This window comes from Anomaloglossus baeobatrachus, chromosome 4 (assembly GCF_048569485.1).
Source record: "Anomaloglossus baeobatrachus isolate aAnoBae1 chromosome 4, aAnoBae1.hap1, whole genome shotgun sequence".
NCBI lineage: Eukaryota > Metazoa > Chordata > Amphibia > Anura > Aromobatidae > Anomaloglossus > Anomaloglossus baeobatrachus.
This window is the reverse complement of record NC_134356.1, coordinates 557366546-557438634: the sequence shown is the minus strand read 5'-3', so window position 1 is coordinate 557438634 and position 72089 is coordinate 557366546.

The following is a 72089-nucleotide window of genomic DNA, read 5'->3' as shown; positions in this document are numbered from 1 at the left end:
CAGAACTAGGTGGGTCGTGTATGAAGCCAAATTTGATAAGGTGGCAAGATCGAGACATTGGGTTTTGTAGCACAGTAGAAATGATAGCCAAATCACATGTCCGCTGAAGCCTCAACATAGAGAAAAGGAAGAACTATTTTGTTTCCCTTTTTGTTTTACAGAACTTCTGTGTCTACAATTAGTGGTCAAAAAGTGCTGAAAGTAATTTTAATTGTTAATGTAAGTAAATTTAAAAAAAAAAAAAATCACTTTTTCATTTTTTAAACGCATTCCCTGGAAAACCAATATATTATTCCATATAAGGGTTATGGACTTGTGCCTTTCTAATCTTTGCTTTTCGTACATCTTTTCCACTCTGTCTTCCCGTAACTGTTATAGTTACAATAAGGGGCAGTAAAATGGTGCAAGAAACATTTTTTCCAAAATGTGCCAGTCTATGGCAGTATTTCCTAATTAGGGTTCTCTTTGGTTTCATGGGTCAATTATCCTCCAGAATATAGCAATTTTGTGGCATCGCTGTCAAAGGGACTTAGCTTGATGCTTAGTTTGGAGTTTAATGGAGTCTTCCACATTATTTAAGGAGTCGCCCTTAGCCATCAATGCTAATAAAAATAATTGAAAAATAAGTTGTATCAATCTATATAATAACTGCCTGCCCACTCCACATCCCAGGTAATCCCTGACATCCCATATAATGTATTATGAATGACTTTTGTAGCCAGTCACTGGCTTCTGAGATATATGCCCTGTGACCACTAAAGGGGGCTTTACACGCTACGACATCGCTAATGCGAACTCGTTGGGGTCACGGAATTGGTGACGGACATCCGGCCGCATTAGCGATGCCGTTGCGTGTGACACCGATGAGCGATTTTGCATCGTTGCAAAACGTGCAAAATCACTCATCGGTGACATGGGGGTCAATTCTCGATTATCATTACTGCAGCAGTAACGATGTAGTTCGTCGCTCCTGCGGCAGCACACATCACTATGTGTGATGCCGCAGGAATGAGGAAGTTCTCCTTACCTGCCTCCCAGCCGCTATGTGGAAGGAAGGAGGTGGGCGGGATGTTATGTCCCGCTCAGCTCCACCCCTCCGCTGCTATTGGGCGGCCGCTCAGTGACGTCGCTGTGACGCCGCACGGACCGCCCCCTTAGAAAGGAGGCGGTTCGCCGGTCACAGCCATGTCGCCGGGCAGGTAAGTATGTGTGACGGGTCTGGGCGATGTTGTGCAGCACGGGCAGCGATTTGCCCGTGTCGCGCAACAGATGGGGGCGGGTACCCACACTAGCGATATCGGGACCGATATCGCATTGTGTAAAGTAGACTTTAGACTTGTATTTTGCCGCAGTAGATTGTGGTATATGGGCCATCATTGCCGCTGCAAGGGAAGAGTGGGAAAGAATATTTTCATCAGATATGTAACTATTTTTCAAGGGTTTCCTTATGGTAATAAGTTTGGGAATTACTTATTTACGAGAACAAAAACACAACAAATCTTTACTTTCTTTAAATCTGGGACTATGGAAATATGGAACTGATAGAATTTCATCCATCAATCTCAAGGGCCTGGTGCCCTTCACTGTAGGTCTAGAAGGGAGTGTACATGAATATATCATGCTACATCCAATATGCATGCACCTAGTTCGATTTCTAATCCCTAATGTTCCAGGTTATTCTCAGTTTTTCCCTTTATATTCACAAAGGCCTAGTCCTCGGCCTTCCTTGACCATCGTCTTAAATCCCCCCCTGAATATGTGTTAAAAATTACAGATTCATATCAGCTTGAGGATATTTCTCCCATATTACTGCAGCAATTATGATGCCATGAATCTCATTAAATCAATTATTGCCACCAGCTTATCGCCCTTCGTCTACCTTTTACACTAATGCTAACTATATACATTGCAGATCTTTAGTATTAATGTATGTTGCCTGTGGGCAGAAACTAACAAAGACTGTAAGCGCATCACAGTAGTGTTACTCCCAGGTGTGACTTTATTAATTTGAATGGTTTCTACCCCTCTGTGCATTTACAACATATATAATTCACAGTATGTATAATTTATAACGTGGCAACGTGGCCTGAGTACAGATGAATGATAAAAATGTTACTTTTCATTGTTAGTTGCCATCATACGTGATTTGGGAAGGAGACTCCTTCTGACTTTGAGCTTTATCTTTCAGAAAGTATATATCTAATGGATCGGGTTTTTTCTACGGACAACAGACCTGATGTTTTGATCACTCTTATACGGTGATTTTACAAAGCTCCAGAAAATCTAGCACCTGAGGCAAACTGGTGCCTTATTAGGGCTTTTTATGGAAATTAAAAATAACAATAAAATATATAATGTATAGAATAAAAGGATTTTTGTATTATTGCTATGGCATGTAAAGGTATTTTTATATTATACTTTATATTAGTAAGATTTTATTATAGGCAATGCTGAAGTTGCAAATAACTTTTTCTGCTTTATTGTGTAGCGCAAAATAGGATATTTTTTTGTTTTCAATTATTTTTTACTAGTGTAAGAAATTGGGTATATAATCTAGTATGAGCAGAACAGAAGATCTGTAGTGTAAAGGTTTGTTTACTGTATAGTCGCCGATCCACAACCATAAATGATCAACGATCATTTAATATTCTGCTGACACAGGCTGACCGCACTTCTAATGCTAATAGAACAGTCCAAAATAGATCGCTCAATGTGCATTAGCTGCCATTGCTCTCAGTAGGCAGCTAACTGGCAGCCGGTTTACAGAGGCTAATATTGTAAAATGAGCTTCCCCTGAAACACGTATTCATGATAATTGACTAGTGTCAGTGCACTATAAAGGCCGCTTTACACGCTGCGATCTCGCTAGCGAGATCGCTAGCGTGCGTACCTGCCCCCGTTGGTTATGCGTCACGGGCAAATCGCTGCCCGTGGAGCACAACATCGCTAGTTCCCATCACACGCACTTACCTGCCTAGCGACATCGCTGTGACCGGCGAACCACCTCCTTTCTAAGGGGGCGGTTAGTTTGGCATCACAGCGACGTCACTAAGCGGCCGCCCAATCGAAGTGGAGGGGCGGAGATGAGCGGGACAAACATTCCGCCCACCTACTTCCTTCCTCATTGCGGGCGGCTGCAGGTAACGTGAGGTTCCTTGGTCCTGGGGTGTCACACATAGCGATGTGTGCTGCCACAGGAACAACGAACAACCTGCGTCCTGCAATAGCAACGATATTTGGGAACTCGACAGTGTGTCAACGAGCAACGATACGGTGAGTATTTTTTCTCGTTAGCAGTAGCTCGTACGTTTCACAAGCAACGACGTTGCTAACGAGGCCAGATGTGCGTCACAAATTCCGTAACCCCAACGACATCGCGTTAGCGATGTCACTGCGTGTAAAGCGGCCTTTAGGCTATGTGCTCATGCTGCGTTTTTTGCCACATTTTTTGAACGTTTTGTGGGTGCAGTTTTGTTCCCAAAACTGCATGTATTTCCTTCCTCAGCAAAGTCTATGAGATTTCATTTTTGCTGTACGCACGTTATTTTTTTGGCTGCGTCTTTGTGGTGACCACAAAGATGCAGCATGTAAATTCTTTCTGCGTTTTTTGCCAGCGTTTTTGAGCCCTTACAGTCAATAGATTTGACTTAAAAAATGCACTGGGCATAAACGAGGTAAAAAACACAGCAAAACGCTGTAAAAATATTCATGCCAAGGTTGCGTTTTTCTGGGACCAAAAACGTGCATCTTTGTGGTCACCACAAAGATGCAGGGTGCGCACATGCCTAAGGGGTCATTCAGATGTCTGTGCAAACTGGTCTGACAATGGTCCACGATGAATGGACTAACAAAAAAAGACAGTTGTTTTAGCTGAAATGCTAAAGCGTGCAAACAATGAATGTATGAATATAGACATACATTACTGCTTAAAGAAATGCACGAAAAATTGAAATATCTAGCATAAAAAAATGGCCATTTCTACATTTGCCTTGTAGCCACGTCAAGTCATATCTTGTATACTGGGTACTTACTCTAATGTCTCTTTCCGGGTTATCCCCTTCACCCCCAGGCAATTTTCCATTTTTCATTTTTGTTTTTTCCTCCCCTTCTTCCGAGAGCCATAACTTTTTTATTTACCATCAACATTGCCATATGAGGGCTTATTGTTTTCGGACCGAGTTGTACTTTTGAATGAAACCATTACTTTTACCAAATAGTGTACTGGAAAAGGGGAAAAAATTCCAAATGTGGAGAAATAGTGACAAAAGTGGAAAAAATTCAGAATTGTGTCCAAAAAAAGAATAACGCTTTTGTTGCCATTTTCCAAGACCCATAGCGTTCTCATTTTTTGTGATCTGGGCTGCAAAAAAAGTACTTTTATTTTTGCAACTTGAAATGGTCTTTTCAATTATACAATTTTTGTGCTGATGCACTGTTTTGATCGCCTGTTATTGAATTTTAAATAAATGTTGTGGCGACCAAAAAATGTAATTTTGGAGTTTGGAATTTTTTTTATCGCCAAGCTATGTACTGATCAGATTCATTTATTTTATATTTCGATAGATCAGGTATTTCTGAAAGCGGTGATACCAAATATGAGTATTTTATATTGTTAACTGTTTTATTTGCAATGTGGTGAAAGGGGTGATTTGAATTTTTAGTTTTTTTATTTTCTCATATTTTTTAAAAAAGTCTTCATTTTTTAAATGTATTTTACTAGTCCCCCTCAGGGACTTTATCACTGCACAATACTATTAATTGTGCATTTATGTTCATCAGAGAAGCATCGCACTGATCAGCAGATATGCTCATCTCCTGTGAGTGCCGACGCTCTATTGGCTCTCACAGGAAGTGAGTCATGGCAGCATCAGGGGTCATCAGCTGACTCCGCTTACCATGAAAACACATTGTTGCCCTGTCATCGCATCATGGGGCCGCTGATGGCGGTGGGAAATGGCGCGATCCCCACTGCAGCCCTTTAAATTGCGATGTCAGTGTTTGACAGCACGATCTAAAAAGTTAACAGGCACGGGTAGATCCCTGATCCACCTGTGCCTGTTAGCCACACATGTCTCCTGATCAGATCAGCAGATGTGTGAGGAATACCTTGTGTGAGGAATACCTTGGGCTCACCTCTGGAGCCTGCGGTAATCAGAGGGAGGTGACCAAGGACATACCAGTACATCCTTGATTGTTAATGGGTTAAAAACCTTCACATGTATGGGTGAGTAGGAACCTGCTACTACAGAATAAAATCACCTGTGGATAATGGGGAAGGGGTGCCCAGTCAGAGGCATGTCTCCATAATTTAGATGAATAAAATTGATGGCACTACCAACATACAGTCTGAACAGGTGCAAAACTGAACATGACATATATATATAATAAATATATTTGTATATATATTTGTCATGTTCAGTTTGCACCTGTTCAGACTGCATGTTGGGAGTGCCATCAGTTTTTTTTGTCACAATGCACGGACTGAGTGCAGGTCTCTCGACCGAGCGTCACAGCGGCATATACCTCTAAAGGTCTATTGGTCAAGGCATTGTGGTACATGCCTGGATCAATTTGCATGGACATCTGAATTAGCCCTATGGTTATGAACTCCAATACCGAGGATATAAAGCTGAGCAGGCATTCTTATCCTAATACCCACAGTCAATATACAAAGGTCTTCATATACCACCCCTTCCCTATCTTGTTTTAATGTCCCTTCTGTTTTTCCCCTATTTCGCTTTTCTTCTTTTCTCACTATATTCCTATAACTAGATAAATACTGATTCTGAAATTATTATACTATTGATTGGGATCATCAACATTAATATTTTCTGTATATTGCTTCTGTTACAAGTTTTTTACAATAAAGCATTGTTGAAACTAAAAAGTATGTTAGATGTACAGTCAAATTTTATTTTTATAAATTTTATTAAAGTTTTGCTTTACAATACACATTTAGGAAACAGTAAGATAAACAATATATACAATCATAAATGTAATACATCTCAGAATTCTAACTCACCACCACTTGAGTAAGATAAAAGTAAGATACATAAGTAAATAAATAAATAGAAGCTTCCTGTAAGCTATTGCAATTTCATATTAACATCACAACGTTTGCAACAAATAACATTTTTATTATGAGTAGGGATGAGCGGACCCGTGGAAGTTCGGGTTCCCCAGGTTCGACCAGACTTTAGTCAAAAGTTCAGTTCTGGACCCAGATTTGACCCAAGACTCCAAACCTCATATAAGTCAATGGTGTGCTACAATTCTTAGCTATTTGCCGTCCTTCTGTTGGTTATCAAAAATAGAAGGGATCCCACAACGTTTATATAAATTATTTATTTAAATATTTTAAAAAACGGCGAGAAGTCCCCCTATTTTTAACACCCAGCCAAGATAAAGCAAACAGCTGAGGGCTGGTATTATCAGGCTGGGAGAGCCCCTGGTTATTGGGCTCCGCCCGCCTAAAAATAGCAGCCGGCAGCTACCCCAGAAGTGGTGCTTCCATTAGGTGAGCCAATGCTTGTGCTTTACCCAGCTCATCCCAATTGCCATGGTGTATAGGCAATCGGGGTAATACTTAGGGGCACTTTGCACACAATGACATCGCAAGCCGATGCTTGCGATGCCAAGCGCGATAGTCCCCGCCCCGTCGCAGGTGCGATATCATGTGATTGCCGCCGTAGCGAACATTTTTGCTACGGCAGCTTCACATGCACTCACCAGCCCTGCGACGTAGCACTGGCCGGCGAACCGCCTAGTTCCTAAGGGGGCGGGTCGTACAGCGTCACTGCGACGTCACACGGCAGACGACCAATAGGAGTGGAGGGGCGGAGATGAGCGGGACATAAACATCCCGCCCACCTCCTTCCTTCTCATTGCAGCCGGGACGCAGGTAAGGTGATGTTCCTCGCTCATGCGGCTTCATACACAGTGATGTGTGCTGCCGCAGGAACGAGGAACAACATCGTACCTGTTGCTGCAATGTAATTATGGATTTCCCAGACCCTACACCGATGATACGATTATGACGATTTTGCGCTCGTTAATCGTATCATCTAGGATTTACACACTACGATGTCGAGTGCGATGCTGGCTTTGCGTCACTTTCGATTTGACCCCTCCGACATCGCACGTGCGATGTCGTAGTGTGCAAAGTGCCCCTTAGTGTTGATGGAAGCTGTGAATTGACAGCTGAAATCAAGTCCAGGGATTGTTAATGGATAGGCGTCTATCAGACACCTCTGTTACTAGCCCACCAAGTATAGAGTTAAAAAACACACAAACACTATGAAAGAAAAGTTTATTTGAATAAAGACTCCCACATCTGCCCCATTCACCAATTTATTACTTCAAAATAAATCCTAGAAGTTCTGACGTAATCCAAAGTGTAATGTCCCACTCTATTCTAAGAGTGACGATCCAGAGGTTATTGCTGGTCAGCAATAGGCCTGGAATCTCTCATGTTCATGAGAAATTCTGTACCTACTGCTAACAGACAGTGAACTACCCCGATTACCACTTCTGGGGCGGCTGTGGGCTTTTATTTTTAGGCTGATTTTTCCAGTATGATAATACAAATCCCCAGCTGTCTACTATCAAAAATAGGAGGACCTCATGCCATTTTTCTTTAATTATTTAAATAAATATTTAAAAAAAAAAACGGTGTGGGTTCCCCTCTAAAGCAGACAACTGAGGGTTGCAGCCCACAAAAACTTGCATCTTTGTGGTCACTACAAAGATGCAATATGCGCACATTGCCTTAGAGAATTATCCATGAAAAGAACTCTTAATTTAATGTTGCACCAGCAGGTACTGTGATGCTATAACACAGTGTCCCTTCACCACCAGACGCTCTCCCTACACTATGTTTGGGTACACTGAGCAGAGCATGGCATTACCAAGTCTTATATAGACCAGATGACATGATGTGGCCAGCCAATTACAATAATGCCAGTAGACAACATGGCTACGGCATTACCGTGATTGGCAGGCAATCCCCAAATGTTTAGTGGCTGAAAAAAAGCCATAAAACATGCAGGGCAGGGGCTCTAGCATGGTGGCCAAGTACCAGAACACTCTTTCGAGTATTGACTGCCTCAATCACCCCAATGCTCAAGTTAAGTACTGAGCAGTGCCGATCACGCTTGCCCATAACTATTCGCTATCTGTTTCAGGGTTGTGTAACAACAATCAACTTAATAATTCCTGTGTGCAGCCTAAATTCAATGAATACAGAACAGCAGTAACTATCCTTTTGCAAATGCTATATAACTGTTGAGGGCTTAGTCATTGCTATTGCACACTGTCCCCAATTTATGCTTTAGTCACTGACAATGCTTTATAAAAGTTTGAAAGCTATATTTTTTTCTAAAGAAACTCAAAAACTCATGGGATTTTTGTACTTTGTAAATGTGTTTATTCTTCCACTTCAGTGAATAACTCTTACCTCCTATTGTGTTCCCTCAGGTCAATTATTTCAAATGCTTCCACAGCTTCCTGATCAAACCCCGATCGTTCTGACGAGTCATGGCCAATATGAAACTTGAGAAAATTCTTGTTTGTCATGTTTGCTCCTGATGTAAAAATATACAGATAAAAACAAACAAGTGAATATTTTCCATGTAAACGATGAAGCGCTGAAATATTTATCTTTAATTTAAATCCCAGTGAATTCCTAAAATGTGAAGAATAGTGGCAAGAGATGGTAAAAACTAAGTTGTACTGACACATGCAACATTACAGGGCATTAGCATGAAAGACATGAACCAGACAGATTAATAGGCAAGCTTTAGTTTGTATGTAGTAGATGTTTTAACACTTTATGGAATTAATTGTATGAGGTGTATGATATCATTGGACACTTTTGTGGTTTTCACCACACATACAAATGTATCACAGCATTGTTTTTCCAGATTACCAGGTCTAAAATTTCTTTTTGTGAGCATTTGAGGGTTTTTTTAGATCATTACCTCCACAGGATATGTACCACTTTTCTGACCTTAGGTTTTAACTCAAGTTTGCTTCAGTAAAGGTGCACGATTATCAAGTTCAAATATTAATAGAAACACTCATATTGTCTCTTCGGGGAGGAAGGAGACAAACTCTAGTGCCACCTATTGGAAGTAACAATCCTATAAGTCAAAAGTGACTCTTTAACAAGCCTTTTCATATGACCTAGGATTTATCCGATCAGAACCTCAATTTGCAGATACGGTGTTTCGGGATCATTGTCGCTTGTCAGTGCAAAGTATGAGGTCTGCTCTGGCTTTATGAGAAGCTAAAGTGGGGTCTAAGGGGAGAACTTTTCTCCTTACAGAGACTGTCAAACCCATTTGGCTGTCAGTGGTGAGGAGTCTTATAGCTGCAATGCTCCTCTGGGATATATCCAGCCAGATCAATCGATCATGAAAACAGTGAGATTTCTCTTAATGTGTCCCCCCTCACTGTTTTCATGATCGATGGATCTTTTTTTAATAGAACTTCAATAAATATTTTTTAACCTTTGAAGTTCTGGAGATTATACCCTATTTTGCAAGTTTGTGTCTCTGGCCACATGCAGCCAGCCACAAGCTGAACAGTTCCGGAGGAGGGTGGTTTTTCAATTTTTTTTTTGTGTGTGTGCACACTTCTTCTGATCACACTAATTTAACCCCCAGTGTGAGCCGTTCAAACACTGCACGTGGCTCATACTGGGCTGAGCATCACTCATACCCAAGCACAGCGCTGCTCGCTTAAGTGGTTTGCACTCGTAACTCACTCGAACTTTGTTTTTTTGGAAGTCGGTTTCCAAACCCGAACTCCGGACATGGAACCTCAGGTTCGCTCATCTTTACTATGGAGCCGCTTTAACATTTGTTTTAGGTGTATTAGTGTACTATTGCATAATAATTTAATAAGGTTCATGACTGCACAGAAAATAAACGTATCTATGTGATCAATCCATTCCAGTCACTATGCTAGAAATGTCAAAGCTCGGTCCGTAACAGAACATTGCAAGACATCAGTATCTATTACAACATATAGTTCATGTGAAATCATATCAAATTGGAATAATGAGCTACATGAAATTATAATATGCCTTTGAAAAGTCTGCTTTGTACCCAATGGGATCTTATTCAGCATTTTTAAGGCTTTTTTACTTTTTTCTTTTGAAAACTAATCCAAAATATTTTATGCTTATTCACGATTTTGGGTTTTCTTAGGTATTATGTTTGTTTCTTTTTGTGGTCTGTCTCAGAAAATAACTAAGTAATATAAGTCCTAAGAAAACTATTCTGGTAAACAGGAACCATCAGGGTACAATATCATTTACAAATTCACAAATTCAGCTTCGTGGGTAGAAGAGGAGGGCAATCTTACCTCCAAAACATTTATCCTATTTAGATAGTACAAGACCCATTATCCCACTGGTGAGACCAAATCAAACTGCTGGTCACTGACTCACCTGAAGAATTTTTCGATATTATTTTGTAGTCGTCTTCGCTCACTGTCGTCTACTTTTCAACCACCAGTGCTATTCTTCAGGTTTAAACTTTTAGCTCTCTACAATTTGGCCTTACCATACCTCGACATCTATTCTGTCGACTTGAACATCACAAAGTCTTGTTTGAAAGGTAATCATTATAATCATGTACAAATCTGATTCCCACGTGGCACCTGGAGGATGAAAAAGGTGAAGGGCAGTTTGACAAAATCTGACTATTCTTTGTCTGAGAAACTTAAAATTCTATTTTAAAATATTCATGAATGCAAAAAAACTTATCCTTGTGCATCTAATTGATTTCTTCTATTACCTTCCCAGAGAACTTACACGTACATCATCCTTTAGCAATTTAGAGAATAAGCACTAATATCTCTTATATTGAGAACAGGGCATTCAAGTGCTTTTCTAAATATGTAATGTACCTACCCTGCTGAGCCAAAGAAATGAAAGTCTTCTTAAGATTGGGAAAAATATCACATTGTTAAAATAAATGCCTACCACTCCATTTTATATGAAATTGGTCAAAATGGGCTTGTTCGAAAATGGAGATGCTCTTTGGAAATATCTGACATTTATTACTCTTACTAAAAGATTTTTTTTTCTTTTTGTCTGTAAAATCGGGCAAAATGCAATTTGTTCTTTCTCATGTGTATAAATATTTATAAATGTAGTGACTTGCAAGGCGTACAGGTGTAGAAGCATGGGCCCATGCAATAAATATTCTAATTACGATGATATGAAATATACATGTATGAACATATGTTAAAAGCTATGGCATTGTAATAGATTAGTTCTCTGACCATACTGTGTTAAACTCAAGCATTTACCTAAACAATGGACTATTACAAGAGCGGACACAGACAGAAGAGGGTTACTGTGCGAGAACAACACAGGGGCCCTTTGCAGTCAACTAGCTCATCGTAATGCACAGTTCCGGCTACTTTGGAGGTAGAAGTGGCCCCTTTACCTCTTGGACCCATGTGCAGCTGCACAGATTGCACCACTGGTATATCCACTCTAAGAAGGCGACGATTCTTAATGGCCGATATGTACCACATAAGTGGTGTGATCCTGAAAGTTTGTTTTGGTACTTGTAGTGCCACAAAGGTTTGCTGTAGTATTCACAGGGCCAGGATCACAGATGGCTGGAGAGATGGGGGGTACTGGCTATCCACATACCCCGCCTATGGGTGTGTCTGACATGTGTCTTAATTAGGTTGTTTGGCACATGGCAGGAGAGAGTGTGAGACTGTGTGTGAGAAGCACTGCATGAAAAGCAACCTCTGAGAGACGAAAGAGGCTGCTAAACTCATAGAGGTTGGAACCTCTGGAATGAACCCAGCTGAGGGAAGTGTGGGTTGGCTTCAACCGGCTGGAGGTGAGTGACTGGAGGCTGTGGGAGCTCCACTCTCATACTGGAGGTATGCAAACCTGAGCGGAGTACTGCGACGAATATGGACTAGAAATCTGAGTATCTGAGGAGCAGCCTCTGAGAGAGGAAAGAGGCTGCTGGACTCAGAATAGAGGCACAGAAACCTCTATAAAGATAACAGACTGGGATATGTGTGTGTGTACACTTCCTTTAAGCCAGAAGAGGCTCTGTTATGTTAGTGAACTGCAGTTTATGTGGTTTTAATAAACCATTTGGATTTTTAATGAATTGTGTTCCTGTGCTACCTTGCATCGCAGCAGAGTGAGTACCCCCATCATACAGTGTGAACTGTGTGTAACATCACACCACCCAAGGACTATAATATTCAGAAACATGATGGGATTATTGCTGGATGGTGATGATACATCATATAACAAATGATTTTGTGGCCCCACTTGCTTAATCTTCTTTGTGCAACATTTCAATTAATTGGGCAAATCAGTTACACAAATTTGTGCTAATCTGACAATCACATAGAGATTTAAAGGGAATATGTCAGCATATTTTTGATATGTAATCTGAGAGCAGCAAAATTTGGTAACTGGGACAGTGATTCTAGCTGTGTGTCACGTAGTAGGCTGTGTGTTGTGGTTTCAATAAAATCAGTATTTTGTCTGCAGGAGATTATCACTATGGGACAATGTGTCTCGTGCCTCCTAGTCAACTGGTCTTATTCAACTCCGACCCCACCACTGATTATCGGTTTTCTGTCAATGTACAGTAAACCTGCCAGTCAGTCTTGTGGGCTGGGTTATACAGGGCTTAGCATTCTCAGCACTGCTAGATCTGCAGCATAGAAACAGTGATTGGATCAAAATGACAGCATGCAGACTAGTTAGTGATACATTACTGAACTCACTGTCACAGATCCTACATATTGCTACTCTCAGATTAAATAGCAAAATCCTAGTGACAGATTCCCTTTAATACAGCAGCAGTGTGCATGTTCAGCCACTGCTCAATTTAAGTTGTGGATTCTTTGTGTGAGCGGTTATGGTTTCAGTACTTGAACCCATTACCCTGTAATCAGCAAATTACCTTCTATCCTAAGTTAAAGCCCCTGGAGGAGATAAGACATTTATTATATGATAGATGAGGATAGCAGCATAATACTGCAGGTGCATGGTACTTAAGGAACCCAACAGCAGATACTCTAGATCAGTGGGACCAATCAGGTTAAAAAAAACCTTGGTTCTGGCCCAGCATTGATCCCAGAAATCTGCTCAGACAATTGTCTCCATATAAGCTTATTGGGTCCCGAATCCAGCACTTTAAAGTGGTAGAAGAAGGGATAAAGGGTTTAGAGCAAACGCGTTATACTTACCTTGTCTCCTGTGTGGCCGTAACACTACTTCCAGGGCTGCTCATTATCCCTAATGCATATGCACTGCTTCCCCCACCCACTGGCACTCCTGGCATCTGTGATTGTTTGCAGTCATACTGCGCCCCCACCCTATGAGACAGCATGTCTGACTGCAACCAATCACAGATGCTCTGCGTGTCCTGATCGTGGTGTAAAAATAAATTAATAAAATAATTGGCGTAGGGTCCCCCCATATTGTGACAACCTGCACAGATAAAGCATACAGCTAAAGGATGCAGCCCCCAGCTGTGTGCTTATCTTGGTTATGTATCATAATGAGAGGGACCCCAAGCGACTTTTTGCAAAAGAATATTTAAATAATAATTTAAAAAACAGCTATCACTAAGCTCTAGATTAGTAATTGGAGGTGTTTGGGAGACTCCTCCCAATTATAATTGGTAAGTGAAAAGAAATACTACATAAACACCAAATTTAAAATAAAATAAAAATTCCTCAATTTGTTAACCCCAAAACACCCAGTTCTGATGTAATCCATACAAGGTCACAAAAAAACACCCTCTTTTTCCCCTTTATTAACCCCCAAAACACACAGCTTTGACCGCAGGTAAACTGACCTCAGGTGACCTCATTAAACCAGGTGAGTTCACAGACCTGCATCTCCTGGAAAATAAATGCATCAAAACCGCATGCATTATTATGCAGTTTTGATGGAATTTTTTTACCAGGAGATGCAGATTTGGTGCAGGTATAAGGACTACAAATTTCAGCACCAAATCTGCATCTCTTGACAAAAAGATTCACACAAACAGTTTTGACATCGTTTCGATGCAGTTTTCTGTCAAGAGGGGCAAATTTCGTGCTGAAATCTAGTGCAGACATTTCGGGACCAACTTTGCACCTCCTGACAGAAAATCACACCAACACAGCATTAAAACAATTTTTGTGGATTTATTTTCCAAGAGATGCAGATTTGGTGCTGAAATTTTACACCATATTCCTGCACCAAATCTGCATCTCCTGGTAAAAGAATCACATCACTATCGCATTAAAACTGCCCAGGAACTAGTGTTACAGCCACGCAAGAGACCCATAATTTTAATGCACCTTCTTTACCCATTTTCCTTATTTTTCCATCAGTGTGTAGTCTGTGTGCTCTCTGTGACTAACATTGCAATGAATGGAAGGAGCTTTGTCATTTATCTATTTTATCATATATGAAGGTCACTGATGAAATGTTAATGATGAAAACGGACAGTGACCAAGCACTGATAAACACTGTTTAACACTATAGCCAATGCAGCAGTTTTTTTCTGCAACCATTTCTTTGAGCAGAGCAGCGTTTGGCAAAAACCTTTAGCACCAATGAGGTAAACCATCTATGTAAAGTAGCATAATAATAGTGACGGCACTTGGATGTCGGGTCCATTATTCCAGGTGTTTGATCCGGATCCAGCACTCGAGAAAGTAAATTAAAAAAACATAAAGGAAAAAATAAAGAAAATAAGAATGAAGAGAAAGCGTCATACTTACCGAGGCTCCGTCGTGGCTGTACACTAGTCCCGCTGCCTCTCCTTGACTTCCTGGGCCGCTCATTGGGCTCATCCACATGCACTGCTTTCACTGCCCACCGGTCGGCCTGGCATCTGTGATTGACTGCAGTCAGATGCGCCCCCAGCCTGTGTGACTGCATCTGCCTGCAGCTAATCACAGGCACTGTGTGCGGGTCAGTGTCATGGTCTAACAATAAATAAATTAAATATTTGGCTTATGATCCCCCCGTATTATGATACCCAGCACAGATAAAGCCCACGCCTACATGCTGCAGCCCCAAGCCATGTGCTTATCTTGGTTGTGTATCAAAATAAGAGAAATTGCATTCCGCTTTTTTTTTAACTACTTAATAACCGACGTGCGGTTCCCAAATTTTGTTACCCAGCCAAGATAAAGCCCGATAGCTGAAGGGTGGTATTCTCAGGCTGGAGAGGTCCATGCTTATTGGACAACCCCAGCCTAAAAATAGCAGGCTGCAGCTGCCTGGGATTGTTGCATCCATTAGATGCGACAAGCCCAGTGCATTACCCTGCTCTCCCCGATTGCCCTGGTACGGTGGCAATTGGGCTACTAGCAGGGGTTGATAATTGCCCACAGATGCTACTAAGCACTAGATTAGTAATGAGAATGGTCTATGAGACGCCCCCATTACTAATCTGTAAGTGAAAAGAAATAAACACAAACACCAAAAAATTTCTTTTATTTGGAATAAAATACTAAACACACTCTTTAACCACTTTATTAACCCCCAAAACACTCCTGCAGGTCCAAAATAATCCACACAAGCTCCCACAGCGATTCAGTTCTTGCTACATCTGAGTCACAGCGCGCGATCATGGAACATGTTTGTACGCTGTAACTGCAGGCAGATAATAAGCTGCGATCAGCGGTGACGTCAATCAGGTGATTTGCAGTCATAGCAGAAAGTGGACAGTGGGAACTTTTCTTCTGTGACCGCTACTAACCTGAGTGATGTCACCGCTGATCGTAGCTTATTCTCTGCCTGCAGTTAGAGCGTGCGGACATATTCCATGATTGCGCGCTATGACTCAGATGTAGCAGAGCCGAATCATCATGGGATCTCGTGTGGGTTATGTTGGACCTGCAGGGGTGTTTTGGGATTAAAAAAATGGTCAAAGAGGGTGTTTGTTATATTTTATTCCATTTAAAAGATTTTTTCGGTGTTTGTGTTTATTTACTTTCAGTTACAGATTAGTAACTGAAAGGGTCTCATAGCCCCTCACCATTTCAAATCTAGAGCTTAGTGGCAGCTGTGGGCTGTTATTAACCCTTGCTATTACCCAGGGCAATTGGGAAGAGTCGGGTAAAGCGCCATGCTTGTCGCATCTAATGGATGTGACAATCCCGGGCAGCTGCAGGCTGCTATTTTTAGGCTGTGGGGCGGCCTAATGACCATTTACCTCTCCAGTCTGAGAATACTGGCCCCTCCAGCTGTCGGGTTTTATCTTAGCTGCATATCAAAATTCGGGGGGACTGCATGTCTTTGTTTTAAAAAATTATTTATTTATATAATAAAAAAAAAAGCCCCATGCAGTTCCCCTTATTTTAATACACAGACCAGATGAGCACATGGTTGGGGGTTGCAGCTTGTAGCGGTATGCTTTATCTGTGCTGGGTATCATAATACAGGGGGACTCTGCCCCAAATATTTTATTTATTTTTACTGTACAACATAGATGAACACAGTGCCTGTGATTGGAAGCAGTAAGCTGACACACTGACACTCAGGGTTTGGGCGTGTCTGACTGCATCCAATCAAATGTGTCGGTGGGAGAAAAAAGAAGTGAATATTCAATGAGGGTTAATTATCGGCCATGGAAGTGAATGCTCGGCCTGGAGGCAGTGTACAGCCATGACGGATGGTCCGTAAATAAAGCGCGGGCGCCCCTATCTCTTCTATTGGCATTTTTAATCATCAGATTCTGGTCCCCATAGACTTATATGAGGACTGGAATTCGGACTGAAACCGCACTTTAAAAGGCAGATAACAGGGACCCGCCGGTCTCAGTTATCTGTGAGTCTGTCTGTTCCGCCCCCGTGCCAGCAGCTGAGCTGCTCGGATCCGGGTTCTCAGTGGCTCGAGGGTCTCCGGACCCGGGGGTCATGCGGCCACTCAAATGAAGGGGGGTATTTACAAGGGATTTTATAGAGTTTGTGACGCCACCCGTGGTGTGTGGTAATTAGGAGTACCACCACTGCAGTTGGGAGTACCCGGGGATGATGGAGTGGGGCAGCCAGGTGTTGTGACCCTCCACGGGTAGGAGGGATACCCTGGGATTCGGTGATTGAAGGAGAGTGCCGTTGGGTGCAAAGGGGTCATTGTGGTACTCACTCAGTCCATTAAGCTGACATCGACAACTGGTCAAACAAGTCTCTGGACACCGTTGAGGGGAGCTTAGTTCGGGTCCCTTCCCCAATGGTGCTGCCTGGTGATCCATGTCCTGCCTCCTGGCACTAAGTTTGCTTCTTTGGTGGTCCCGGTAGTGTGACACTTGCCGGGTCCTGCTCCCCACTATGGTGTGGGAGCTTACTCTCAGGGCTCATGCTTGGGATTTTCTGGACCATTTTGAATTGGAAAGTCCTATTCCCCTCGTTGCGCTAATGCCCCGATTTTGGAGCCAGTGGGAATGGATCTTGAAGGCTCCGTTATCCTCGGGTAAATTATCGGGTTGCCTGAAGCTACTCCCCGACCTAGGGTCAACATACCCCATCATGCCTTGGTCCCAGCCCGGTGATGGTGCAAGGCTGCCGGCTGTCCTCCTCGACAGATCCGTGCCCCTTGCCATGATCCCCTGCGACTGGGGGTCCAGCTCCTCTAGGCCCAGACCACCATCTGCCACCTAGATTACTTCCCAGGAGCCACGCTCCCGACCTCCTCTCACTTTCACTTCTCAGATTCGACGTTTCCTTGACAATCCTGACCTCCCCTTCTCAACCTACCAGGTGGGCAACTCTATTCCACTAAAGCCGTCCACTGGTGTGTTTGGTGGGTGTGGTGCAGGGTGTATCTAGGATTTGATTAGCTGATGTAGGCAACACCATATAGTTAGGGACCCAAAACCAAGAAGGAGGTGGATACTGCATGGCAGGGCAGATTGTGCAATACCCTGTGACGACCTGATAGTCCAGGGGTGTCACACGTCCATCACTAATAATGAATAATTAAAAAAACTCACCACTGTTTACAATCTCTGCTTAATAAATTCTGCATCCCATATAATATAAAAAAATTGTGTATACTCCTTTTGCAGCAGTACCATTCCAATGTTGGGTTGGAGCGTATGTTTACAGTGGGCAAGGTCACATGACCTCTACAGCCAACCAGCGGCTGCTGACCGGCTGCAACATGTACAATTTCGTCAGAGTGGATGTCCATTGTGACAGAATAGTAATTAGATAAAAATGTTAGTGGGCATTGATCGGCTGCAGTGGTCATGTGACACAGCAATGTCACCAGAACAGCATAACCCATATTGCTGGAATGGCACTGCTGTGGGAGGTGAGCATAGATTGTTTTTATTTTCTAAGCTCCCGGAATTGATTAAGGTGTTTTTTTTCCAGTAATGGACAACCCCTTTAATTCAAACTCCAGAAGATGTAATCATTTTTAAACTAATAATTGATATATTTTTAAATCTATCCTCTTAATATAAGCAGTTGCTACATCCTAACCCTCTAACCCCTGCTGCGCACACAGCAAAAAATAAAATAACGAAAAAAGAGACACTTCCTGAATTTCCTCTCAAGTATTTCATTAATTCATATGAAATCCAAACTTTTAGTCCAGATTTTTCAATAATTTAAGCTTAAGTCAACGTACTGAGATGACCTTGCATTATTCTTCTAAAAAAGTAAAAATCAGCTTTTTCACAAAATTTAGTTTAACCCTGCGTGCCTGTTTCAATTTACACACTATAACAGACTAATTTGGACTTGTTCTTCTAAAATGCCTAGCGTTGTAGTAGTGCAGTTTTTATTTCAATTAAAACATAAGTGAAATAGCTACACACACATACAAAATATCACAAAAAGTGACTACACTTTTTTGTAGGTTTTATTATATCTTTTCATGGGACTACAGTGAAGTCTGAAGATCTGACACTTTCATACAATGTACAGTAGTCAGTGTACAGCTTGTATGATAGTGTATATTTGGTGTCCTCTAACAAAACTCAACACACAGCCATTAATGTCAAAACTGTGGGCAACAAAAGTGAGTGCACCCCTAAGTGAAAATAGCTAAATTGTGCCTAAAGTGTCAATATTCTGTGTTGCCACCATTTTCAGTCACTGCCTTATCTCTTGGGCATGGAGTTCACTAGAGCTTCACTGGAGCCGCTGGATCCTTTTTCATCCTCCATGATGACATCACGGAGCTGGTGGATGTTAGACACCTTGCTCTCCTGCACACCTTCCTTTTGAGGAGACGCCACAGATGCTCAATAGGGTTGAGATCTGGAGACCTTCTTGGCCAGTCCAGCACCTTTACCTGCAGTTTCTTTAGTAAGGCACTGGCTGTCTTGAAAGTGTGTTTGGGGTTGTTATCATGTTGGAATACTGCCCTGTTGGCTGGTTTCAAAAGGAGGGGATTATGTTTTATTTCAGTATGTCACAGTAGATACAATATTATCTAAGGGGAAAGCTATTCTCCTTGTGGAGACAGACACACCAATCCAGCATGCCAGTAGTGAGGTGACTTTAAACCACAATGCTCTTTTGGGAAATATGCAAATTGTCTTTTCAGGGAGTAAGTAAACAAACTCTAGTGCCACCTATAGGAAGAAGCATTCCTAAAAGTCAAAAGTGACCCTTTTAACGAGCCTTGTCATATAATCTCATACTTTACATTGATGAGGGGCAATCACCCCAAAACACCATGTCTGCAAATTGAGGTTCTGATCTGGCATAAATCCTAAGTCATATGACAAGGTTCGTTAAAAGGTCACTTTTGACTTTTAGGATTGCGACTTCCAATAGGTTGCACTAGCGTTTGTTTACTTACTCCCTGAAGAGACAATTTGCACAGCATATGTTGGCATTCATGGTTTTCTCAATGAACTGTAACTCCCCACAACCGGTAGCACTCATATAGCCCCAAACCATGAAACTCCCACCACCATGCTTGACTATAGGCAGGAAACACATGTCTTTTTATTCCTCACCTGGTTGCCGCCACTCACTCTTGACACCATGTGAACCAAATAATTTATCTTGGTCTCACCAGATCACAGACTAACAAATAAACAGATGCAATTTGAGAGGCTATGGTAGGAAGACATAAAATATAGGATCCTGGACATACATTGCTGCTAAGCAAATACATATAAAAATTGAGACACCTACAGTATAAAAAGGCCAGTTTAATAAGCCTTTATAAACAGTAAAATGAGTAGTAGCTAGTCTTTCCTGGATGAATATCAACATTTCTACGTTAGCAAGAGGCTCATGAAATCAGGCAACAAGCCAAAATCCGACATGTTTCGAGCATATGCTTTGCCCAGGGGTGTACATGAAATAAAGATTTTGGGTTTTTTATCGGTATCTTGTCCTCCATCAATTCTATATTGGTATTTGTTGTTCTTCACATGGTGCTATACTTTACAGTATATATAGGGAGAGCTAAATCATTTGGCAGCACAATTTGACTTTTCCCAAAATTTCTCAGATCCATGTGTGTCTTCGTTTTTACAGCTTCCATGCTTAAGAATTCTTAAGAATTGATTGTACACATGCTACCTAATAAAACATACCCCATGATAGGTGCTATTATACAGTTAGGTCCAGAAATATTTGGACAGTGACACAAGTTTTGTTATTTTAGCTGTTTACAAAAACATGTTCAGAAATACAATTATATATATAATAGGGGCTGAAAGTGCACACTCCCAGCTGCAATATGAGAGTTTTCACATCCAAATCGGAGAAAGGGTTTAGGAATCATAGCTCTGTAATGCATAGCCTCCTCTTTTTCAAGGGACCAAAAGTAATTGGACAAGGGACTCTAAGGGCTGCAATTAACTCTGAAGGCGTCTCCCTCGTTAACCTGTAATTAATGAAGTAGTTAAAAGGTCTGGGGTTGATTACAGGTGTGTGGTTTTGCATTTGGAAGCTGTTGCTGTGACCAGACAACATGTGGTCTAAGGAACTCTCAATTGAGGTGAAGCAGAACATCCTGAGGCTGAAAAAAAAGAAAAAATCCATCAGAGAGATAGCAGACATGCTTGGAGTAGCAAAATCAACAGTCGGGTACATTCTGAGAAAAAAGGAATTGACTGGTGAGCTTGGGAACTCAAAAAGGCCTGGGCGTCCACGGATGACAACAGTGGTGGATGATCGCCGCATACTTTCTTTGGTGAAGAAGAACCCATTCACAACATCAACTGAAGTCCAGAACACTCTCAGTGAAGTAGGTGTAGCTGTCTCTAAGTCAACAGTAAAGAGAAGACTCCATGAAAGTAAATACAAAGGGTTCACATCTAGATGCAAACCATTCATCAATTCCAAAAATAGACAGGCCAGAGTTAAATTTGCTGAAAAACACCTCATGAAGCCAGCTCAGTTCTGGAAAAGTATTCTATGGACAGATGAGACAAAGATCAACCTGTACCAGAATGATGGGAAGAAAAAAGTTTGGAGAAGAAAGGGAATGGCACATGATCCAAGGCACACCACATCCTCTGTAAAACATGGTGGAGGCAACGTGATGGCATGGGCATGCATGGCTTTCAATGGCACTGGGTCACTTGTGTTTATTGATGACATAACAGCAGACAAGAGTAGCCGGATGAATTCTGAAGTGTACTGGGATATACTTTCAGTCCAGATTCAGCCAAATGCCGCAAATTTGATCGGACGGCGCTTCATAGTACAGATGGACAATGACCCCAAGCATACAGCCAAAGCTACCCAGGAATTCATGAGTGCAAAAAAGTGGAACATTCTGCAATGGCCAAGTCAATCACCAGATCTTAACCCAATTGAGCATGCATTTCACTTGCTCAAATCCAGACTTAAGACGGAAAGACCCACAAACAAGCAAGACCTGAAGGCTGCGGCTGTAAAGGCCTGGCAAAGCATTAAGAAGGAGGAAACCCAGCGTTTGGTGATGTCCATGGGTTCCAGACTTAAGGCAGTGATTGCCTCCAAGGGATTCGCAACAAAATATTGAAAATAAAAATATTTTGTTTGGGTTTGGTTTATTTGTCCAATTACTTTTGACCTCCTAAAATGTGGAGTGTTTGTAAAGAAATGTGTACAATTCCTAGAATTTCTATCAGATATTTTTGTTCAAACTTTCAAATTAAACGTTACAATCTGCACTTGAATTCTGTTGTAGAGGTTTCATTTCAAATCCAATGTGGTGGCATGCAGAGCCCAACTCGCGAAAATTGTGTCACTGTCCAAATATTTCTGGACCTAACTGTATATATATTTATAGTGTAACTAATGTTATTCTGGCCTTTTTCTGAGTTACAAAGACAATGTCAGTTACAATATAAGTAGTAAGTAATATTGCACCTTAGCATAATGATGGATTCTGGAGTGATGATGTCTGTTGTACATTTATAGATTTAAGGATGAAAGAAGACCCAAGTCCATCAAGTTGAACCTTTAGTTACATATGAAAAATTGCAATACACAAGTATATAATAACTAAAAATAAGCAATATAAAACGTGGGGTTGCCTTGGTAATTGCATATATAAAGATATATAAAGGTAATAGGTAGAGTTTTTATTTAATGAAAGCACAAATGACCTCAGCACACAACTATAGTATTAGTCCATGGGTCTTGCTGCACAAAGCAGAGAAATCTCCCCCCCCCTTAAAAATATCCAATTCTTTGTAGTACTTACACAACTTTCTTATGGAGCATCCAAGACCCTTTTTATGCTTGCATGTTTTGGTCAGTATTATGCACATTATGCCTTTGTAATGATCAAAAAAAACAGAAGTGGAACATAACCAAACAAAATTGTAATACAAAGATTATATACCTTTTCTACGTGTTGGATCCAAATCCTGGTTTTCGCATAAAAACATCAATATAAAAAATAATGACCAAAACACTGATATGTGAAAGTGCTCAAAAAGCCTTAAATATTTTTCTGGGCTGAGCATAAGTTTCTACAGTCACTTTTTATGAATACAGATAGCTGGATCCTGACAGTGTGCATTTAAAGTCCATACCGGTATCCCCATACTGTCCTGTCCCACTCCCCTGGTGGTGATGCCAGTAGTCTCACCTTCTCGGCTGTCCAGCGGTGGCTGCTCCATACCTATTCCATGCTGGAGTTCCTCAGGGCCTCTGCACTCCACATGGGCCTCCTGGTGATACCTGTAGGGTGGGTGTGCAGCCAAGCCAGAGGTTACCTCTCAGCTTGCTGAGAGGCTTCAGGTATTTAAGGCAACTCCCCCTTAAGGGAAGTTTATGGGCAACACGTTCCTAACATTGCTATTTCTCAGGTACCATTGTGCTGCTGCTATCACTGTGCTGTATTCTGCTGTTGACTTGTGTCTGTGTCTTAGTGCATTACGAGTCCTCTGCTGCTTTCATCCATGCCAGCTGCCTACCACGATATCAGCTGCTGCAAGTATCCACACCGGTCGCTTACCATGATACCACTGCCGCAAGTATCCTCATCAGCCGAAGCTACCACAACCATCCATCTATTCATCCATCCATACTGGCCGAATCCAAGACACCGGCTGCTACTGTTACTACAACCAGAGACTAGATTGTATCTGTGGTGCCAGCTGCTGCGGTACCGCAGATCCCCTGAGGCTGCTCTATGCTGGTCGCTTACCAGCGTGTGTGCCTGTCATCACCTCCAAGAAGACTCGGCAGTCGTTCCAGTTTGCTCCTTTAGGCCAATGAACGGTGCTTTCAGTCCAGTGGACCCACTAAACCAGTGTTCGCCCCACGAGCATAACAGTGAAGAATGATCTGACAGGCTTCTCCGCAATTGCTACCTCCAGTGATCGACAGGAAGAAATCCAGGAACTGAAAGAAATACAGGAGATGTTGGTCACTATTTACGGTAATCAATGAGTTAAAAAGTTAATTTCACCTGGAAAGGTGAAGGACCATTGTTTTATTAGGGATAATGGCAGGTAGTGGGAAGAGAAAATAAAGAGACGTCTTAGATTTGGAGATGACATAATCCATGGAAGTCATTTTTTGTTGATCTTGGGATAAGTGCCATTGATTTTTTATAACAGCACAACTTGATCAACTCAGATACAAAAAAGTTTGGGATCTTCCCCGTTAGTACCAACATGAATTCCGACAGCCATGAGGATCAGTTCATTAAAAGTATGGTATGTCTTCTAAATAAGTTGCCAGCATAGGGATTTTTACATTAAATATGTGGTTTACTAGGGGTCTTATAAAATTAAAAATATTTTTTTGAGGGGGTGGGGGAGAACAGTACCACTATACATGAAGACAACAGTCATGAATTTACCTGACACCTTCAGAAATAAAGAGGTGATGCTGCCATATAGAGTTGGTGAAGCATAGACAAAACTATGTAGGTTCTCTGAAGGACTTTTACTGAAGATTTCACCAGGGTTATCTAACATAACCATTGCTTATCTTAGTGCAGTATTCATGCCACTGGGGGTCAGCCTCCCATCCATGCACGGAGATTGGCATTGCTGATAAGAAGGCAGTCAGTTTGCTAAAAATATAGGAATGGGAACCTTCATCTGAGACCTTGCAGAGATGCAAAATGTCAAACACTATGGTACAAATGATAGTACGCCTTGGTATAAAGGAATTTAGTGAATTAAATATATGTACAAGCTGTTGAGATTCTAAGGCAGGAGGCAGGTAATAATTATTGATGGAGGAGTCTAACTTGTCTCCCCCCATAGAAAGTTTGCTGTTAAAGGGAATCTGTGAGGTGCAATATGCACCCAGAATCACGAGAAGTCGCGAGGGTGTTAGTTCCTGCGCTCATTCCGCCCTCCTACAATGTGACACATAAGTAATGCTAACATGCTATTCGATGTAGCGTCATCAGCGGTGATGTGCGTACCTGTGTCCGCTGCCACCACTGATCCGAGGTCTTGACACTTCCGGTCATGCACACTAGACCTCTATGAAGCCGGCACATGTACACACGCCTTCATACTGCGCATTATCGGAAGTGTCGGGATTAAGATCAGCGGTGACAGCAAATACAGGTACATGCATCACTGCTGGTGATGCTGCATTGAATAGCATGTTAGCACTCCCCTGTGGGCATGCTACTGTGACGCCCTGGACTAGCCAGGTAGTCACAAACATACCAACATACACCCCCCCCACCCTAGGCAGTTACAGCAGCCAAACACAAAACCCTTGTTGCCTCCCTCCAGGGACTGATGTCCACACCAGGAGGGGCGGAGCCAGGCGGTTGATCCCACCCACCGAGGAGTTCACAGGCCTGGAGGTGGGAAAAGCAGTCAGTGAGAGTTAGGAGGTGAAAGTGAGAGGTCACGTACTGCAAGTGTCTGGGTTGGAGCCCGGACACTGACAGCAAGGTTGGCAGACGGTGGTGGCCGTCTGCAGGAGTTATTGGAACTCGGCAGAGCCGTAAGGACCGGGGTCGGGCGTCAGCCTGCCGGTACCGGACCGGGGAACGGAGTGAAGCTAAGCACACAGGCAGGGCCATCGGACCCCGACCAGGCTTGGAGCCGCCGTCAATAGTCAAATCTGAGTGTGACAGGAACCCCAGGGGTTTCCTAACAACCAAGTCCCGATCGAAGGCAATCGTCCACCCAGAGAGGATATACAGCCACCGCCACAGGCTAGAGATCCAAGGGCCAGCGCCTGCGGGCAAAACGGGCTCCTACGGCACCTATATGCCGGGGAGCGAACTACCGGTGGGCAACCAAAAGAGTCAAGAACATTTTCAAAGGTGCAGGGAAAGACAGCCACCATCAGCCGTCCAGGGAGAGCACAACAACAACACTGCAGCCGGCTGCGGGACCCGGCCAACCAGCCGTTTTGGTTTACCAGAGACTCTGTCAGGGATTGTCTGAGTGAGTACACCAGTGCCGTCCGGCACCGTGCCGCGCAGTCCCTGCACCCCAGCTATCCAGCCTCCCTGTTACACCATCGGGCCCCGGGATCACCAATCCCTTCCCACGGAGGGGACAGAAACTCAGCTGCACCCTACCATCTCTCCCGGGATCCCCCTTACCAGCAGCGGTGGTGCCATTGTCGCGGGCGGAGGAGGGGACGCTGCGCTCACCCACTGCTCGGGTCCGGCTGCTGCTGTTGCTGCTCGGTGGTGGCTTGAGCGGTGGGCCGGATCCCGGGGACTCGAGCGACGTTCCTCGCCCGTGAGTGAAAGGGGGTGGTTTGGGTTTAGGGATATTGTCCGTGACGCCACCCACGGTTGTGATGAGATTGGCGACACCACCGCTGCTCTGGACGGGGATCCCGGGAGCGATGACAGGGAGCAGCTTGGATGTTGGTTCTCCCCTCCGTGGGTAGGGAATTTGGTTGTCCCGGGGCGCGGTGAGGGTTAGGGATGACAGGCGGGTTACGGGGCCTGGTGAGGTGCAGGGTCACGGGGGCAGCGCTGTGCCGCACGGCACGGTGGTACTCACTCAGCCAGTAATTCACACGGAGTCTCTGGTCAAACAAACGGCTGAATGGATGGGTCCCACAGGTGGCTGCGGTTGTTCTCCTCCCAGTAGGTTGATGGTGACTGCCTTTCCCTGCACCTGTGTTCTGTTTACGGTTCCAATGGCTTCTCACCGGTAACCCGCTCCCCAGCTTGGATGGGTGCTGAAGGAGCCCCTTTTGCCCGCAGGCTCTGGCCCTGGGAACTGTAGCCTTGGCGGTGACTGTGTTTCCCTCTACGGTATGAGCTGTTTGCTTTACGGCGACTCCTAGCCCGGTCGGGGTCCGTAAGCCCTGCCGGAAGGTGCTGGCTTCTCTTTGCTCTCCGATCCAGTACTGTCGGGCCACCGCCCATCCACGGTCCTTACGGTTCGCTCCAATCAGCCTCTCCTGCAGACGGTCACCACCGTCTGCCAACCTTGTTGTTCCGTCCGGGCCACACACCCGGATGCTGTCAGACTGCTCCTCTACCACTTCACTTGCTAAAACTTCAAACTCCAAAACTAATCTGATCTACTTTTCCCGCCTCCAGGACTGTGAACTCCTCGGTGGGCGGGACCAACCGCCTGGCCCACCCCCTGGTGTGGACATCAGCCCCTGGAGCAAGGCAACAAGGATTTTTGTGTTTGACTTCGGTGTGCCTAACCGGGGTGTGGGGTGTGTCGGTGTAGTTCTGTGACGACCTGGCTTGTCCAGGTTGCCACACCATTATCACCACGACCCGTGGGTGGCGTCACAAACAATCTCCCTAACCAAACCACCCCCCCTTTCACTCACAGGTGAGGAGCGCTGCTCGAGTACCCGGGTCCGGTACACCGCTCGAGCCACCGAGCAGCAGCAGCAGAAGCCCTGGACCCGAGCGTGGCGAGCGCGTCCCCTCCGCCCGCGACACTACCATGCTAAGAGATGACTTGTCCCTGCGCTCATTAGCATACTATAGAGGATCTTTAGAAATACTTTTTCTAAAAATCTCTATCTATGGGGGCAGCACGGTGGCTCAGTGGTTAGCACTGCAGCCTTGCAGCGCTGGGGTCCTGGGTTCAAATCCCACCAAGGACACTATCTGCAAGGAGTTTGTATGTTCTCCCCGTGTTTGTGTGGGTTTCCTCCGGGTTCTCTGGCTTCCTCCCACACTCCAAAGACATACAGATAGGGACTCTAGATTGTGAGCCCTAATGGGGACAGTGTTGCCAATGTATGTAGAGCGCTGTGGAATTAATAGCGCTATATAAATGAATACAATTATTATTATTATTATTATTATTATTATCTATGCTAGTGTATACAGGGATGGCCAGGCAGGGATTAGAAATATTCACCCAGAACTGCTCAAGGTTCTAGGTGCATAAGGGACCTGACAGGTTCCCTTTGAGAGATGTGGGGGAAAAGTGCATCGTTAAAAATAAACTTTTGCCATAATAGTTGGATTTAATAAATGTGAACGTAGTCACCACTGAGGAAGGTTCTACTAAGGATGGCAAATGTGGATGGAGAATCAGTTTAAATGAATAAAGTGCCTGAAGGGCTTATAGAAATTAACCCAAAATACCCATACTCTGGAGTACTGGGTACAATTTAGACCTGGAATAGTTATATCAAGGGCAAGGGAGGTAAATAGGATGATTTTATGTGTTAACACAATGAATAATTTTATATAGCAAACTTGATAGAACAAAAGGCACTCACTGGAATAACTGTGTCAAAAATTATTTATTCCCTTGTCGGGTCACATGTGAAGGCAGTAGGGGAGGGGGGCACACAAAGCACGTCGGACGATGGCCGTTTCGCGTCTGTTCGAGACGCTTCCACGGGTCCACAAGCAGTGACATAATTTCCTGGTCTATTTAAACATCTTGTCATAATCAATGATGTCACCACAATTAAAAACAATTTTAAAACCAAAGACTATGAATTGTAACATAGAAACGAGCATATCATACACATTAATCATGCACATTATCGCTATTTTTAAATAAAGACTACTTTGTGTGGACCCATGGAAGCGTCTTGTACAGACATGAAATGACCATCATCTGACGTGCTTTGTGTGCCCCCTCCTCCTACTGCTCTCACATGTGACCCGACGAGGGAATAAAGAATTTTTGACACAGTTATTGTCGCGGGCGGGGAAGGACGCCGCTGCGCTGTGCTCGCTAACGCTCGGGTCCGGCGCTGCTGCGATGGATGCTCGGTGGCTCGAGCGGTGGGCCGGATCCGGGGGCTCTAGCGGCGCTCCTCGCCTGTGAGTGAAAGGGGGGTAGTTTGGTGTGGGGATTTGGTCCGTGACGCCACCCACGGGATGTGGTGAAGTTGGGTACCACCGCTGCTGGTGACGGGGATCCCGGGAGCGATGGTAGGGAGCAGCTGGGATGTTGTTTTCCCCCTCCGTGGGTAGGGGTTGGTGGTCCCGGGGCCCAGTGAGGTGACGGGGAGGCAGGGTTGGCAAGGTGCAAGGTCGCCTGGACTGTGCAGCGTGGTGCCGGACGGCACGGTAGTACTCACTCAGCCACAAATGTACGCAAAGTCTCTGGTAAACCAAACGGCTGGATGGACGGGTCCCGCAGCCGGCTGCTGTGACTTCTCCCAGACGGTTGGTGGTGGCTGCCTTTCCCTGCACCTTTATGTATGTTCGGTCCCTATGGATCCCCACCGGTAACCCGCTCCCCAGTGTGTATATGTGCCAGAGGAGCCCTTTTGCCCTCAGGCTCTGGCCCTTGGAACTCTAGCTGTGGCCGTAGCTGTATTTCCTTTTGCTGGTCGGACGGTTGCCTTCAATCGGGTCTTGGCTGTTAGGAAACCCCTGGGGTTCCGGTCACTAACGGATTTGACCTCTAATGGCGGCTCCAAGCCTGGTTGGGGTCCGCAGGCCCTGCCTGTGTGTGCTGGCTTTACTTCGCTCCCCGGTTCGGTACCGGCGGGCCACCGCCCGTCCCCGGTCCTACGGTTCCGCGTTGATCTGCCTCTCCTGCAGACGGCCACCACCGTCTGCCAACCTTGCTCTTAGTGCCCGGGCCACACACCAGGACACGGTCAGTTTGCTCCTCCACTTCTACTTCACTCCTCACTCCTTTCTCACTTCTCACTCACTACTCTGACTTCCTTTTTCCGCCTCCAGGACTGTGAACTACTCAGTGGGTGGAGCCAACCACCTGGCTCCACCCCACCTGGTGTGGACATCAGCCCCTGGAGGGAGGCAACAAGGATTTTGTGTCTGGCTGATGTGCCTGTCACAGGGTGGGGGTGTGTGTTGCTGTACCTGTGACGACCTGGCTAGTCCAGGGCGCCACATTATTCCGGTGAGTGCCTTTCGTTCTATCAAGTTTGCTACAGGATGGACGTTTTTGCTTTGAAATGAGCACCACGGATAACTCCATCATGACAGCCAGGAAGCAATTACGCTGATGGATAATGCTGAACAGAGATTATAGTGCGGTGTGCATGAATTGTTCTAGTGTGAATAGTGCCCAGCTTTCCTTCTATGGTTTTCAAATAATCTTATATAGTTTATGAGCCCCCACATCTGAAATAAGGCTTTGAAAACTGTTGAATGCAGCTGTACTACACTATTACAGAAAAGAAGTCTTTAAATAATGACTGGGTGAGCTGGGAATTTATCTTGAAAGCGAACTGTTGCTTGCGATTTCATATTATTATTGATATAAAAGCGAAACCTTCATAAATACGAATCTTAGTTAATCCCCTCCAAATTCATTATTACGGAGTCACTGTATCTGTTTGGCTAGTATTCAGAATATGCATTAAAACACCCGACTGCAGAAGTCCAATAAATAACAATTTGATGTATGGCTACTTGTGAGGAATATATGTTAAATCATTTTGATAAAGCTTCAAATTAGACCCAGAGGAAGGAAAGCATGTCTTGAATTTATTATTTATGCATAGATCAAACTGGAAATTTACAGGAAGCTGATTTCTTTTCTTTTCCAAAATATTTTTTTTTTGTTTCATAGTGTAGAGGTCATAACATGGGGCAGAATAACTAATCTGGAACAATTTTAGAGGTAAGTAAAAAGTATATTACTGGATAGAGTTAATGGAGAACAGGTGGCTTATTCAGGGGCGTACCATCCACATTGGCAGGCCACGCAGCCGCTACAGAGCCTGTGATTCAGAGGGGCCTATTGTTGCTCTGCACTAGGTCCCATACCGCCGTCAACACAAATTCAGCAGTACACATAACCTTAGGACGCCGATAACATTAAATAGAATGGTGGATCAAGGAACTGAAGAATGTGCTGGTGAGTCTGAGACACCATGCATTGCAGGCACAATTATGTCACTATATTGTACCTGTATTGTATAGCCTCAGTACTCACACTGCAAAGACAGGAGTGGCACGGGAACCGAGCAAGGTGAGTTGTGCTTTCTATATTTTCATATTAGTGGGCCATCATACTGAATGGGAGGCTAGTGGAGGCCACTTTACTGATTGGGGGCTATTGGAGGCCATAGTAGTAAATGAGGGGATGGTAGAGGCCATAATAGTGAGTAGGGTAACTGGTGGGTGCCATAATACTGACTGGGAGCCATAATACTGAATGTAGAGTTATGTGAGATTGTGAGAGCCCCCATATTGAATCATAGAATCATTGAATGTTACAGTTGGAAGAGAAGAGTTGGAAGGGACATCTAGAGTCATCTGGCCCAACCCCATGGTCACAGCAGGATTCACTGCATCATTTTACACAGATGTCTGTCCAATCGCTTTTTGAAGACTTCCATTGAAGGGGAACTCACTATCACTTGTGGCAGCCTGTTCTACTCATTTATCACCCTCACTGTTAAAAACATTTTTCTAATATCTAATCTGTCTCCTCTTAATCAGTTTCATCCCATTGCTTCTAGTCTTTCTCTTTTTCTTGTGCAAAATAACGTTGATCCTTCTATAATGTGACAGCCTTTGAGATACTTGTAGACAGCTATTAAAGTCTCATCTCAATCTTCTTTTTTTGAAAGCTAAACATTCTGAAATCCCAATTATCCTCAGGCTGGGGAGGACCATGGTTATAGGGCCCTCCCCAGCCTAAAAATAGCAGCCACAACCACCCAGAATGGTCACATTCATTAGATGGGACAATTCTTGCGCTTTAGCTGGCTCATCCCGATTGCCCTGGGGTATTGGCAGTTGGGATAATATAAGAGTTTAATGACAGCTGTGATTTTTGAAAAATCACAGCTGCCAATAAACCCTGGATCAGTAATATGTAGGGGTGCATGAAACCCCCCTATTACTGACCCTTTAAGTAAAAAGAAATAAACGCAAAACACACAAAAAAAATCCTTTATTAAAAAAAGAAAGAAACCAAAAAATAAAAACCACCCTCTTTCTCCAATTTATTATCCCCCCAAAACACCCTGGTCCAATGTAATCCATACCACAACATCCCATGACGATCCCGTTTTTTTTTAAATACTGAAGTTGCAGCATGCAAGCACTTTAGAGAATATAACCGTCCGCTGCAGCTTTTGGCAGAAACTGACTGAGCAGCAGCTATAAGCAGTGACATCACTGAGTTTACCAGCAGTCGCAGCAGGAGGTTCCAACAGTACCCAAATTGTGACCGCAGGAATACTCACCTTAAAACGGGCTTTACACGCTGCGACATCGCTAGCCGATGCTAGCGATGTCGAGCATAATAGCACCCGCCCCCATCGTACGGCCGATATGTGATGATCGCTGCCGTAGCGAACATTATTGTTACGGCATCGTCACATGCATATACCTGTGCAGCGACGTCGCTGTGACCAGCGAACCGCCTCTTTTCTGAGGAGGCGGTTCGTTCAGCGTCACAGCGACGTCACAGCAGCGTCACTGAACCGCCGCCCAATAGAAAAGGAGGGGCGGAGATGAGCAGCCAGAACATGCTGCCCACCTCCTTCCTTCCTCCTTTTCCGGTGGACGGAGGTAAGGTAATGTTTGTCGTTCCAGCGGCGTCACACATAGCGATGTGTGCTGCCGCAGGAATGACAAACAACATCGTTACTTCAGCAGCAAAGATAATTGGGAAGAGGGGGCATGTCACCGGTGAGCGATTTTGAACGTTTTTGAGACGATTCAAAATCGTTCATAGAAGTCACACACAACGAGATCGCTACAGCGGCCGGATGTGCGTCACAAATTTCGTGACCCCAACTAGATCGCTTTAGCGATCTCGTAGCGTGTAAAGCCACCTTAAGTGATCTCATTGATTTCAATAAGACCTGCATCTCCTGGCAGAAAACCAAGGTTTTTTTGCCAAGAGATGCAGATTTGGTGCTGGAATTTATACAAATTCCTGCATCAAAACTGGATCTCCTGGCAAAAAAGCATCAAAATTTGATGTGGTTTTGATGTGGTTTTTTTTGCCAGGAGGTGAAAATTTGGTGAAGGAAGTTGGTGTATAATTTCCAACATAAAATCTGCATCTCCTGGTAGAATACCACACAAAAACTGCAGTTTTGACACTGTTTTGTGCAGTTTTCTGCCAGATGATGCCAATTTGGTGCAAAAATCTGGTGCACACATTTCTGCACCAAATCTGCATCTTAGGACAGAAAATTGCACCCTAAACGACTTTTTTTGCTAGGAGATGCTCTAATACCAGCTGGTGGAAACAACTCTAATATCAAGTAGAGAAAAGAAAAAAATAGATTTCAGCCTACCGTAATGCCTGTGATATGGATTCAATTGTGATGCACGGATAACACCAGGATTGGGGTTCCCAGGATAGAGCAACAGCAAAAATAGTAGATAGATTCCAGCACCACTTAGGATACCATCCAAAAATTAGGTAAACAATAGAAAATTCATTATTGGATCTTCATGTTAAAAATATGAACACACAATTTAAAAGTCCATAAATAACACCTGATGTGTTTCGGATCTAAAATAAGATCCTTGCTCATAGGACCTATGAGTAAGGATCTTATCTTTAGATCCGAAACGCGTCAAATACTGTAAAATACTGTGAAATACTGTTCAAATACCATCTGGTGCAAACAGCTCTAATTTAGCCTGGTGCAAACTGCCCTAATATTTCCTGGTGTAAACAGCTCCAATATCACATGGTGCAAACAGCTGTAATATAGCTTGGTACACTACTGCTGTAATACTGGCTGTTGCAAATATGTTAACAGCCCTAATACTGCCTGGTGCAAACAGCCCTAATACCAACTGGTTCAAACTGCTCTAATGCAGCCTGGCACAATACTGTTGTAATACTGCCTGGTGCAATACTGCTCTAATACCACCTGGTGTGAACAGCAAAAATATAGTCTGGTGCAATACTGCCCACAACAAAAGAAGAAATAAGCAATCAGACATCCATCATGCAAAAAGTGATATGTATTAATATACTGGTATAAAAAAATAGGAAGAGAGGTGGATACAACAATACGTGCCAATGGGGGGCACACATACACAAAACGATTGAGTAAGCACTTCAAGTATGAACATTATAATACATAGCAAAAAAATGTGCTAATTCCAAGAAAATCTCTTGTTTAAATCCATTCAATATTAATAATGGTACAGTTGTGGCTAGAAAAGAGATAAACACCCTGGGAGAAGCTCACAATATGAACCTTGTAAAATATGTTTATATAGGGATGCCAACCCCATACCTAAATGGAGGGTAGGCAGTACTTAGGGTCACATACATCCCATATCAGCATGCTCAGAGTGAGGGAAAAAGAGCCAGTCTGCTCACGTAAAGAGGCTAAAACCCTGAATGTGCCTAGCGATAGCCACAAGGACTCAATACTTTGGTAGATAAATAGCTTACTAAAGTGCTACATTAGTGCAGTGGAATGGCGCCCACCCCAACGTATGTTTCGGCATCTGCCTTCGTCACTGCTTTAATACTGCCTGGTGCAAAAAGCTCTAATACCACCTGGTGCAATACTGCTCTAACACTGCCTGATGCAAACAGGTCTAACATACCCGGGTCAAATAATGCTCGAATATCACCTGAGGCAAACAGCTCTAATATAGCCTGGTTCACAACTGCTCTAATACCGCCTGGTGCAAACAGCTTTAACACCGCCTGGTGCAATACTGCTATAATACGGCCTGGTACAAACAGTGATAATATAGCCTGGTGCACACTGCCCTAATACTACCTGGTGCAAACAGTTCTAATACTACCTGGGGCAAACACATCTAATACTGCTCAGTGCAAACAGCTCTTATATAGCCTGGTGCAATGCTGCTCTAATACGAGCTAGTGCAAACAACTCAAATATCACCTGGTGCAATACTGCCGTAATATTTCCTGGTGCAAATAGCTCCGATATCGCCTGGTGCAAACTGCTGTAATATTGCCTGCTGCAAATACTGTATGTAAACGTCCCTAATACCGGCTGGTGCAGAGAGCTCTAATATAGCCTGGTGCAAGCAGCTCTAATACCACCTGGTGCAAACAGCTTTACTGTAGCCTGTTGCAATACTTCACTAACACTGCCTGGTGCAAACATTTCTAATACCACCTAGGGCAAACAGCTTTAATATAGCATGGCGCAGTAGTTCTGTAATACCGCCTGGTGCAAATAGTTCTAATACCGCCTGGTGCAAAAGCTCTAATAGCGCCTAGTGCAAACATCTCTGATATAGTCTTGTACACTACTGCTCTAATACGGCCTTGGGTAAACAGTTCTAATACCGCAATCAACTGTGGTATATCTGGGAGAATCCAAATACAAAAAAAGGAATTCCAGCACCTGCAGTCCAATCTTCAATTTAAATAAAACATCCTTTTATTGGAAACATGTTAAAATATACATGAATAATAGGAAATCCTTATGCGTTTCAGGTCATAGTGACCCCTACTCATGGTAAGGCGGGCTGAGTGAAAGCCATTATGCTGTTGGAGGGCTGTTTTGGGGCCATTATACTATTTGGAGAATTGCGTGAGGGCCATTATACTGTTTGGAGGGTTAGTGGAGGCAATCATAAAGTGTGGAGGTTTGTGTTGGGGCCATTATACTGTGTGGAGGATTGTGTTGGGGGTCCAAATTGGGGCATCATACTGTGCGTGTGGAAGGTACTGTGGATGTATCATATTGTGTAGAACCAGAGGCTTCAATAGGAGGGGAATTACTTTGTAAGGGCTGCAAAGTTGTGAAATATGCTCTTCTGTTCCCACTTTTTTGGGCCCCCCTTTTTTTTTGGGGGGGGGGAGGGGGTCCAATTAGAATTTCTGCTATGGGGCCTCATAATTTCTATGTACGACTGTGTTCCTGCTGTTCTAACTAGTTCTGCTTTTTCTGCCCTCCTCACCTGTGGGTCTTTTCTCAGCTTTGGCTAGTGATGCTACAGCCTCCAAGCTATTCTGAGCACTAGTTGATGCCATCTTCGGTCCTGCGCTGTCACTCAACAGGGGGATGGGCAGAGATTATTTGTAGAGCATGCAGATAGCCAGTTACTGGCTAGGAGTAGTGATGGGCGAACCCGAACTGTAAAGTTCGTGGTCCGTACTGAACACATAGTGTTCGTGCACACGATCCCAAACACAAGCTTTCCTGGAAAGCTCGTGTTACAGTTCGAGTCCAGTTTGGGTCCAAGGGCTGTAAAAACAAGCACATTATTAAAAAACATTATGATTATACTTACAGGTCCCGGGACATGTCCTGCAGACTCTGTCTCCCGGCCGCTTCTGCTTCCGCATTGCTGTGTCCCCCGGTAAGCACCAATGACTAAAGGACCTTCCATGACTTCATAGCCATGTGACCAGTCTGTGTGAATGTTGTACAGAGATTGGCTTACAGACTGGTCACATGGCTCTGATGTCATCAAAGGTCCTGTTAACAGAACTTTGTCACTGTACGAGTGTCACATCGGCATCACTCTTTACCCGACCGCACATTCTCCTTTCAGGACCAGACTGCTGCATGTATTTCTATGCAGATGAGGCGCTCGTGTCTGGAGAGTGTCAGTCCGTGCCGGGTGATGCTGATGCGAGACTGCACGAGTCATACGCAAGTGGAACTCCGACCTCTGTGTCAGCCTACTTCTCACCCTGTATAGACGCTTGTCTGTGCAGAGTGATGAAACAGAGCTGACAATGCCCTCTCTGCTTCCCACTCTGTATAGATGCTTGTCTGTGCAGAGTGATGAAGCAGAGCTGACAATGCTCTCTCTGCTTCTCACACTGTATAGACAATTGTCTGTGCAGATTGATGAATCAGAGCTGACATTGCTCTCTCTGTTTCTCACTCTGTGTAGATGCTTGTCTGCACAGAGCAATGACGCAAGTGTAATCATACCTTCACTGTCAGCCTGCTTCTCACTCTATATAGACGCTTGTCTGTGCAGAGTGATGAAGCAGAGATGACATGGCTCTCCCTGCTTCTCACTCTGTATAGATGCTGTCTGCACAGAGTGATGAAGCAGAGCTGACATTGCTCTACCTGTGGACTACGTCGGACTTAGGATTTTTTTTTAATAAAGATGGAGTCTCTAAATGTTATTTTTGTTTTATTTTTAATAAAAAAACATTTTCTCTGTGTTGTATTTTTTTTTACTATTTACTAGAAATTCATGGTGGCCATGTTTAATTTGGCATGACACCATTTCGGGTTTAGTACCATCTGAGAATACAAAGCTGGTATTAACCCCTTTATTACCCAGCGTGTCACAGCCATCAGGGCCGCTCAACGAGCTGGGTAAAGTGCCTGGAAATGGCACTAAGTAACAATGCGCCATTTCTAGGGGTAGCTTGGGTCTTATGACGCTGAGAATCCCAGCCCCCAGCTGCCTAGTTTTACCTGACTGGCAATTAAAATATGGCGGAAGCCCACGCGTTTTTTTTAATTATTTTTTTAAATAACTAAAAAAAAATAAAAAAATGGGCTTCCCTGTATTTTGATTGCCAGCCAAGATAAAGCCTTCCGCTTCATCTGCGCTGAGAATCAAATGTACCACAGAGATCTACGTGTATATACAGCTCTGGCAAAAATAAAGAGACCGCTGTAAAATTTTAAATTTTTCTGATGTTTCTCTTTATAGGTATATTTTTGAGTAAAATGTAAGTTGTTTTATTCTATAAACTACTACTTTTTTGCGAAAATCAATACAATTTTTTTTTGCTTGGAAATTCTGAGACATGTTGTCTGTAGTTTATAGAATAAAGGAACAATTTACACTTTACTCAAAAATATATCTATAAAGAGAAAAATCTACAAAACTGAAAATTTTGCAATGGTCTCTTAAAGTTTGAAAGAGCTATACATATAATGTACACAATATATAACTGTATAAAAAAAAATCATTAAAAGAATTACATAATTATTTTATTCTCAGCGCAGATAAAGTGAATGGCTATGGGCTGCCACCCCATCTGCCTGACTTTACCTTGGCTGGCAATCAAAATACAGGGAAGCCCATTAATTTTTTTTAACTATTTAAAAAATAATGTGTGAGCTCCCATTGTATTTTGATTGCCAGCCAGGTAAAACCAGGCAGCTGTGAGCTGGGATTCTCCGTAGCCCGCAGCCGCCCTTTGATATGGCGCATTGTTTCTTAGCACCATTTCAATGCGCTTTACCTGGCTCATCTACTGCCCCTGATGATGGTGGCACGCTGGGTAATAAAGGGGTTAATACCAGCTTTGTATTGTATTCTCAGATGGCAGTAAGCCCGAAATTCATGGAGTCACGCCAAATTAGGCATGGCCACCATGAATTTCTAGTAAACAGTAGAAAAACCCACAACACATAGAAAATATTTTTTTATTTGAAATAAAACAAAAAAAACACTTAGAGACTGCATCTTTCTGATAAAAAAATCAACTCTGCTTCATTACTCTATACAGACAGCGTCTATACAGAGTGAGAACTAGAGAAAGCCATGTCAGCTCTGCTTCATTACTCTGTACAGGCAGCATCTATAGTGAGTGAGAAGCAGGGAGAGCCATGTCAGCTCTGCTTCATCACTCTGCACAGACAAGCGTCTATACAGAGTGAGAAGCAGGCTGACACTGAGGGTATGATTCCACCTGCATCTCACATTGCATCACCCCGCACAGCCTGACGCTCTCAGGACAGGAGCGCCTCAGCTGCATTGAAAAAAATGCAGCCGACTCGCTCCTGTCGTGAGAGCATGCGCCGTGCCGGGTGATGCAATACGACATTTGCACAGTGACAGTCGAAGTTCAGTTAACAGGGCCTTCGATGACGTCATAGCCATGTGACCAGTCTGTAAGCCAATTTCTGTACAACATCACACCAGACTGGTCACAAGGCTATGACGTCATGGAAGGTCCTTTAGTCAGTGGTGGTTACCGGGGGGCACATCAATGATCGGACATGGAAGCAGAAGCAGCCGGGAGACAGAGTCTGCAGGACACGTCGCGGGACCTGTAAGTATAATGACAATGTTTATTATTAACTATATTTTTTATTTTATAGCCCCCCAGCCCCATACCATAACTGTAAAGCATGAGTTTGGTGTTCGGACACAAGTCCGCGGTATCTCCGAACCCGATCTTTACAAAACGTTTGGGCAAAGGCTTTCAATCCCGAACATTGGAGGGTTCGCCCATCACTAGTTAGGAGGCTAGGGCCTGCTTTCCATTCATGACTAATCAATTTGCAGAAAATCATATATCCTGGTAGATTTTGGTGAATTTGGTGACTATACATTTATAAAAATTAGCTAATCTCTACTCATGAGTAAATTGATAACGTAGGGTAATTTTGGTCAATAGGCTCTTCGCAGAAATATGGCTAATATATTACAAATTTCCCAGGTCTGTGATGCAGAATTCACATCTTCAGGCTGTAACTCGTCTTCTGAGCTGAAATACTGTTTATTTTATATTGCTGAGTTCCATAAGCTCAGACCCATTAACACACTTAAGCCAAATGTTTAAACGGGTGCACCCTGACTTTCTAAGGTCACCATGTCACCCATTTAATAAGGGAGTGTAATGCAGTCAGCACACATCCAGTCATCACCCTTGCCTAATATAGAAGAGGATTAGAGTGAAAGAAGGCATCATTTCTTAACAGTGATAGTTACTGTGTTGGGATCAGCACCTTTTCATTAAAGTCAAGTTGCCGTGTCCACTAATCTCCTCACATTCAAGAGCTCCTCCAAACTTTTCTTTTATCAAAAAATATTCTGTTGAAGTTGGATATTATTTCATGAACATTCAGATCACCCTAAGGCTAAGTTCACATTCCTCCGCTGTCAGCTGCTATAATTCATATTTAACCCTCATGCTTGCCAGTTCAAAACTTTAAGGTGGCCTAGTATTAAAAGTAAGCCCCTATATTCAGAAACCTTTCCCTCTGCCCTTGGATACCACAAGGGATTTTCAGTAGAAATCATTTATTCTCATATTAGTGATGACAGATTTAGTAACCTTTTTTTATGAGACATGTATCTGCAGATGGAGCGGACTGTGGTGTACAGTATATGCTAGGTCAGAAGCAAACAGGATGGCAGAATTACTGCCATGTCTATGCATGAGTGATAGAGGTTCATGGATGTATATCAAGTGATTTTGTGTCAGGAAAAGGGAAGTTGTACACTTGCCGGATGCCAAACCAGCCATTCAAGGCTTTTTTATTGTAATGGAATCCCACAAATTCACCTAACCTAACCCTTTGTGTATTCAAGGTCAAGCTCCTTCCAACCAACCGTCAAACCACAGCAGAAAGTCTGTATGGACTTGCAGATTTGCTTGGCAGGATAAGATGTCAGGTTTCCTTCTATTCAAAGAGAAAAATCAACATCTCTTATACTCTAGTCAGGTTCTTCCAATTTCTTATCGCTCTGTCATTTCAGTCAGACAGATTGCACATCAATGGCCTGGTTTAGGCATGTCTCGCTACTGATAATCTGCGATAGGGAGTAACAAAAGATTTGATATTTGGGTCATATATCTGGATTACAAACTATATAGTCATGAAGTCTTAAGACAGTCAAGAAAATATTTCTGGAGTTATTTCTCACTTATGCAAGTGACGGCATATCACTAGACAGATCGGATGATAGCTGTTATTCCTGTTCAGGGACTGACTAGATACTGCAACTAAATTCCCCCAAACACATTATGCTAACATTGGCCAAAACCACTGATATCGTCAGGGTTGGATAGCATGCCACTAAGGGAAGAGTCACACTGGTGCATGACTCGCACGAGTGCAATGCAAGAAAATCTCGCATTGCACTAGGACCCATATAATACAATGCTGCAGCTCAGATCTGCGAGTTTTTACTCAGCCCTAATCAGACTAAGGAAAAAAAATTGCAGCATGCTACTGTAGCACTTACGGGACAAGGGGTTAACTTTGTTACTTGTCACCGGGCCTGGTGATGTTGGGTCTGGAGATATCACAGGTGGCCCTGCCCAGCTTCATGACCCCGAGGCGTACAATAAAGGGGATGGTTGAGGGAGAGGATGGATGGAGATGATGGGGGTAGTTGTGGATTTGTCTCGTGATGCCACCTGCGGTATGCGGCCAGGGAATTAGCCGCCGCTGCTGTTGCTGTCCTCCAGGGCGGATGGTTGTAGCAGTCTAGATGGTTCTGCTCCACACAGGTGGAGTGAGCCCCAGGGAGGATGATGAGGGGAGTAGTAATCGCCGTTGATGCGAAATGTGGGGCGCCAACAAGCATACACAGTCTCTGCATTTCCAAGTGTTTTACTCACAGTTCTTTAGATAACCCGGTTACCCCAGCCGATCCCAAGCAAATTGAGGTCACCACCAGTGTTCTCACTGTGAGTCCTTTCTGGTCGGGGTCCCTCCAATCCAGGTGTGTGTGGAATGTGGAACAGGCTACGGGTGTTTCCTGCACTCTCTGCAGACCCTGGAATCCTGTGTAGCTGTAGAGAACCCGGGCTAAGCAGCCTGCTCCAACCCGCGAGTCCTATGGCGCTCCAAGAAGTGTAAGGTAAAGAAGAATGGACCAAAGTCCTAATTGTGCTCCTCACCCCAAGCTCTGCTTGGGGCAATCTGAGTATGTGTGAAGATGCTCCTTCCATTTTCCCCAAGTGGTGCCTGCCCCCCCAGGTAGTTGTCCTAGTGACCGGGAAGTCCCATGTTTCGTGATGGCTACCCCCCTTTCTATATAGGCCAACCCCCCCAGTGGAAAAGCACCTAACTGTTTGTAGTTTGTGAATGTGAGAAACACCAGCGATTAACCTCTCTTTACCCAGTATAAGTATTGCACCTTAAGTAAGGTACTGTACCCTGTGGTGACTGAAGCCTCAGGGGCCCCACATTCGCCCAAAGCAAATCGCCACACTCCGGGGCTGCAATAAAACAGAGTTAAAACAGAGTTAGAGCACTGCAATTTTTGTTATGCATTAACAAGTAAACAATTTCCCTTTATGGGAGGCATCATCAATCAACATTTCAAACATTTACCGGTTAGTAGAGTGATCAGATGCAACATGAAAAACAAGCATCAAATATTTGCATAGAAAAACAGTTATTCTTGCTTGGTTGCTGGTGGTGCCAGGATGTGGGGACATTCTCGGGCAAAATGTTCAACTTTATCACAATGCCGGCAGAACGGCTGACTGTGAGCATCGTAACGGTCGGGAACCGGAGACAGCGGGTTCCTTCCTCGCTGCCTCCAGGGAAAATAATCAGCACTGGAGGCCAGGTCAATGGTCACGGGTTGCTGAGTCCCCTACTTGGGTTGCATTGCTTTGATCAGAGCAGCCATACCTCTGGTCAGTTCCAGGACCTGAAGCCACAGTTCATTGATGGAGTCTTTATACAGAGTCTGTTCACTGTCTGGTTAAGTTGCTGGTTTTCTGGCTTTCGGCCAAGGGGTACACATGATACAAGCGGTACAGTCTATCTTTAAAGTCAGTCAGGGTTTCCGGCAGCGGGAGTTCTCCTTCACTCTCTTTCTGGGCTCCACCCATGCTTTCGTGCTCTTTTTGGGTCCCACTCATGAAGGCACGCCCCTTCTTTCCCCGCGCTGCACAAGTAATGGCGACTGTCTTTTCAAGAAACACGTTTTAACACAGTTCTGTAAGGCGCACAGTACCCGTTTTGCCTATCCTGTTAGTGATGCCAAGTTGTAGCACCCATGGGGCAAGGGGTTAACTTTCTTACTCGTCGCTGGGCCTGGTGATGTTGGGTTTGGGGATATCACGGGTTGCCCTGCCTGGCTTCGTGAACCCGAGGCATACAATAAAGGGGATGGTTGAGGGAGAGGATGGATGGAGAGATGATGGGAGTAGTTGTGGATTTGTCTCGGGATGCCACCTGCGGTATGCGGCCAGAGAACTAGCAGCCTAGATGGTTCTGCTCCCCACAAGTGGAGTGGGCCCCAGGGAGGATGATGAGGGGAGTAGTAATAGCCATTGGCACCGGCAATGACAAGTGGACACAGTCTCTGCGGTTCCAGGTGTTTTACTCACAGTTCTTTAGATAACCTGGTTGCCACTCCCGGAGTACCAGTCACTGCCAAGCTGGGCCCCAGCCAATCTGAAGCAAATCATGGTCACCACTGGTCTTTTCACTGTGAGTCCTTTCTGGTCGGGGTTCCTCCAATCCAGGTGTGTGTGGAATGTGGAACGGGCTGCTTGTGTTTCCTGCACTCTCCACAGACCCTGGAATCCTGTGTAGCTGTAGAGAACCCGGGCTGACCTATCTGCTCCAAGCCATGGGTCCTTTGGTGCTCCAAGAAGTGTGAGGTAAAGCAGAATGGACCAAAGTCCTAATTGTGCTCCTGACCCCAAGCTCTGCTTCGGGCAATCTGACTATGTGTGAAGATGCTCCTTCCCTTTTCCCCAAGTGGTGTCCGCCCCCCAGGTGGTTGTCCTAGTGACCGGGAAGTCCCATGTCTCGTGATGGCCACCACCTATCTACCCCAGGCCAACCCCCCAGTGGAAAATCACCTAACTGTGTGTGGTTTGTGAATGTGCGAATTAACCTTTCCTTACCCGGGATAAGTATTGCACCTTAAATAAGGTGCAGTACCCTGTAGCGACTTAAGCCTCAGGGGCACCACACTACGATTGTTTTTGAGTCTCAGGTCACTTGCATCCATACAAGTCTATAGGTGTGAGTAAAACATCAGACTGTACGCAGATAACATCCAAGTGCAGTGCGATATATGCACAGGGTGACAATGGGGGAGATGGATAGATTAATCTCTCCCTCTCCTCCGCAGCTGACCAGATGATGTTGGGAGAGAGGGGGATATGGCAATTTTGATTTCCGATGGCCGATTCTTCTATTCTTGTTCTTTTGTACTACCAGAAGTGTCTGAAAGCAGCTCTCTCATAAAGAACACAGAAGCGCTCAGCTAAGAAGCCATGAGAGATAGCAGCAGTTAAACAATCAGCGGAATAATCATTTGGCTGACAGTTATCTTATAAAGAAGGGAATTTTGTTACTTACCGTAAATTCCTTTTCTTCTAGCTCTTATTGGGAGACCCAGACGATTGGGGTATAGCTACTGCCCTCTGGAGGCCACACAAAGCACTACATTAAAAGTGCAAGGCCCCTCCTCCTCTGGCTATACCCCCCCGTGGTATCACGGGTACTCCAGTTTTAGTGCCAAAGCAAGAAGGAGGAAGCCAACAACTGGTTTAAACAAATTAACTCCGAGTAACATCGGAGAACTGAAAAACCGTTCAACATGAACAACATGTGTACCCGCAAACAGCAAAAACAATCCCGAAGGACAACAGGGCGGGTGCTGGGTCTCCCAATAAGAGCTAGAAGAAAAGGAATTTACGGTAAGTAACAAAATTCCCTTCTTCTTCAGCGCTCTATTGGGAGACCCAGACGATTGGGACGTCCAAAAGCTGTCCCTGGGTGGGTAAAGAAATACCTCATGTTAGAGCTGCAAAACAGCCCCCCCCTACGGGGATGTCACTGCCGCCTGCAGGACTCTTCTACCTAAGCTGGCATCCGCCGAAGCATAGGTATGCACCTGATAATGCTTGGTGAAAGTGTGCAGACTCGACCAGGTAGCTGCCTGACACACCTGTTGAGCCGAAGCCTGGTGCCGTAATGCCCAGGACGCACCCACGGCTCTGGTTGAGTGGGCTTTTAGCCCTGAAGGAACCGGAAGCCCAGCAGAACGGTAGGCCTCTATAATTGGTTCTTTGATCCATCGAGCCAAGGTGGCTTTAGAAGCCTGCAACCCCTTGCGCGGACCGGCGACAAGGACAAAAAGTGCATCGGAACGGCGCATGGGCGCCGTGCGGGAAATGTAGATCCTGAGTGCTCTCACCAGATCTAGCAAACGCAAGTCCTTTTCATACCGGTGAACCGGATGAGGATAAAAGGAAGGCAAGGATATATCCTGATTAAGATGAAACGAGGATACGACCTTAGGGAGAAACTCCGGAATGGGGCGCAGCACTACCTTGTCCTGGTGGAACACCAAGAAGGGAGCCTTGGATGACAGAGCTGCCAGCTCAGACACTCGCCGAAGCGATGTGATCGCAACAAGAAACGCCACTTTCTGTGACAGGCGAGAAAAAGAAACTTCTTTGAGAGGCTCGAAAGGCGGTTTCTGGAGAGCCACTAGTACTCTGTTCAGATCCCATGGATCCAACGGCCGCTTGTACGGGGGCACAATATGACAGACCCCCTGCAGGAACGTGCGCACCTTAGGAAGACGTGCTAGACGCTTCTGAAAAAACACGGATAGTGCCGAGACTTGCCCTTTAAGGGAGCTGAGCGACAAGCCCTTTTCCAACCCTGATTGCAGGAAAGACAGAAAAGTGGGCAATGCAAATGGCCAGGGAGACACTCCCTGAGCAGAGCACCAGGTTAAGAAAATCTTCCACGTTCTGTGGTAGATCTTAGCAGAAGTTGACTTCCTAGCTTGTCTCATTGTGGCTACCACTCCCTGGGATAATCCTGTTAACGATAGGATCCAGGACTCAATGGCCACACAGTCAGGTTCAGGGCCGCAGAATTCTGATGGAAAAACGGCCCTTGAGACAGCAGGTCTGGACGGTCTGGAAGTAACCACGGTCGGCCGACCGTGAGATGCCACAGATCCGGATACCACGATCTCCTCGGCCAGTCTGGGGCGACGAGTATGATGCGGCTGCAATCGGATCTGATCTTGCGTAGTACTCTGGGCAAGAGTGCCAGAGGCGGGAATACATATGGGAGGCGGAACTGCGACCAATCTTGCACCAAGGCGTCTGCCGCCAGAGCTCTTTGATCGCGCGACCGCGCCATGAATGCCGGGACCTTGTTGTTGTGCCGAGACGCCATTAGGTCGACGTCCGGCACCCCCCAGCGGCGACAGATTTCCTGAAACACGTCCGGGTGAAGGGACCATTCCCCTGCGTCCATACCCTGGCGACTGAGGAAGTCTGCTTCCCAGTTTTCTACGCCTGGGATGTGAACCGCGGAGATGGTGGATGCTGTGTCCTCCACCCAATTCAGAATGCGCCGGACTTCCTGAAAGGCTTGCCGGCTGCGCGTCCCTCCTTGGTGGTTGATGTATGCCACCGCTGTGGAGTTGTCCGACTGGATTCGGATCTGCTTTCCTTCCAGCCACTGTTGAAAGGCTAGTAGGGCAAGATACACTGCCCTGATTTCCAGAACATTGATCTGAAGGGTGGACTCTTGCGGAGTCCACGTCCCCTGAGCCCTGTGGTGTAGAAACACTGCTCCCCACCCCGACAGACTCGCATCTGTCGTGACCACTGCCCAGGATGGGGGCAGGAAGGATCTTCCCTGAGACAATGAGGTGGGAAGGAGCCACCATTGTAGAGAGTCCTTGGCCGTCTGGGAAAGAGAGACTTTCCTGTCTAGGGAAGTCGTCTTCCCGTCCCATTGGCGGAGAATGTCCCATTGAAGTGGACGCAGATGAAACTGCGCAAAGGGAACTGCTTCCATGGCTGCCACCATCTTCCCTAGGAAGTGCATGAGGCGCCGTAAGGGGTGCGACTGGCCCTGAAGGAGAGATTGCACCCCTGTCTGTAGGGACCGCTGCTTGTTTAGCGGAAGCTTCACTCTCGCTGCTAGAGTATGGAACTCCATGCCAAGATACGTTAGTGACTGTGTCGGTGACAGATTTGACTTTGGAAAGTTGATGATCCATCCAAAAGTCTGGAGAGTCTCCAGCGTAGCCTGTAGACTGAGTTGGCATGCCTCTTGAGAGGGTGCCTTGACAAGTAGATCGTCTAGGTAAGGGATCACTGAGTGTCCCTGAGAGTGCAAGACTGCTACCACCGCCGCCATGACCTTGGTGAAGACCCGGGGGGCTGTCGCCAGACCGAATGGCAGAGCTGCGAACTGAAGATGGTCGTCTCCTATCACAAAACGTAGAAAACGTTGATGTTCTGTAGCAATTGGCACGTGGAGATAAGCATCTTTGATGTCTATTGAGGCAAGGAAGTCTCCTTGAGACATTGAGGCAATGACAGAACGGAGGGTTTCCATCCGGAACCGTCTGGCGTGCACATGTTTGTTGAGCAGTTTTAGGTCCAGAACAGGACGGAACGAGCCGTCCTTTTTTGGCACCACAAAGAGATTGGAGTAAAACCCTCTCCCTTGTTCCTGAGATGGTACAGGAACCACTACTCCTTCCGCTCTTAGGGAGTCCACCGCCTGCCGCAGGACATCTACACGGTCTGGATGTGGGGAGGTTCTGAAGAACCGAGCTGGAGGACGAGAACTGAACTCGATTCTGTACCCGCGCGACAAAATGTCTGTCACCCACCGGTCTTTGACCTGTGACATCCAAGTGTCGTAAAAGCGGGAGAGCCTGCCCCCGACCGGAAATGCGGAGGGAGGGGACTGGAAGTCATGAGGTAGCCGCTTTGGAAGCGGTTCCTCCATTTGCTTTCTTGGGGCGTGAATGAGCCCGCCAGGAATCTGAGTTTCTTTGCGTCCTCTGAGTCCCTTTGGACGAGGAGAATTGTGTTTTGCCCGAACCTCGAAAGGACTGAAACTTCTGCTACCACTTTCTCTGCTGAGGTTTGCTTGATCTGGGCTGGGGTAAAGAGGAGTCTTTACCCTTGGACTGTTTAATGATGTCAGCCAATGGCTCGCCAAACAGTCTATCTCTAGATAAAGGCAAGCTGGTTAAACATTTTTTGGAACCAGCATCTGCTTTCCAGTCCTTTAACCACAATGCTCTGCGCAAAACTACCGAATTGGCAGACGCCATTGAGGTGCGGCTGGTAGATTCTAGGACCGCATTGATAGCGTAAGACGCAAACGCGGACATCTGCGAGGTAAGGGACGCCACTTGCGGCACCGCTGGATGTAAGATAGCATCCACTTTTGCTAAACCAGCTGAAATAGCTTGGAGTGCCCATACGGCTGCGAATGCTGGAGCAAACGACGCGCCGATAGCTTCATAGACAGATTTTAACCAAAGGTCCATCTGTCTGTCATTGGCATCCTTAAGTGAAGCGCCATCCTCCACTGCAACTATGGATCTAGCTGCAAGCTTGGAAATCGGGGGGTCCACCTTTGGACACTGGGTCCAGCGCTTGACCACATCAGGGGGGAAAGGATAACGTGTATCCTTAGAACGTTTAGAGAAACGCTTTTCTGGATGAGCGTCGTGTTTCTGGATTGATTCTCTGAAGTCAGAGTGATCCAACAGAGCACTTAATTTACGCTTGGGATAGAGGAAACGAAATTTCTCCTGCTCTGCCGCTGCCTCTTCTGCTGAAGGGGCTGGGGGAGAAATATCTAACAGCCTATTGATGGCTGAGATAAGATCGTTTACCATGGCGTCCCCATCCGGGGTATCCAGATTGAGAGGGGTTCCAGGATTAGACTCCTGATCACTCTCTTCAGACACATCACAGGGAGACTAATTGCGCTGAGACCCTGAGCAGTGTGATGACGTTGAAGGTCTTTCCCAGCGAGCCCGCTTGGGGTGGCTGGGGCAATCATCTGAGTCATTATACTCATCCTGAGAAGCCGGGGACCCCCTTGCAGTCTGGATTAAATCCAACTGCGGAGGATTAGAGGACATAGACCTCGCCGTGTCCATAGACTGAGCCCCAGGCATGGATTGCAAAGTTTCCAGGATTTTTGCCATAGTCACAGACATATTAACCGCAAAAACTGCAAAGTCTGTCCCCGACACCGGGGCAGGACTTACAGGCGTCTCAGCCTGGGTCACTATCACTCCTGACTCCGGCTGGCGAAGCAGCACCGGATCTGAGCATTGCACACAATGGGGGTCCTTGGAGCCTGCTGGTAGAACAGCCCCACATGCAGCACACGCAGTGCACACAGCCCTAGCCTTGGCAGCTTTGCGTCTTGTGGATGACATGTTGCTGCCTCCTCAGAGCGATCTGGGGTATTCAGCCAGGAAGCGACCTCACAGTGCAAGAAATCAATAAATATCTATGTCCAGTGACACAATACACTAACATACACTGAGGCACTAGAGGGGCCAGCTGAAAAGCCGCTTACCGCCCGCTTAAGAGCGGGTGTGTGGTCTTCCAAAGCCCCTCAGTCTAGGTCTCCCAGAGCCTTGCGTCCTTCCTCCAGCCAGACATGCATGTAATGGCTGCCGGCGTCCTGAGAGAAGAAGGGGGGCGGGCCCTGGGCGTTCCTGACCAAGAGCGGGAAGCCTGCTTCCCTCTGTGCCTAGTGTGAGGGCTGGAGCATGTAAATCAGGCTCCAGCCCTCCTCGCTGCCGTGAAACAGCGTCTCTCCCCTACCCTGATTGACAGGGTGGGGGCGGGAACGATCGGAGCTGCCGGCGTCCTAGGCCCAAAAGCCGGGGACTAGAGTTATAAACGCCGCCGCCGTAAAAGCGCGGTCGGCGTATCCCCGGCGCACCACAAGTCACAGCAGCGCCGCCCGGTCCAGTGAGGGTCGGCGCTGCGTTCCCAGAACACAAAGTCCCCCAGATAACTGTAGGAACACCAGCTCAGTGTACGGTCCCCGGCGCACTACAACACCCAGCCAGCCCGGAGTGTGTCTGTGCCTGCCGGGGACACAGAGTACCTGTATGATGCAGGGCCCGGTCCCTGATGGTACTCCTGCTCCGTATCCATCAGGTTCTAATGGGTCTGTGGATGGAGCCCAGCGTCAGAGCTTTGAGGCCGGCAGGATCCCACTTCCACAGAGCCCCCAAGGGGATGTGGAAGGAAAACAGCATGTCAGGCTCCAGCCCTGTACCAGCAATAGGTACCTCAACCTTACAACACCATCCAGGGGTGAGAAGGGAGCATGCTGGGGACACTATATGTGTCCTCTTTTCTTCCATCCGAACTAGTCAGCAGCTACTGCTGACTAAAATCTGTGGAGCTATGCGTGGATGTCTGACCTCCTTCGCACACAAAGCTAAAACTGGAGTACCCGTGATACCACGGGGGGGTATAGCCAGAGGAGGAGGGGCCTTGCACTTTTAATGTAGTGCTTTGTGTGGCCTCCAGAGGGCAGTAGCTATACCCCAATCGTCTGGGTCTCCCAATAGAGCGCTGAAGAAATGCTATATTGAACCACACTGATGCAATCGCAATGTCTGCAGCATTTGCATAATAATAATATACTAAGTGAAAGCTTCAGCCAATCAGCATCTGAGAATGAGTTGAGGTGTTCACACATTCCCGGACGTTTTCATTTCATCTCATGGAAGTGTGCCGCCCCTGCATTGGTCGAACTGCTTGGATCCGGGGGTTGCTGATGTAGCTCGTGGGTCTCCGGACCCGGGGGCTCATGGCCACTTCAAATGAAACGGGGGTATTTACAGGGTATAAGAGTTTGTGATGCCACCCGTGGTTTGCGGTAAAGGGATTAACCGCCGCTGCCGATGGGAGTACCCGGGACATTCCCTCCACAGATAGGGGAGGCCCCGGGACTCTGGATGATGAGATGCTGGTTTAGGGGAGCGCAGCGCTGGTTGGGAGCAGGGGAGGACCTTGTACTCACTCAGGCAGTGTTGGTGATGATGCGACTGCAAAGCAGACTCTGACAACAAGGTAAACCAAGTCTCTGTGTGCCGCTGCTCTCTTGGGGGAGCTCGTCTGAGTATCAGTTACCTCTGGTACTGCCGGGTGGTCCAGAGCCTGCCTCCGTGCACAAATTAGAAGTGTTCTGGTGGCCCGTTGGCTTAAATCTGTCCGGGCCCCGCTCCCTACTTGTTGGTAGTGGAGCTACGCTCTCAAGGTCTCACGCTTGGGATTTCTGTGGGCTGCGTGGGTTGGAAAGCCCTATCCCCCTCATTGCGCTATTGCCTCTGATCTCTGAGCTTCTTGGGGACAGTCCATAAAGTCACTATCCTCCACAGGTTAATTGGTTGCCTGAAGCTACTCCCCGACCTAGGGTCCTGTACCCTGCTGTGCTTTCGGTTACAGACCGGTTATTAGGCTCGAGCTGCTGACCGTCCTCCAAAACTGGGTCTAGGCACCCAGCCTCAATACCCTGCGACCGGGTCTCCGACTCCTCCGGGCCCAGACCACCGTCTGCGACCCAACCTGTAACATACAGGGAGCCACCACTCCCTCAGCTCCTCACTTCTTGAGGGCTAACACTACTTTCTCACTACTTCCCTCCCAGCAGTCTGCCTGACCCCTAGATGGGCGGCCCTATTTCAGCTAGGCAGCCCACTGGTGTGTTTGAGCGGGTGTGGTGTGAGGTGTGGTTGGGATTTGGACACTGATGGAGGCAGTACCATAGGTTGGGAACCCAGAACCATGGGGGGGTTGAGTCCTGCACTAAAGAGTAGAAAGTGCAGTACCCTGTGACGCCCTGACTAGTCCAGGGTCGTCACAGAAGTGTAAGCTTTACAGCAGGGGTGGACATATCATTGGTTTAAGAGTTATATCACAAGGGCCCAAGAGGTAAGGTGGACAATTTCTACCTCCAAAGCAGGTGTAATTGTGCATTTTGATGAATTCTTGGACTCCAAAGGGTCCATATATTGTTCTTTGACAGGAGCCTTCTACTGTCAGTGTCCACCAGTGCTTTCCGGTCCTCTAAAGGCCATTAATTCAATGCAGCAATCGTATGACATAAAAATGTCACAAAAATGCTGACAGACCTGGCTTCAATATCGCTGGAAAATCACAGGTGAGGGATGAGTGTATTTTTTTTTTTTATTTTAGACTGGGTATGATGTCCTAGGCATTATAGTGCAGTATGGCAGTGACATAGATCCCAAACAGTCCATATACAGGGAACATAAGACCTTGATTTTCAGACTCGCAGATCCCACACAACACAGCATATAGCAAACATTATATCATATGACATGACAATAAAGGCTATGAAGGGAGAAGCTCTGCTGCAACCATATAATATGGTGGTGCTCAGAATTTTTTTTTTAGTATGTAAGTATTAATATTTCTAGCACACTCAGGAAAGAGATGTCAATGTGATATTGAAGAATATTTTATTTTCATATTCTGCCAACCAAATGCCAACGTTTGGGCTCACATATGAGCCTTTCTCAAGGCATGTATATCATGAGGCAAATGAGTGCTAGTGTGGGTACTTCGCAGACTATGGGCTTTAGAGGATACCAGGGGAGGCAGAGGTGAGTCATAAGAGACCAGGCTAGACGGTCCATGCCACCAGACAGCCAGCTCACCAGACACAGCTCCCTTTGCACCCAGCCTGCTGTCATTACAGGGACTGTCACCCGTCTAGCCTGGTCTCTTATGACTCGCCTCTGCCTCCCCTGGTATCCTCTAAAGCCCATATTCTGCCAAGTACCCACACTAGCACTCATTTGCCTCATGATATACATGCCTTGATAAAGGCTCATATGTGAGCCGAAACGTTGGCATTTGGTTGACTCCTTTTGCAGAATATGGAAATAAAATATTCTTCAATATCACATTGACATCTCTTTCCTGAGTTTGCCAGAAATATTAATACTTACATAACAATAAAGGCTGGCCTGGCTTGGCGTTAACTAATACAACATACCTCTGTCTGACACTACCAGGTGTGCGTATGGGCCAAACTCTCCGGTCACAAGCCTCCAGCTTGCACCACTGTGCGCACCCACCTCAGAGCACACCATTGCCCCAAGGTGGTATTCCTTCCTCTGATGGTTTCTCTCAGAGGAATGTGGACACTCCCATCTCCAGTGACACTCAATCCTGCTCTTGTAATGCCTTTGATGAATCTTGTGGCACTTCAAGTATCAGGTCACCATCCTACAAGAGGAATATTGATTTAGGAAGCAGTTATTCAAGTAGTGGACAACCCCTGTAAGGCTGAGTTGACTATCTGTTCACAATGCTTAGATAAGAGTCACATTTGCAGAAAAAGTGTCAATGAAGTGTGTGCCGCCCCGTGCTCGGCAGCTGAGCCGCTCGGGTCCGGACCTTCAGTGGGTGGCTCGAGGGTCTCCGGACCCGGGGGTCCTGCGGTCACACCAATCAAAAAGGGGTTGGCGGTTTGGGGACGTAGGTGTACGACCGGAGCCGTGTTAAGTTGGTGATGCCACCCACGGGATCTGGTGAAGGTGGACACCACCGCTGCAGTTGCGGGGCACCCGGGGGAGATGTTGCACAGCAAGTTGTTAACCCCTCCGTGGACAGGGATGGTGGCCCTGGGACCCGTTGGGGGAGTGCAGGGAGATGGGCGGCTGGAGGGCACTGATGTACTCACTATTGGTAAACACACGAGTCTCTGGTAAACCAAGGTGATGGTGGTTGGTGTCCACAGCCGGCTGCAGTCTGGTCCCCCACCCGGTTCGTGGTCTCCGTCTTTCTCCCGCACCTGTGTTGTGATGGTGGACTACCTGCGCTTGCAACTTCAGGAGTCCGCTCCCCGGCTTGTGGTTACCTGAGGAGCCCTTTGCCCGCAGACGCTGGCCCGTGGGATCTCTCTGCCGTGGCAGTGGCTTTCTATCCCCCCTCGTTGGGCTGTTGTCTTCAGTCACGACTGTGGGTGGGACAGGACCTATAGTCCTGGCCGCAATCAGTTAATTAGCTAGCCTCCAGTAGCTTCTGGACCTAGTTTCAGGGTCTGAGTACCCCCTTTGTGCTCCGGTTTCTGAGTCAGTTCCCCCGGTCACTACCCTGTCCTGGTCCACCTCGGTTCCACCGAGCCGTCTTCCCGGCTCCTGCAGACGGAGACTGTCGTCTGCCTCCTAGCCAGCAGTACCAGGGCTCCTACCCTGGCATCGGTTCAGTTAGGGTCCTTCCTTCGCTGGAGCTGCACACAGCTCCAGTCCACACACCTATCCACTTGACCTCTACACTTGAACTCCTCAACAGAACTGAACTTTTCCGCCCCAGGCTGTCTGAGACTCCTCCGTGGGCGTCTACCAACCGCCTGGCTCCGCCCCCTGGTGTGTCCATCAAGCACTGAGGGGGGTGACTAGGGTTTTAAATGTTTGGCTGCTGTCACCTTGTTAGGGGACTGGTGTAATGCGGGGCCCTATCTGTGACCACCTGGCTCGGCAAGGGCGTCCCAAGAGTCCTTGCATTCAAACTTCTATAATCAGCAAATGATTTTAGATAGTAAAATTCTTTATACTGTACTTTACAACCATTAGAACAAATGTGTGAGCTCACATGTTTGTAAAGTGACAGTAACAGGGTTTAAGTGTGGTATTCAGCAGTAAGTGAAGAGGCAAGAGGAAGTACAGAAACACAAGGAAATGGAGTTTTACTTCAATTACTGCAAAAAGCTTTACAAAAACAACACAGTTCTACATCAGTTGGGGCATAAACATTTGGCTTCTACACTGAAGTAGGAACTTTAGGCCGGGGCCATGCGGGGGACTAGTGCGATCCTTGCATGACACTCGGCTCACGCTGGCAGCAAAGTCGGAGCCGAGTGTCATGCGAGTGTCACTGCCACTGAGGTCCGATCATGTGATCGGACCTCAGCTGCGGGGTCGGGCCGGCACTGAGGAGAGGCGGGCCGGCGCTGCGGAGGGGCGGGCAGGCACTGTGGAGGGAAGGACTTTATCTCCCTCTCTCCTCCATTGCCGGCTATTTCCATTCTCGCCCTGCACTCATGGTACACCGGTGTACTGCGAGTGGAGTGCGATTTTTTTCTCGCCACATAGACTTGAATGAGTGCGAGAGAAAGCAGAAACGCATTACACTCGCAGCATGCTGCGATTGCTTTCTCAGTCCAATTAGGGCTGAGAAAATAATCGCTCATGGGTGCTGGCACATAGGTTAAAATTGGTCCGAGTGGAATGCGATGTTTTATTGCATTGCACTCGCTCCGATTTTCATGCCGTGTGTATTAGGTATCAAGGTAGTATTCCCATCTCAATGATCCTATCTCACTATGTAGTAGGTGTAATAACATTAATATTAGCAAATACCTCCAATTAGTAATGGAGTATAGTTCTCCTGATTCACTATGTCGCTTACATCATGTGCATGGCATTGTGGGATCTTAGGTATCTATATTTATGACCACTAGCAACTAACTGGCTGTGAATATATGCGTTGTTGTAAGTATGGATATGTGCCACCCCAGCAGCGGATCGAACCGCTCGGATCCGGGGGTAGTGTCCGTTCGTGGCTCGAGGGTCTCCGAACCTGGGGGCTTAGGGGGCCACACTCTAAAGTAAAAGGGGGGATATTTACAGGGGAGTTATAGTTCGTGATGAGAACCGTGGTGTGCGGTAAGTGGGAGTACCGCTGCTGCCGTTGTGAGTACTCAGGGTGATGAAGTAGGGCAGCAAGGTGTCGTTGCCCTCCACGGGTAGGGGCAGGCCCCGGGACTCTAGATTATGCTACTAGGTGTCGTGAAGGGGAAATCACTCAGGCACTCACTCAGCCAATAAGCAGATGCTGACAACCGGGTAAACCAAGTCTATGGGTGCTGCTGCCTCTCAAAGGGGAGCTCGTCCGGGTCCCGTCCCCTGCAGTGCTGCCTGGTGATCCGTGACCTGCCTCCTGGCACAAAGTTTAAATTCACCACAGTGGCCCAGTAGTCTGGAACTTGCCGGGCCCCGCTCCCCACTGTGGCTAAGTGTGGGAGCCTGCTCTCAGGACTCACGCTTGGGATTTTAGTGGGCTGCTTGTATGGAAGACCCTATCCCCCTCATTGCGCTAGTGCCCCAATTTTGATGCTAGTGGGAACAGTCCATAAAGGCTCCGTTCTCCGCAGGTTAATTGCCGGGTTGCCTGAAGCTTCTCCCCGACCTAGGGTCCGTGTATCCCGCCTTGCCTTCGGTCCCGGACCGGTGATAGGACCAGGTTGCTAACCATCCTCTTTGACAGGTCCAGGCACCTAACCTCAATCCCCTGCGACCGGGGGTCCTACTCCTCTAGGTCCAGACCACCGTCTGCAACCTAGTCAGCTTCTCCTGGGAGCCACTACACCCAGCTTCCTCTGAGCTCCTATCAGCTCGAGGGCTATCTTACTTCTCCTTCTCCACTTCACTACTCTTCACTACACTCCTCACCTTCCCTTCCTGACCCCTGGGTGGGCGACCCTATTCTGCTCAAGTCGTCCACTGGTGTGCCTGGTGGGTGTGGTGCAGGGTATATCTAAGATTTGATTTGCTGTTGGAGGCAGCACTTTAAGATGGGGACCCAGAACCATGAGGGATTTGAATACTGCACTAAGGAGAAAGAGCGTGCAGTACCCTGTGACGACCTGAATAGTCCAGGGGCGTCACAGATACCTAAGGTCCTGAAATTCTTTTTTTGGAATTTTCTGGTTTGCTGGCTTGTTCCACTCCAGTTCTATCAGGAACACTTTTCTTAGACCCGTGTTTCTTGTTTGAGGTTTCTCTTTAAGTTTCATAATCAAAAGTTTATGGAGATATTCCAGCCACCAAATCTACAGCACTCATGGTCAGCAACTTACAGATAGACCCCTCACTACTTGCTTTGGATCTACAGTTTAAAGAATTCTGCACTCAAATGACTATGTTAGGCCTTGTGCGCACTAGGTGTTCTTGCTTCGTTTTTAGCGGCGTTTTTTACCGTGTTTTTGCGCTGAAAACGCAGTGACATTGCTTCCCCAGTAATGTCTATGAGTTTTCATTTTTGCTGTCCGCACACAGCGTTTTTTTGTAGCTGCGTTTTTGTGGTGACCACAAAAATGCAGCATGTCAATTATTTCTGCATTTTTCACTGCGTTTTTCACCCATTGAGTTCAATGAGATATTCAAAAACGCAATAAAAAACGCACATAGCTGCGTTTCTATGACTAAAAACGCAGCTATAAATGCAAGGGGTGGGTACTAAAGTGACGTGTACAGGAAGAGGATTCCTTCTGTTGGTAAACACAGAAGCGTGAATCCTCCCGGTACCGCCATCGCTGCTTCCACAACCCGCCCGGTGCCATGTCCGCTCCCGTGCGGCGTCATGTCTGGGCGGGAGGTGGAGGCAGCGGCGAAACAAAAGTGAACAGTAGAAAAAATGTCATACTCACCTGTCTGCAGGGTCCCGGTGCCATGTCCGCTCCCAGCTCCTCTCCCGGTACCGCCGCTCCAGCTGTGTGCAGTCTCCCCGGGTACGTCCGATGCCTGCAGGACCTGGCGCTGATCACCTGATGCGGTCACCTGACGCGTCAGCTGATCGTAATTCTCACGGTGTCGCCGGCTTTTTAGCGCCCGGCTGGCTTAATTTATCAGCTGATCCTGCCGTCAGGAGACTTCATCAGCTGATTACCGGCACCTCCTGCAGCGATGGGACAGTATCAGACTCTTATCCGATCGCTCCAGGAGCTGCCGGTAATCAGCACGGACGTGACTCAGTATTTTTTTTTTTTTTTCTACTGATGCATCAGCTGATTGTATAATCGGCTTTTATACAATCAGCTGCTGTGTGATGTGATTCATGTCCCTGAACCTGACACATCATCTGATCGCTTTGCCTTCCAGCAAACCGATCAGATGATATTGGATCCAGATTGGACCACGCGGGACCCTTGACCAAGGATTACTGTGGAGGGGGGTTCTATATTTCAATAAAGATGGAGTCACTAATTGTGTTGTGTTTTATTTATAATAAAAATATTTTTCTGTGTGTTGTGTTTTTTTTATCTTTACTAGAAAATCATGGTGGCCATGTCTAATATTGGGGTGACACCATGAATTTCGGGCTTAGGGCCAGCTGACAATATACAGCTAGCCCTAACCCCATTATTACCCAGCGAGCCACCCGTCACTAGGGCAGCTGGAAGAGTTGGATACAGCGCCAGAAAATGGCGCTTCTAAGAAAGCGCTATTTTCTGGGGTGGCTGCGGACTGCAATTCGCAGTGGGGGTGCCCAGAAAGCTTGGGCACTTTGCACTGCGGATTCCAATCTCCAGCTGCCTAGTTGTATCTGGCTGGACTCAAAAATTGGGCGAAGCCTATGTCATTTTTTTTTTAAATTATTTCATGAAATTCATGAAATAAAAAAAAAGGGGGCTTCCCTATATTTTTGATTGCCAGACGGGTACAAATAGGCAGCTGGGGGTTGGGGGCAGCCCGTACCTGACTGCTGTACCTGGCTAGCATACAAAAATATAGCAAAGCCCATGTCATTTTTTTTTTTTGGGCAAAAAACTCCTGCATACAGTCCTGGATGGAGGATGCTGAGCCTTGTAGTTCTGCAGCTGCTGTCTGCTCTCCTGCATACACTAGTTCTGCAGTTATCTGCTCTCCTGCATACAATGAAGAACATATTGAAGAAGGAAATGACATCAGGCCTTTTTTTTCAACAATCTTTAATGGCATTGTTCACTGATTAAAAACGCAGCAAAAAACTCACCCAAACGCGGTAAAAACGCATGCGTTTTTGCCGCGGTTTTTGCTGCAGGTGCGTTTTTGAGACAAAAACACACATAAAAACGCAGCGTGAAAAAAAGGTCTAGTGCGCACATACCCTTATGGATTCACTTTTTAGCCTGGAAAAGGGGTAACCTCAACAGGACTCCAATTCCTTCCAATTATTTTCCAATCAGTAGCCTAAGTGTGAGGGCCGGGGAGGACTGGTAGGCCCAGGAGGTGGATCCACTGGACCGAGCACCCCACCTGGATGGCAGGGTACACGGTAGCTGGAGCACTAGAGTGGCAGGAACGGGAAGAACCAGGTAACCAGGGTCATGGAGTCCCATAGGACAGTACAGGAACAGGTGCAGGTATCAGGAAGCAAAGACAGGACCAGGTCACTAGGGTCACAGAGTACTTTAAGGCAGTAATACAGGAAACAGGAACAAAAGGACCTGAGCACCTAGCTCACAAGACAAAGCAAAGAAACACAAGCGATGATCAGGCCCCACCCACATGGAAAGGCCAGTCTTATATACCCAGCACAGCCTCAGGTCATTTGCTGTTGCAGCAGTGCTGGGCCTATAAGACCAGGTGAGTGGGCGCGGCCCGGTCCTATACAGAGGCATCAGTCAGAGACAGACTCCTGAGACCTGGAACAGGACTCATGGGAGCAAAGGGGCGGGAGCGGCAGGCGTGACCGGTGGATGCATGGACTGGACCAGTGAGCAAAGAGCGGTGGTGCGATGGCAAGACTGGATCAGTGAGCATGGAGCGGTGCAATGCAGGTGAGACTGGATAAGTGGGTACGGAGCGGTGCCGGGATGGTGCGACCGGATCAGTGGGTACGGAGCGGTGCCGGGATGGTGCGACTGGATCAGTGGACTGGGTACGGAGCGGTGCTGGGACACCGGGAGCGTGACAGTAAGAGACATTTGTTAACTTCAACTGGTGGAAAAATGGCAACTTAAAGGTATTTTCCTTTCAACTCTTACATGCACCACAACGGAGGCAAAGACATACACTTTCTAACAGGCCTTGAAATTTCACTGGCATTGTCACGGTCCTTACCTACTAAATCACATTGGAGGCTTGGTACCCAACTGCTCATTACTATGTTGGCTTCTATTGCTAGCTTTGGGACCTCTCGCTTTGTCACCTCATTTTTTTACTATGCAGGTCCTTCAAAGATCATATCACTCTATTGGCCTAGGAAACATCATTGTCTCTTACTTTAGTAGCTCCCCCCTCGCATCAAGCATGTCCTTTGACAGCAAACTGTAGGTAGTGGTGTAGCACCCACAGGGTAAGGGGTTAAACTGTTTTACTCATCGCCGGGCCTGGTGATGTCGGGTCTGGGGATGTCATGGGTGGCCCTGCCCGGCTTCGTGGCCCCGAGGCATACAATAAAAGAAAGGGAGGATGATGATGGTGGAGGAGATGATGATGGGGATAGTTTGTCTCATGACGCCACCTGCGTTACGCGGCCAGGGATTAGCCGCCGCTGCTGTCGCTATCCTCTGGGGCGGATGGTTGTAGTATCTAAGATGTTTCTGCTCCTCACAGCTGGTGCGGGCCCTGGGGATGATAATGTGGGGAGTAGTGGCTGTTGGTGCCGAAGCACGGGGTGCCGGCGCCGGCAAGGACAGGTGGACACAGTCTCTGTGGTTTCAAGGTTTCTTTACTCACAGTCCCAGTTGCCACTCCCGGAGTACCGGTCTCCGCCGTGCTGGGTCCCAGTTGATCCTGAGCAATTCGAGGTCACCAACTGTGTTCCCACTGTGAGTCCTTTCTGGTCGGGGTCTCTCCAATCCCGGTGTATGTGGAATGTGGAACAGGCTGCAGGTGTTTCCTGCACTCTCCGCAGACCCTGGAATCCCGTGTAGTTGTAAAGAACCCGGGCTGAGCTACCTGCTCCAAGCCGCAGGTCCTATGGCGCTCCCAGAAGTATGAGGTAAAAGAAGATTGGACCGAAGTCCTGACTGTGTCCCTCACCCTAATCCGTGCACAGGGTTGACTGCCTAAGTGTGAAGATGCTCCTTCCCTTTTCCCCAAGTGGTGCCCGCATACCAGGTGGTTGTCGTAGTAACCAGGAAAGTCCCGTGCTTCATGATGGCCACCCCCCTATCTACCCCAGGCGAATCCCCCTGTGGGAAAGCACCTAACTGTGTTTTCTGTGTGAAAAACACCAGCAATTAACCTCTCCTTACCCGGGAAGAGTACTACATCTTAAGTGAGATGCAGTACCCTGTGGCAACTGATGCCTCAGGGGTGCCACATACACCGAGAGCAAATCGCAGCACTCCGGGGCTGCAATAAAACAGAGTTAGAGCACCGCAATTTTTGTTATATCAGGAACATATCAACAATTTTCTCTTTATGGGACACACCATCACATTAAACATTTCAAACAGATACCGGTTAGCAAGATGAGTAAGTGCAACAAATAAAACAAACATAAACATTTGCATAGAAATAGTTATTCTTGCTTAGCTGCTGGTGGTGCCAGAGAGCTAGTCCCAGCCCCTGGCTCTGGATACTCAAATGACATCCTCGGGCAAAATGTTCAGCCTGTTTACAACAGCGACAAACCAGTATTAAAATGTCTATGGTGTCAGGAGCGGGTTTCTCCTCAGGAGCAGCTCTGGAGCACTCTCCCGGTAAAACACTCTACAAGGCTGGATCGCAATCACCTCAGTCTTTCCTCTATCGCGGGGCTCCAAAAGGTTTATACTGCCAATGCTGGACTCCTGAGGGACCTGGGTGAGCCACAGGGCCATTGGGGGAGCATTGGTCAGAGGGCATCCTTTTGACAGATCCCAGAGTCCTTCCCTGCCGACAGTCAGCAGAGATGCTTCCTCCGAGCACTACGGTGCCCACTCCTCTCCAAAAGTGCAACGCTGTAAGTCCAGCATCTCCAGTGTCACGGGAGCAGTGTCTGGATCATCCTGGTCTTCTGTCTTAATCAACAAGATCTTTCCTTCCGGTCCAGCCTGGTTGGCAGCACTCGCCTCCAGCAGTGGGTCCTCTGTTTGCACGCTTTTCGGGGTGCCGCCCTTGACAGCACACCCCCTTTTCCTCCCGCACGGAATGATTGATGGCGACTGTTTTTTTTTTTTCAAAAGATACAATTTAACACAGTTCTGTAAGGCGCACAGTACCCGTTTAGTCTGGGCACGTTATCCTGTTCATGACGCCAAGTTGTAGCACCCACGGGGCAGGCAAGGAGTTAAATTGTTTACTCGTCACCAGGCCTGGTGATATCGGGTCTGGGATGTCACGGGTGGCCTTGCCCGGCTTCATGGCCCCAAGCTTTACAATAAAAGAAAGGGATACACCTTTCCAATCCCGGTGTATGTGGAATTTGTAACAGGTTGCGGGTGTTTCCTGCACTCTCCGCAGACCCTGGAATCCCGTGTAGCTGTAGAGAACCCGGGCTGAGCTACCTGCTTCAAGCCGCGGGTCCTATGGCGCTTCCAGAAGTGTGAGGTAAAAGAAGATTGGACTGAGGTCCTGACTGTGTCCCTCATCCAAAGCCATGCCCGGGGTTGACTGCCTAAGTGTGAAGATGTTCCTTCTCTTTTCCCCCCAGGTCATTGTCTTAGTGACCGGGAAAGTCCAATGCTTCGTGATGACCAACCCCCTATCTACCCCAGGCCATCGCTCTGGTGGAAAGCACCTAACTGTGTTTGGTGTGTGAATTTGAGAAACACCAGCGATTAACCTCTCCTTACCCGGGATGAGTACTACATCTTAAGTGAGATGCAGTACCCTGTGGCAACTGAAGCCTCCGGGGCGCCACAGTGGCATCAAGGCTGACTGCAACCTACCATCAGGGCCGTATTTACCATTAGGTACTAGAGGTCACGTGCCTGTGGTGGCGCCACGTAGTGGTGAAAACAACTTTTTTTTATTTTTTTTTTCCAACTGTCTTATTTGTCCTGCTCCAGAAGTAAGCAATTCTGCTGTTTTTCCATTTTTCCATAAGGGGGAAGGGAGAGATTGGACACAGAGCGAGTTGCAGAGGAAGGCAGTGAGAAAAAGAAAGCTCAGCACTGATTGTTGGAGCAGCAGTCAGCAGGGGCTGCCGGCGATGTGTCACCAATCAGAAGAAAGATTACATGCACTCTATGCCCAGTGAAGAGAGAAAGCCACGATGAGGAAGAATCTCCACCCTCCAGTCATTTTTGCCGGCTCCATGAGATCGTCCTGCAGCAGCAGAGTATAAGTACAGAGTCCTGCCCTGTCCCTGCTTGCTGTGCTTCTGTTGTGTGAAGGAAAGTGCAGGAGCCTCAGGACTGCACCTTCATTTTCCCGTGGAGAGGAGGACTGGAGCCCTTGTGTAGATGTCCCGCTTCTTTCATATTCATTATACAATACCCATCCTCTCTGTGTTCTGCAGGATCCTGGGTCCTGTGAGTTTAGCATGGCTTGATTCCTAGCCTGTGTCTAGACCTGATGGTGGGGGAATGGGAGATCAGGGATGTGCAGGTCTGTGACAGTGCCCTACGACCATGCCATGCCACCCTGCTCTGTCACTGTGGACTGCCCTGTCACTGTGCCCTGCCACTCTACCGTGCAATGCCATTGTGACTACCACTCTACCCTGCCCTGCCACTGAGATCTGCCACTGTGCCCTGTGACTCTACTCTGCCCTGCCACTGTGATCTGCCACTGTTCCCTGCGACTCTACTCTGCCCTGCCACATTGCCCCGCCCTGGCACTCTACCCTGCCACTGCGCTTTGTTATCTCCTCCAGTCCAGGGACAGTGCAGTATCTGTATAGTGAGACTTGCTGCTCTATTGTCCTGTTCTTACAATATTGGGCAGCTGCAGGGTGTGAACTGTGGTAAATTGTACCCTTATATCCAAAGTCTTCCCAAGAGATATAATGTGTCCAATTCAATTGATCTAACTAATCTGTATCTGGGAAATCTGGGTGATAACCAGTATGGCTGCAACCAGAACTTTCTTAGTGGATTATAGCTTAAAGGGGTGTCTGATCTAAATCCACAAGTCTGCAGACACTTTGTGTTGCTTTGCGACCACAATGCTACAATGGACTATCTGTAGCATATTTCCCATAGGTTAAGGGTACCTTCACACTTTAGCGATGCAGCAGCGATCCGACCAGCGATCTGACCTGGTCAGGATCGCTGCGGCATCGCTACATGGTCGCTGGTGAGCTGTCAAACAGGCAGATCTCACCAGCGACCAGTGACCAGCCCCCAGCCAGCAGCGACGTGCAAGCGACGCTGCACTTACACGGAGCCGGCGTCTGGAAGCTGCGGACACTGGTAACTAAGGTAAACATCGGGTATGGTTACCCGATGTTTACCTTAGTTACCAGCTCACACCGCTTAACTTAGTGTGTGCAGGGAGCAGGAGCCGGCACTGGCAGCGTGAGAGCTGCGGAGGCTGGTAACGAAGGTAAATATCGGGTAACCACCTTGGTTACCCGATGTTTACCTTGGTTACAGCTTACCGCAGGCTGTCAGACGCCGGCTCCTGCTCCCTTCACATTCAGGATTGTTGCTCTCTCGCTGTCATACACAGCGATGTGTGCTTATCAGCGGGAGAGCAACAATAAAAAAACGAACCAGCACTGTGTGTAACGAGCAGCGATCTCACAGCAGGGGCCAGATCGCTGCTCAGTGTCACACACAGCGAGATCGCTAATGAGGTCACAAAAAACGTGACTCAGCAGCGATCTCAGTAGCGATCTCGCTGTGTGTGAAGTACCCCTTAAGGGGTTGTCCTATCTAAAGTAATAATTCTACAGTCACTCTATGTGTCACTCTGTCTGACTTCAGACTTGTGAATCCCCCCAGTCATACAGAGTGACACAAACTCCAAAAATGGGCTGAACAAAATTTTTGGCCCCCTCAACTTAATATTCGGTAGCACATCTTTGGAATAAATAACTGCAATCAATCACTTTCTATAACCAGCAACAAGCTTCATACACCACCCAACTGGAGCACTCTTCTTTTGCAACTGCTCCAGGTCTCTCATATTTGAAGGCATCTTCTCCCAATGGCAATGTTAAGATCTCTCTGGGCTTATTGCTGCCACTTCAGAACTCTCCAGCGCTTTGTTTTCATAAATTTCTGGGGCTTCTTGAAGTATGTTTGGGGTCATTGTCCAGCTTCAAGACCTATGGCCGAGGACACAAACTCAGCTTTCTGACATTGAGCACTACATTGCAACCCAAAATCTTTGAGAATCCTTATGTGACGCCCTGGCCAGGCCAGGTAGTCATAGATAGGGCCCCGCACTACACCAGTCTCCTAACAAGGTGACAGCAGCCAAACATTTAAAATCCTAGTCACCCCCCCAGTGCTTGATGGACACACCAGGGTTCGGAACCAGGCAGTTGGAAGACGCCCACCGAGGAGTCTCAGACAGCCTGGGGCGGGAAAGTTTAGTCTAGTCCTGAAGTTCAAGTCTAAAGGTCAAGTGGAGAGGTGTGTGGGCTGGAGCTGTGTGCAGCTCCAGCGGAGGAAGGACCCTAACTGAACCGGTGCCAGGGTAGGAGCCCTGGTGCTGCTGGCTAGGAGGCAGACGGCAGTCTCCATCTTCAGGAGTCGGGAAATCGGACCGGGACAGGGTAGTGACCGGAGGAACTGACTCGGAAACCGAAGCACAAAGGGGGGTACTCAGACCCTGAAGCTAGGTCCAGAAGCTACTGGGGGCTAGCTAATTAACTGATTGCAGCCAGGACTATAGGTCCTGTCCCACCCAAAGCCCCAACTGAAGGCAACAGCCCAACGAGGGGGATATAAAGCCACTGCCATGGCAGACAGATCCCACGGGCCAGCGTCTGTGGGCAAAAGGGCTCCTTAGGCAACCACAAGCCGGGGAGCGGACTCCTGAAGTTGCAAGCGCAGGTAGTCCACCATCACAAAACAGGTGCGGGAGAAAGACGGAGACCACCAACCGGGTGGGGGACGAGACTGCAGCCGGCTGCGGGCACCGACCACCATCACCTTGGTTTACCAGAAACTCGTGTGTTTACAAATAGTGAGTACATCAGTGCCCTCCGGCCGCCCATCTCCCTGCACTGCCCAACTCCCCCTATGGGTCCCGGGGCCATCATCCTTACCCACGGAGGGGTTAACAACTTGCTGCGCAACATCTCCCCCGGGTGCTCCGTAACTGCAGCGGTGGTGTCCACCTTTACCACATCCCGTGGGGGCGTCACGAACTTAACAGGGCTCTGGCCGTACACCTACGTCCCCAAGCCACCAATCCCTTTTTGATCATAGTGACCGCAGGACCCCCGGGTCCGGAGATCCTCGAGCCACCCACTGAAGGTCCGGACCCGAGCAGCTCGGCTGCCGAGCACGGGGCAGCACACTTAGAGGCAGCAAAACAACCCAAAACATCTCCGAACCTCCACCATATGTGACTGTAGGTACTGTGTTCATTTCCTTGTGGGCCTCATTCCATTTTCAGTAAACAGTAGAATAGTAGTGTTTTACTAAAAAGCTCTATCTTGGTCTCAGCTGTTGTATATACATATATATCCTATGCATATATATACATATATATATACATATATATATATATATATCCATCTATGTATAAGGTAGAATTTATTTTGGTTTTTCACAGTGTGCGGCTGGAATTTTTTCTCATATTTATACACCATCCAGATACGCACCTGTTCACATTGTAAAGGTGCTGCCAGTACGGTTTGAGGTCAGGTTAGTACCAGCATGGGAGACCAGCAAGGGAATCCCTGTTTTATTCTGTTTTTTTTCTATTGTATAATGCATATAACAGAGAGTGGTGCTCTGTTTGATGGATTTGCACCCTAGCTCCTGGCTGCTTCATTAGCCTCTTTTTGTTCACCAGCTGATCTTGTAGGTTTTTAAAACCTAGAGAAGATGCAGTGTAGTGTAGGACCCAGCAAAGGAGGTTGCCGTGAAGGGGCCCTGGGCTGGTATTACAGTGGCCATTATAATATTCTAAATACCTGCATCTATGTATAAGGTAGAATTTATTTTGTTTTTTCACAGTGTGCGGCTGGAATTTTTTCTCATATATATATATATATATATATATATATATATATATATATATATATATATATATATACACCGTAGAAACCAGAGGTTAAGAAGACATATATGCATGTTTTTCTCACTATCTGGCTTGAAATCATACTAAATCTTTGCCATTTTAGGTCAATTAAGATTACCAAAACTGTTTATATGTGCCAAATGCCAGAATAGTGAGAGAGAAAATGTTTTAAGGCATTTTTATTATTTTCTACAAAGTTAAAAGTTTACATATCTTTCAATAGTATTTGGTAACATTGCCTTACACTGTATGATGTGGGTCAAACGTTTTGGATATCTTTGCACAAGCTTCTCACAATAGTTGGTATGAATTTGGGCCCATTCCTCCTGACAGAACCGGTGCAACTGTGCCATGTTTGTAGATTGCCTTGCTCACACCTGCCTTTTCAGCTTTGCACATAAATTTTCAATAGGATTGAAATCAGGGCTTTGTGATGGCCACTCCAAAACATTGACTTTGTCATCATTAAGCCACTTTGTAACTAGTTGGTGCAGTATGCTCCGGGTCATTGTCCATTTGGTAGACCCATTTCCGCCCAAGCTTTAAGTTCCTGGCTGATGTCTTGATATGTTGCTTCAGTATTGAGACATAATCTTCTTTCCTCATTATGCCATCTATTTTGTAAAGTGCACCAGTGCCTCCTGCAGCATTATAACCGCACAAAATAATGCTGTCACCCCTGGGTTTCACAGTTGGGCTGGTGTTCTTAGGCATCAATGCTTCTCCTGTTTTCCTCCAAACATAATGATGGTTATTATGGCCAAACTTTCAATTTTAGTTTCGTCAGACCAGAGGACATGTCTCCAAAAATTAAGGTCTTTATTTCTGTGTGCATTTGCATACATTAATCTGGCTTCTTTAAGTTTATTTTGGAGTAAAGGCTTCTTCCTGGCAGAGTGGCTTTTCAACCCATGTTGATACAGTACTCGTTTCACTGTGGATAATGACACAATCTTACCATCTTCGGCCAGCATCTTCATAAGATTTTTTGCTTTTGTTCTTGGGTTGATATGCACATGTCTGACCATAGCACATTCAACTCTGGTACACAGAACCCATCTCTTTTCTGAGTAAGATGATGGCTGGACTGGCCATCTTGTTTGCACTTGATTGTACAAACCATCTTGTTTGTAATTGCGTATAATTGTTTGCACAGATGAACGAGGCACCTTCAGATAACTGGAAATTGCACCAAAGGATGAACCAGACTTGTGAAAGTCCACATCTCTCTTCCTGAAATCTCGGCTGATTTCTTTTGACTTTCCAATAATGCTACACAAAGAAGCAGTGTGTTTCAGGTATACATTAAAATACATAAACAGATGTGTTTCTAATTAATTCAGATGTTACCAATAGACCTATCAGAAGCCTCCAAAGACATGACATTAACAAATGAGCTGTCCCATATTATTTAAAAGCATAGTCTTTAGGTGGCTTTACACGCTATGACATCGCTAAAGCTAAAGCGATGTCGTTGGGGTCACGGAATTTGTGATGCACATCCGGCCGCATTAGCAATGTCGTTGCGTGTGACACCTATTAGCGATTTTGAATTGTTGCAAAAACGTTCAAAATCGCTAATCGGTGACATCCCCCCCTAATCTCAATTATTGTTGCTGCTGCAGTAACGATGTTGTTCGTCATTCCTGCGGCAGCACACATCGCTATGTGTGACACCGCAGGAACGAGGAACCTCACCTTACCTGCATCCTGCCAGCAATGAGGAAGGAAGGAGGTGGGTGGGATGTTCGTCCCGCTCATCTACGCCCCTCCGCTTTGATTGGGCGGATGCTTAGTGACGTCGCTGTGACGCCGAACGAAACACCCCCTTAGAAAGGAGGCGGTTCGCCGGTCACAGCGACGTTGCTATGCAGGCAAGTATGTGTCATGGGTCCGCGCGATGTTGTGTGCCACGGGCATCGATATGCCCGTGACGCACAAACAATGGGGTACGCACGCTAGTGATCTCGCTAGCAAGATCGCAGCGTGTAAAGCGGGCTTTAGTGTATGTAAAAGTTTTACTTTGCAGAAAGTAATAAAAGTGCCATAAAACATTCTCTCTCTCATTATTCTGTCATTTGACAAATATAAATATTTTTTTATCCCAATTGACCTAATCGGGAAAGGTTTATTCTGTAAAAATATATAAACCGTATTTTTCGCTTTATAAGACGCACCTGATTATAAGACGCGCCCCCAAATTTGGTGAAGGAAAAGAGATTTTTTTTATGTTAAATGGGGTCCATCTTATAATGCCAGTGTCCGTCTAACAAATCATATAGGGTATATGTCCCTCATAGCCCCCAATCCGAAAATTAGCCCCCCTTAATCTGGATATGGCCCCCTTATATTGAATATAGCCCCCTTGTGCTGGGACACGTCCCCCTGTGCTGCCCATGGCCCCTATAGATGGCACACCTCACCTGTGTTTGATATGGCCCCCATACTGCTGCCCATGGCTCCTATAGATGGCACACTTCCCCTGTGTTTGATATGGCCCCCATACTGCTGCCCATGGCCACTATAGATGGCACATTTCCCCTGTGTTAGATATGCCCCCCATACTGCTGCCCATAAAAAATAAAACACTCTTTCCTTACCTTCTCAGCACTGTATTCCCTGTGTCTCCCTCCGTGGGGTTGTGCTCCTCCTTAACTTCCTGGTTCTTGCTGCCGGTCATGTGATCAGCACGGCAGAGTGATATCATCTCTGCGTGCCTTATCACAGACAGCAGCAGCAGGAGACCGGGAGATCAGAGCTGGAGGTAAGTAAAGCTTTTTTTATTTTACTATGGGCAGCAGTATGGGGGCCATATCTAACACAGGGGGGATCATGTACGATCAAAGCGAGCACAGGCAGATATAATATGCCCTGCTGCCCCAGCCCATCAGTGTGATGCAGTTTCAGCACCACGCTGATGGACAGCAGCTGTGCATATTATATGAGCGGGAGCAGGAGATCTAACGCTGCCGCCCGCAGTTTTCACCTGCCCCCAGCACCCTGGACCCTGCAGTATATGTACACACCACCCCCCACACATTCGGTTTATAAGACGCACCCCCTACTTTCCCCCAAAATTTGGGGGAACAAAAGTGCGTCTTATAAAGCGAAAAATACGGTGTGTATATATATATATATATATATATATATATATATATATATACTGTATGTATATATATATATATATATATATATATATATATATATATCCCTGACAAAAGTTCTGTCGCTTATCCATGTTATGTAAATAAAAGCTTATAACCTGACTTTAAATTCATCCATTGGTTTTATAAAGTACTCTTTTGAAAGCTGAAACCCTCCCAAACGTGGTTCAGGTTATGAAAATAAAGTTGCTGCAAATCTGAAATATTGATCATTTAATGAACATAGAAAGGTCAGATTTTGGCAAGACAAAAGTATTGTCGCCTTGTCATATAATGCACCCAATTCTAGCTTACATCCTCAACTGTGCTCACTAAATGAATGGTTAATTAGTGGGTGTGTATAAAAAGAAACCCAGCACCCCAGACCTTCACTTGAACTGCAACTTGACCTCTGACAACATGCCAAAAATCCACCCTGCGACCAAAGCCTTATCAAGAGGCTGAAAACCAGATCCATTGCAGAGGTGGCTGGTGTGGCACCCTGGACAAGTCAGGACGTCACAGGTACTACAACAACACACCCCACACCCCGGTTAGGAACATCTAAGTCAGACACAAATCCTTGTTGCCTCCCTCCAGGGGCTGAAGTCCACACCAGGTGGGGCGGAGCCAGGTGGTTGACTCCTCCCACCGAGGAGTTCACAGTCCTGGAGGCGGGAAAAGGAAGGAGTTGAGTTGAGTTTGGAGTGGAGTGTAGAACGAGAGTGAGGGAAGTAGTAGTGGAGGAACTGACTGGCCGTGTCCAGGTACGTGGCCCGGGCACAGAAACAGCAAGGTTGGCAGACGGTGGTGACCGTCTGCAGGAGAGGCCGATTGACACACAACCGTAAGGACTGGGGACGGGCGGTGGCCCGTCGGTAACGGATCGGGGAGCGAAGAGAAGCCAGCACCATCCGGCAGGGCCTACGGACCCCGACCAGGCTAGGAGTCGCCGTAAACCGGTCAAATCCGTCAGCGACGGGAACCTCCGGGGTTTCCCAGCAATAAAGACCCGACTGAAGGCAACCGTCCAAACTGTGAGGGAGATAAAGCTACCGCCAGAGCTAGAGCTCCCAGGGCCAGAGCCTGCGGGCAAAAAGGGGCTCCCTTAGCCAACATACCGCCGGGGAGCGGGTTATCGGTGGGAAGCCATCGGGGCCGAGAACATAACACCGGTGCAGGGAGAGACAGTTACCGCCAGCCTACCGGGAGTGACCGTCGCAGCCGTCTGTGGGACTCGTCCATCCAGCCGTTTGTTTTACCAGAGACTCCGTGTGCGTTACTGGCTGAGTAAGTACCACCGTGCCATCTGGCACTGCGCTGCCCCGCGACCCAGCACCTGGCCAAGCACTGCAATCCACCAAACAGACAACAACTCCGGGCCCCGGGACTGCCAAAATCCCCCTACCCACGGAGGGGAGAGAAACATCCCAGCTGCTCCCTGTCATCGCTTCCGGGACCCCCATACAGAGCAGCGGTGGTGCCCCAACCTCACCACACACCGTGGGTGGTGTCACAAACCAACATCCCAAGCACCAACAAAACTCCCCTTTCACTCACGGGCGAGGAGCACAGCTCGAGTCCCCGGATCCGGCCCACCGCTCGAGCCACCGAGCAGCAGCAGCAGCAGTGCCGGACCCGAGCGTGGTGAGCGCAGCGCCCCGCCGTCCGCGACAACTTGGCGTCACGAACAGGATCCTACCATTCTACCGCCTGGTGGAAGTGCGCCTTGTGTCCCGCCGGAGGTGTCCGGCCGAAAATTTTCGAGAGCCGCCATATTGGGCGCGAGAAGTCCCCGCTCGAGCGTCTTCCCGAGCAGTAGAGGCGCGAAAGTCGAAGCTCCCCCCAGAAGAGGAGGTGCCAGAGAGACACCAAGGGGGGACGGATGGCGTCTGGCCGCATGTAGATCGCGGCTATTAAAGCAGGGACGCCAGGACCCTGCAGCCATCATTTGGTTCCTGGATTAGGCCGTCGCAGCGATGCACCGTCCGACGAGCAACACCGTAACTCCCGCGCCCAGCACCGCGGTGTGGGTGGAGGTCCGGACCGCTCAGCTGCATAGCCAACTGCAGATCCGAGTGCAGCTCCTCTTGGAGGAGTGGGAGGTCAACATGGCGGACGTGGTGGCGGCCATCCCGAGACGCGAGGTGGAGGAAGAATTGGAAGAGCGGGTAAGCGACCCACGCCCCTGTAGCCCTATAGGGTCAGCCATCGTGGCTGAGGAGCCCGGTCTGCGCCCGCTCGCCTTGCTGCCTCCCCCGCTGCCCGTGTTGGCTGCTGCTGCCCTGCCACTAGGCCCGCTACCACCGCAACCGATAGCGGTACCCTGCCAATCCGCCCAGGCGGACCGACCTGCAGCCGAGGCCCGTGACCGTCCGGCACCGCTCCCCTGGAAGATACTGAAAGCCGAGCCCATTAGCGGAGATGCCTCGGAGGCACACCCAGTGACCGTGCATAGGCCCGAACCGATTCCCTCAGCTTGCCCCATGCAGAAGGAGACGGAGGTCAAGCAGGAGAGGCGCCCTGTACCCATCCCCCATGCCTCGGCTGAGGCTGCGCCAGGTTGTTGCTGTGCAGCAGCATCCTAGGCCATGACACCGCGGGACTTCCCACCCCGAACGCCAGTCCTGGGCAGCATAAAGGAGGTCTCGCGGGGCCCGACCCGTGCGCAGGGGCCCGCAATAGCCCCTTACTGGGACAGGGAGCTGACACCGCTGGGCCAAGAGATCGCGGAGAGAGAGAAGAGGAAGGCGGAGATGGTAGCCCGCGCAATAAGGGAGAAGGAGAACCTCCGCAGAGCCACT